Source organism: Cavia porcellus, unplaced genomic scaffold (genome assembly GCF_034190915.1).
Source record: "Cavia porcellus strain 051 isolate PalLab524CR breed Dunkin Hartley unplaced genomic scaffold, mCavPor4.1 scaffold_17, whole genome shotgun sequence".
Classification (NCBI taxonomy): Eukaryota; Metazoa; Chordata; class Mammalia; order Rodentia; family Caviidae; genus Cavia; species Cavia porcellus.
Window position 1 is genome coordinate 43,973,736 of NW_026947500.1, and position 65,853 is coordinate 44,039,588.

The window sequence follows — 65,853 nt, forward strand, 5'->3', positions numbered from 1 at the left end:
CACACACACACACACACACACTCGCACTCCCACATGGATTTGATTCCTTCCAAAGACACTGGTAGACCCTGGGTGACTTTAGCAAGTGCAAATGCTGGCCTTGACTGGCAGAGAGAAGCAGAAGCTTGGTGCAGAAGGTCAGAAGCTATGGAGAAGAGCATGTCACACATATCCATACCCAGCGGGGGCTGCCACCACAGGGGCCAGGGCCACGAAGCTCGAGAGAGGATTCTGTCCTCAGTCTTCTGCTGCTCTGGCTCTCCATGCTCCAGAGAGCAGAGAGGTAGCTGTTTGCAAGGCAAGCTTGCCTGTTACAGAAAGTGTTTTCTTGTCCAAGAATGCTCATCGTATGCATGCATAAAATTATCACTTTGTATCTCATAAATATGTACAATTATGTGTCAGTTTTTTTTAAAAAAAATTCACTTTGTCCTTGACTTTTTTATTTTTATTTTATTATTTATTTTTGGTACTGGAGAATGAACTCACAACCTCACACTTGCCAGGCAGGCACTTGTGCCACTGAGCTAAATCCTCAACCCTTTATTTTTGAGACAGCGTCTCACTATGCAGTCCAGGCTGGCCTTGAACTCATTATGTAGCCCAGGGTAACTTTGAACTTGTGGTGATCCTCCTGCCTCAGCCTCCTGAGTGCCAGGATGCCATTGTGCACCACCATTTCAGCTCACTCTGTCCGTGATAGCTGTTTATCCTTGGCCTCTGGCCCAGGAAAGGCTCATAAAATTGAAGAAAAACTTTGGACTCTGCCTGATTACAGCAGGTTCTTTACAGCCCAGCCAGCACACAGGTGGCAGTTGTTGTGCCCTTTGTTTGTCCCCTGAGGAGTCTCCTGTGCTGAGTATCCGTCCCTTCCCCTGACCTTGACTGCTCCTTTCCAGTCTCTTGAGAGGCTGAATTTGTTTTTTGTTGCTGTTATAACAAATCACACATTTGAAAGCTGAAAGCAACAAGAGCTTGTAGTTCCATGGGTCCAGAGTCCACAGGCTGATTTCTCGGCTCAAGTTCTTTGGGCTGAGATCCAGGTGCTGGCGGCCCAGTGGTAACCCAGAGGTTCTGGGGCTGATCTGTTCTGGGCTGGTGGTGGCATTCAGATTTAGCTCCCTGTGACCACGGACATGATGTCCCCATTCCCTTGTTGGCCACTGGCAGGAGTCATAGCCTCAGAAGTTGCAGATCCTCTGCTGTGGGTCCCCGTCCACCATCTTCAAGGGCTGCACAGATGGTTACTTCTGTGTGTGGCTTCCAGATCTCGGCCCCTTTCAGGCCTCTTGCTGCTTGTAACACCCATGTGTCTCATGAGCTTTCCTGCTTTCCTCTTCTTCTTTCAAGGGCCCAGAAAAGTCAGGATGATTTCCCTGTCTAAAAATCAAACATTGGGTGTGGTGGTTCTTGCATGTAATCCCAGCACTCAGGAGGCTGAGGCAGGAGGATTGCCTTGAGTTTGAGGACAGTCTGAACTACAGAATGAAATCTTGTCTTAGAACACAATAAGACACCCAAACAAAACAGAAAACAAACAAACAAAAAAGAACAACCCATAAAAGACCAAATTAAGCCAGGTTATAAAATAACTGTACACACGATGATCTCATGTTAGCTAACAAGAGCACAGATATTTATAGAAAAGATTGATGTGGTGGATTAAAAACTGGTGGAAATTTAAACACCAGCTGAACTGAATCATTGCTGAGTGCTGAGTGTAGAGGCCCAACCTGAGAAAAGTTTCCAGCATAAAAAGGAGACATGAAGAGGAAGAGTAGCACGTGGGTTCTCCTAAATGTTGTTTTTTGGAGCTGTTGGTTCTCCTGCAGGAGCTTGTCATGATGGTTTCCTTGATATGAACTTGGCTGTTATCATCAGAGGAGCTCAGGACCTTGTTGCTGAGAATGGCTGTGGTTCACTTTGGAGGAGCTTACTTTGAGCATCACTTCTTGGCTCTGGAGGGGAACATGTGTGCTGTTCAATCTCCAGCAGAAGCTTGTCATGCTGGCTTCCTGATATGAACTTGGCTGTTCTCATTGTTGGAGGAGCTCAGGACCTTGTTGTCAAAGAGGAAGGCTGTGGTACTTTTGGGGGGAGCCCTCGACCTTATTTTGTGTGTCACTTCTTGGCTCTAGTGCAGAACTCTCAGCCTACCAGCACAGCTCCTTCATCCCGCTGACAAAGACTTTCTAGCTTCTGTCACTGACCTTTGGGCCTTCCCAGTGCAGACCCATGAAACTGACTTGCATGAGTCATTGTGGGCTCAAGGCCTCCAGGTGGACTCATGGGAGCCACTGTTGTGGGCTGTAGGTTTTCAGCTGAACTCATGCAGGTTATTGCCATGGGATCCAGACCCTCAGCTGGACTTTCTAGGTGTTTAGTGTGTGGATAGATTTCCTGCACTTTCTTTGTATTTGACTCCTTGGTGACCATTATAAATAATAGTAAGTTATGTGTCCTGTACATAATTATTTTCCTTGAAATCCTCACTACAACAATTGGGAATGATGAAAAATAAGAATTTACTGTGACAAAGTTTGGAAATTAAATCATATACTTTCACAGCCAGGTATAGTATGTGCAGTTGTAATCCTAGGAATTCAAGAGGCTGAGACAGGAGGATTTCTTGAGTTCACATTTACTAGTTTGCTCAACCCTGCAACACTTCTAAAATTGGAATCATTGTGCTAATACTGTAACACAGACACAATGAACACAGTTAAGAATCCAGTTGCAGTTTCCTCTGATTATTACTGACCTCAATCCTGGCTTCTGAATCCACTGCCCTTGTAAGGGTGCTGGCTGGGAGGATGGTAGGGGCAGAAAGGTGCCTAGTCTTGAGCCAAGAAGACAGCTAAAAACAAAATGGCCACAGAGGAGAGAGGAGGGCAGCTGTAGAGTGAAATGCAGAGGACCCATGTCTGAGGCTGGTAGAGAAGACAGCTGTGTGGTCCACTCAATGGCAGGTGCTCCTGCAGCCATCTTGGCAACTGAGGAGCAGAAGCGGAGAAGACAGATGGTTGGTGAGGCTGGCTGATCTGAGGCTGTGGGGCAAGCAGGTGGCTGTGGCAGAAGGGTGCAGGGTGAGGACACAGGGTTCTGGCAAGACAGTGGGTGACGTCATGAACCCTGGAGTCTGGGCCAAATGGGAGAGGACATGGAGCTAAGGGGGAGAAAGATAGATGAACAAAGCTGTGGAAAGGTGTTTTTTTTCCCCTTTTCTAAAAAAATTTTTTCATTAGTATCTGTGACTTTTATTTTCTCATGTTGTTATTATATAAACACTGATCGCATAAAATGATTTGGATGAGTTTTTTCCGTGTCCACCTTTCTGAAAGAGTTCATCCTTTTTTCCTTTTCTTCTCAGTAATGAGGCTTGAACTAGGGTTTCGCACTATGAGGCATCCTCAGCTGCCCCCTTTAAACTTTTTTCTTGTTTTGAGACACAGTCCTGCTCAGGCTGGGCTCGAACTCATGATCCTCCCATCTCAGCCTCCAAGAGCTCTGGGACCACAGGCATGTGCCACCATGCCAGGCTAGGGAGGTAGACAATTGTTATCTTTATTTGCTTTTCAGACAAGGTCTCACTATGTTCCTCAGGCTAGTCTCAAACTCTGAGGCTCAAGTGATCCTCCTGCCTCAGCCTCCCGAGTAGCCGGGGCAACAGTGCATGCTATTACACGATGGCAATGCATTATTATTACTGATTTGTGCATAAAAGAAACATCTGTGCATTACAGTTGAAGGGGCTGGGCTTTTCCTCTTGGAGATCATGAACTATATTCTCTGTGCTTTGACTGTAGCTACCTTATCACATAAGGCTGGGCACAGTATATTCATCATGTTGACACTCGAAAGAATTTTGGATTTGGGTATATTTCAAATTGTGATTTAAGGGTAATCAATCATTCTGGGGGCTGGGGATTTAGCTCAGCGGCATAAGCATGTGCCTTGCAAGCAGGCAGTCGTGAGTTCGATCCCCGGTACCGATAAAAAGGAAAAAGACAAAAAAAAAAAAAAAAATCATTCTGTACCTTTTCTTTCTTTGTGGCACTTGGGTTTCAGCCTAGGGTTGGGACTGAGCTACACTCTCAATCCTCTTTTACAGACAGTGCTGGGATTACAGGCATGCACCACCACTCACCCAGAAGGAATCTTGTTTTTTTATAGATTAAGGCTCAGCTGCACACACCCAGAGTGGAGCCTGCCCTGACAGGGAAGATGATTTCAGGTCTCCCTTCTACTTACCAGGCAGCCCTGCTGAACGAGGAGGCAGGTGGCCTTGCAGGAGCTGCCAATGTTCAGAGCAATGCTCCACCCTGCAGGAGAGGTCCACAGAGACGCACAGAAGTGTCGGTGGGACTTGGTCAAGTCAGCTAGCCAGACCACAGTTTGTCTTTGTTCCTAGAAGGCCACAGCAGGCTTTGTGGCTTCAGAGATGTCTGTGTGGCAGTGCTCACCTCTGTGTCCTGGGGACATTTCTGCTGCCCCAGACAGCAGAACCAGAACCAGCAAGTGGGAAACCGAAAGTTAGCAGGTTTGGTCCCACAAAGTGGGGCTTTTTGTTTTGGTTTTTTTGAGACAGGGTCTTGATATGTAGTCCAGGCCACTAAGTAGCCCAGGCTGGTTTGGAACTCACAGTGATCCCCCTTTCAAGTGCTGCCTCAGCCTTTCAAGTGCTGGGATTATAGGTACTGTGTATGGCTTTTTCTTTGGAGACAGATTCTTTTTTTTTTCTTTCTTTTTACTGGTACCGGAGATCCAACTCACGACCCCCTGCTTGCAAGGCAGGTGCTTATGCCGCTGAGCTAAATCCCCAGCCCCTGGAGACAGATTTTTGATAAACTGTCCAAGTGGCCTCAGTCTCCCAGGTGCCCCCTGCCCCTGGGGTATGATCTGCATAGCGACAGGACATGCTGTGGCTGGTGGCCAGGCTTGGTGCTCGTGGGGGCCACTGGAAAGACACAGCTGATGTCAAATATCTATTCATCTGAAGCTACCCAGTTAAGCATCACAGGAACAGGTGGATACAGAGAATAGATTTTATTTGATTTGATTTGGGGAGGAGTGAGCCAGGGTCTATGTAGCCCAGATTGGCCTCAAATTCATATTGATCCTTCTGCCTCAACCTCTCAAGTGCTGGGATTACAGTGAGCACCAGCACACCCAGCCCTCTAACGGATTTCAATTCCTGATTCCAGCGCCACGGCCAGGTCATGTGCGTGACAACATGAGGGAGCCTCAGCCAGGCAAACCCGGCTGACTATGTGTCCTACACAGTGTTAACTCCAGACTTTATTTTTCACAGCATGTTCCCTGAACAGGTTTAAACTAGAGCTCAGTCCTGAGATAAAAGGACTCAGAAGGAAGAGAACAGCCCTCAGCTGGCAGGAGGAAGAGGAATGGGGAGTCCTCTCCATTCCAGCACCACAAGCGCTGCGCGCCCAGGACAGCGAGGACAGCGTGCGCCGCCCGCCGCCCGCCGCCGCCCAGGCTCCCCTGCGCCCCACTGTCCGCGCAGGTGGCGGGGCTGGGGTCACGGGTACGTGCACACGTGCAGCGCCGGGTAGGCCACCAGGCTGCTGCCCCTCTTGCGGTCCCGCTGCGACACGGGCCCTGGCTCTTGGCTGGCGCCGCTGCGGCTCTGGGGAGCGCGGGGCCCCTGTGGGGAGGAGAGCAGAGGCACAGTGTCGGGGCGCCCCCTGGGGAGGCTGAGCCTGGCCGGGTCTCCAGGGGGGCTCAGGAAGGAAGGAACCCCACCGGCAAGGGCTGATCCTAAGGAGTGGAGGTCAGATGCCAACACCCCTTAGAGGTGTTCCTTAGAGGGACAGCCTGTCCTGCAATGGAGGGGAGACCCAGGAGATGGAGTTAATCTTAAGATTTGATGTGTGTGGGGGTGGGGTGGGGGTTAGCGGCACAGGGCCTGCCTGGCAAGTGCAAGGTCCTGAGTTCGATTCCCTGTACCAAAATAAATAAAAATTTAAAAATAAATAAAGATTCAGGCCGAGGATTTAGCTCAGTGGCATAAGTGTCTGTCTGCCTTACAAGTGTGAGATTGTACCAATCCCCGGTACCAAAAAATAAATATAGATTTATGTGCGTGAATAAAAGGCCGCAGTGAACCTCGGTATTCTGTAAAAATAATAAGCACTAATAAATTTTAAAAAGAAATAATCCATTAAAAATGAAGTCAATGTAGGGGCTGGGGATTTAGCTCAGTGGCATAAGCACCTGCCTTGCAAGCAGGCAGTCGTGAGTTCGATCCCTGGTACCGATAAAAAGCAAAAAGACCAAAATAAATAAATAAATAAATAAATAAAATAAAGTCAGTGTAAAGTGTGGATGGTAATTGATACCATACCTATACAGTACTGGTCGTTTGGTGTTGGTTTTTATTTTTTTGAGATAAGGTCTTGCTGTGTTGCCCAGGCTGAACTCACTATGTGGCAAGGCTAGCCTGGAGCTCAAAGTGATCCTCCTACCTCAGCATTGCAAGTGCTCGGATGACAGTGTGTGCCACCATGCCAGCTGATGGCATTAACTGCTGGCACATCCATGAGATGCTGTACCTGATGAGTCCTCTCGTGCTCCGGCAGAATCGGGGGAGGCATTGGCTGGGCTGGGGCAGCAGCTGGGTCTCTTCTACTTGACTGTGGCTGAAATACAGGGGTGCAGCCTCACTCAGCTTCCCATATGAGCACTGGGATTGTAGTGAACACACAGTATTTACAAGCTCTATTCACACACTGATGCCCGCACTCTGAGAGAAAGGCAAGGTACAAATGAGCGACAATTAAAGAGGTGGAAAGAGAGCAGGATGGTGCTTCACACCTGGAATCCCAGCACTCAGGAGCCTGAGGCAGGAGATTACTACAGAGCGACTCCAAGGATGGCCTGAGCTATGTAATGAGTAGTTTCATCCTTACCCCTGCACTGGCCATGAAAACAGGCAAAAGGGCTAATGTTTAGTGGGTGAGCTTCTACAGTCGCTTTACAGCTTCAGATCTAACCCTCACACAAACTTTAGGGTGCAAGTTTTCTGCCTTGAATTTTCAGATGCAAAAACAGTCCTGGGCTGCTAACTCACAGAATACCAGCTGAGCAACCCTTACCAGAAATACCTCAACAGAAGTGTTTGAGTTCAATTTTTTCCCCAGTTTTTTTGTTTGTTTGAGACAGGGTCTCAGTAAGTATTCCAGGGTGTTCTTGAACTCTCTATGGAGCCCAGGCTGGCGTCAAAGTCTCAACTACTCTCCTGCCTCAGCCTCCCAAATGCTGGGATTGCAGGCTGGGATCACAGTTTTGGAAGACACATTATATAAGAATATAGTGAGAGGGGCTGGGGGTTTAGCTCAGCAGCATAAGCGCCTGCCTTGCAAGCAGGCAGTCATGAGTTCGATCCCCGGTACCGATAAAAAAAAAAAAAAAAGAATATAGTGAGACAGCTTGGGCTGGAGGGTCCAAGTCTAGATAGGAAATTCACTCAGGCTTCATACCTTCATTTGCTTAGCCTAAGGCTGATTCTGAACAATACTTCTGACAATTTTATGTGTAAAACAAGTTTCATGGCATGGAACTTTTTACTTGTGGTGTATTGTGGAACTGGAAGCCAACTCTGGAGATGGTACCTGAGCTGCAGGAGCTGGAGGGTGGTGTTCCATGGGCCCCAGCCCAGAGCAAGGGACCTCCTTATGTGGCTGCTAGCTGCAGGAGCCACTCCATACCAGCTTTCTACCCTCACCACCAACGCTCAGCTGCTCTGCTACCAAAGCGTCCTTTCCATGTCAGTCCTGGGCATTGAACCCAGGGCCTCTGCACTCGTGGTCATGCACTACCATACCCAGTTTCCCAAAGCTATTTCTATATATAAAAGAATTAAGGACTTACAGCCACGAAACTCTAAAGTGTTGATCATTTCCTGGATGGTGTTCCTATATTCCTAATACTCTGTGGTGGAAATTCCTGTTCTCCTTAGGGTCCCCTTCGAGACCCCAGGTCCCTGAGACAGGGCTGTGTAGGCCATGTTCTCAATGGCAGGGAGGGGCCATGGCTCACAGGTACGTGGGGAAGCCTGTGGGGTGGGCCAGCCATAAGGCAGCCTTTGTGTGTCCTCAATGTGAAACCACGAGGCTCCCGAGTCTGGCACCCAGAGCGAACTCAGAGACAGAGTCCTGTGGAAGCACTACCTGGTGGAGTCTTGCTCTTCCCTGTGTCCCCGCTGAAGAACTGCCATTCTCTGGATGTTTAGGAAAGGCCAGCTGCTTCTGCAGGGTGGTGGCAAACCTGGCCCTTACCTAGAAGCACGGAGTGTGAGGACAGGCTTTGCACGGTACGCACATCGAGCCTCCCAGCCTCCAGCCCGTAGTAATGCTCTCTCAGCAAGCAGGGCCTTGGGCCGCAGCAGCTGCAGAAGCCCGAGGAGGAGCTGCCCGGTGTCCCACCCGCCAGGCACTGCCTTCCTCAGCCAAGCCTACCCTGTCTTGTCCCTCTCCTCTCCTGTCCCCTCCTGGGTCCTTCAAGGCGCCTGGGTGTCTCATGTGGCTGTCTCCTGGGAATCTGATCTCTGTCAGGCTGCTGTTGTGATAATGTGCGTTTCGCTGTCTTCTGGTCTGAAGCGGCTTCTTTTTCTTCTTCTGGAATATCTTCATCTTCTGATTCATCTGTTCCAGAAAGTACAAGGAAACAAGTCACTGAAGGCCCCAGACCTTTCCCTCTCTGCATTGAGTACTGAAGCCAGGGCGCCTCCGTGGAGCCCCATGCAGCTGTGTTCCTAGATGTTCTGTAGATACTTTGACTCCTGGACAAGACACCCAACTATCCAGCAGGGTCAGGAGTTTTTCTCCTGAACTGAGACCTTCACACTGAGCTACATCCACAGCACATTTTTATTTTCTATTTCGACACAGGGCCATTAAATTGCCCAGGCAGGGCTGGAACTTGCTATCCTCCTGCCTTAGGCTCCCAGATGCTGGGATGCTGGGCTTGCTCACCACTCCCAGCCCAATGTCACAATATTATTAAGGCTGTCACCTCACCTTTTCTGCCCTGTTTAGAAGGTGGGCAGGGAGCCCATCTGAGAGGGAGCTGTCAGAACCGCTGGTGCTGTTGCAGAAAGAAAAGGGTTGTGGCCATTATTAATGCACAGGAAGTGGCCCCTGCCAACCTCGATGTGCAGGTCACTGTCTACGCTCCAGTGCTGAGATTCTTTTTCCCTGCTGCTAGGCATGGAACATGCCAGGCAAGTTCTCCAACCTGGGCTCCAGCCCCAGTCCCAGCCCATGTTTATTCTGAGACAGAGGCTCACTAAGCTGCCCAGGTTGGCTTTGAAATTAGGATCCTCCTGCCTGAACCTCCGGGTATCTGAGATTATAGGCTGTGCCACTGCACCTGACGGTTACTAAGAGTTCTTGACACACAAATACTTCTTTGTCGTGAACCATGACCCGACAGACAGCGTGTCAGGCACAGTGGGTACAGAGAAAGTGGCACAGCCGGCTGAGGTCACGGCCCCAGAGGACAACACTAAGGCTGTGCCTCAGCCATTCCTGTCTGGCTACTCTCAGTTCCCAGGCCAAGATCCTATCAGGTACAGGTACGTGGTAAAAATATGTTGAATACATAAACAAACATACCTCGGTTTTCTTTTTGTTTTTTGAGGCAGGGTCTTGCAATCCAGTTCAGATGCCTTGAGCTCACTATGAAGCCATAACCTTGAACTCACAGCTATCCTCCTGCCTTAGCTCCCCAAGTGCTAGGTGAAAGAGTTGCTGGCCCAGACTGGACACTTTAACCAGGGAAAGCCTCAGCCAAGTTAGGGGGCTCCTGCCTCCCCCGCCCCTATAGATTTGCCTGTAACCCTATACCCCCATCCCTGGGAACTTGTCCCTGGCGCCAAGCGTGTGCCAATAAAATACCTGTGCATCCCTAATGCCCCTTGGGGTCCGCCCCTTATGGGCCTCACTCCACGTGTTCAGAAGAAGAAGAAGAAGGAGGAAGAGAAAGGGAGAGTGTGTTCCAGAGAAAGACCATCACCCCGGGGTGGAGATGCTGCGCCCCGGGGCCGGGGGGTCTCTCCTCGCATTCCTGAAATGAAGGTTACTTATATTTTATACTCCTTTCCACCACTCCTTCCTCCTTCCTTCCACCCCTTCCTCTTTTTTCCCCTCTTCTCAGACCTAACACTAGGAATACAGGTGTATACCACCACCACTGATGAACACAGGGCATATGCATTTGGTGACAGGTACAACCCTTCTTTTATTTTTTTATTTTCAGACAGGGTCTCACTAAGTTGCCCAGACTGGGCTCCGACTTGTAATTGTCTTGCCTTAGCCTGAGTGCTGGAATTATAAGTGGCTGCCACCATGCCTGGCATTTTTTTTCTTGAGATAAGGTCTCACTGTGTACTCTAGGGAGCTCTTGATATACTGTCCTTTCTGGCCCCAAACTTGCAACTCTCCTACCTTAGCCTCCTAGTGCTGAGACTACAGGGGTACACCACCTCACTTGGCTAGGGGGATTACTTTTACCACTCCAACTCTCCATTGGAAAGTTGTCATTCCACAAACTGTCCCACAAAGTTGTCTCTAGACTAATCCAAAGTGTCATTCCACAAACTGTCCCTTCTCTTCAAAGGCCAGGAAGAATGTTGCTCGCCTGGCACCATCTTCCTTCAGTGAGTCCTTGGCCAGCCTGTGTCACTGGACTGTACCCTGCTGCGTTGGGCTGCAGGACTCAGAGCTGTGTGCTGGAACAGGCTGCACACACTGGTATCTTGGGTCTCCTGGGAAATGGTTCCAAGTGCTCCTCTGGCCCCCGATATGTAAGCTGTGCTGGATGTGAACATCCCCATCCCGATAGTCTATTCCTCCCAGCCAGAAAGCTGGGAGGAACTGGGCCTTTGGCACAGTTCCTGAAGTCCGACAGGGGTGATGGGCCACTTTAACAAACGCAACGAGTGTGTCCCAGTGTCAGCCACAAGTGTGCACAGACATGGAGCAAGTTCACACCCTGCTGGGCCTCTCCTGGTCTATCCTGCTGTACCAGCCAGAGGATAAGGCAGGGAAGGCAACATTGGGCATCCTGACCAGAGGCTGCCAAGCTGCTTTTGGTGAATTTTATTTTTTTATTTTTTACGCTAGGGTCTTACTATGCAGTCCAGGCCAGTTTTGAACTTGTTATGCGCTCCAAACTGGCATCAGATATGCAATCTGTCTGCCTGTGAGTACCCAGATTATAGGGATGAGCCACTATGCCTGGCTTTTGCAGTCTTTTTCTCTTCTTCCTTTCCTTTCCTTTTATGCTACCTTTCTGAGATAGGGTATCTTTCTGTAATTTGGACTGGCCTTGAATTCTAAATGATCCTCCTGCCTAGGCCTCCTGAACGCTGGATTACAGGTATGCACCACCACGCCCCATTCTTCAGTCACTTTTAGCTAAATGCACCAACAAGCTCAGTACGGGACTGGCTGTTTCTGAGTGGGTTTGGCCATGTATAAGTGCACACGCAGGGGTATCTGTCCCGCAGGCACTGGTCCCACGTGGTGACTTGGAGCAAGGCAGTGCAAGGGGAGTGGGCATCTCCCAACATGGACGGTGGGTTTGGGTCCAGAAGGAAAACTTGGCAAGACTCCCCGGGGAGAGCGTACGGCGCGATGTTCAGCACCCCCGGAAGCCGGAGGCCACTGTGCCCAGTGGACCGCGTGTTCCCGCCCTCCATCTACTGCCCAGGAGCCACCTTGCTGCAGCCGCCAGGAAGCAGAGCGCCGCAAAGACTGCTGGGGAAACGAACGGACCTGTCAATCACAAGATTCCAGGGCAACGTGAGAGGACCCGTATGGAGGACTTCTCGGAAGTTCTCGCGAGATGTGGGTGGCTTGAAAAAAAGCAGCCGGCTCACAAGGGTGCTAGCCTGCGTTAAGCGTGCGGTGTGAGGAGTTTTGCCCTTTTTCTCTTTGTCCCGTTCAGCTTTGCTCTCCGGAGCTGGTCTCTTGCATATCCATTCACCCTGCACTTGTCAAAGAAACTCCTGTCACTGCTTTTGGCTCCTCTCCGAGTATTTGTTCGAGGCGAGGGCCGGGAGCACCTTTGATGGGACAGCCATTTCTGAAGGAACCCGGACCAAACCGCAGTGTCTGGGCGGGGACCTCTAGGGACAAGCCCAGCCCCAGCCCTCGGCTGTGCTTGAACACAGGAGGCTGAGGGGCTGCCTGGTTCCCTCCAGTCACCAAGTATGGAACTGCAAAGTGGAAAGTGAGCTAGGCTCCACCGAATCATACAGCTCCCAGCTTCCCGTGACTCCTGTGCTCCAAAGTAGGGCCAGTATGTCCTACACGGTGGCACGCCTGACCCTGGACACTAAGGAGCCAGAGCCTCCCATTTCTGGCTCCCCCACGCCTGTAGGAAAAGCATAGAGGCCTCAAGTTCAGACCAACACCAATGCACAGCTACAGAGCAAACAAAACAACAAATTAAAATAAGAGGCTGAGGAGGCTAAGGCAGGAGGATCGCTGTGAATTCAAGGCCAGTCTGGACTACACAGCAAGACCCTGTCCAGAAAACCAAACAAAAAACAAAGACAAGGGCTGGAGGTGTAGCTCAATGATAGAATGCTTGCCCATCATGTAACCATGCCCTTGGTTCTATTCCAGTATCTAGGGAAAAACAAACAAACAAAAAAAGAATGGCTCTCATTATAAATGTAGCTCAGTGGTAGATTGCGTGCCTAACATGCACAAGGCCTTGAGTTCAATCCTCAATGCCACCGAAAATAAATAAATAAAATTTACTACTTGGAGGCCAGTCTGGACTATACAGTAAGACCCTGTCTCAAAAAACAAAATAAAAAATAAAAAAACAAAGCAAATAAAAATCCACTAGTTTTTCTTTGAAATGAAGTTTCTTACCTGGATTCAATGTCAGACAAATGGATGTCACTCCAACTTTCTTCTAAATTCCTATCTTGTCCAAGCTCACTGAGTTTCTTGTGGATTTCCTGGTGTACAAGCTCCATAAGCTCTGCTAGACACTGAATGAACTGTCACAGTGAAGAACAGAACTATTTTTGATATCCGTTGATGTCATCAAATACCGACTACAAACAAACCCAAAAAACAACCAAAAAGTCAGCTGTGATGGCACACACCTGTAACCCCAGCACTTGGGAAGCTGGAGGGTTGCTGGGAGTTCAAAACCACACAGTGAGACTACACAGTGAGACCCTAACTCAAAAGGCTCAGAAAGGCCCTGAGTAGAGGCTGAAAGGCTGGCAGTTAGCTGCTGGCAAAAGACAGGATCAAGCAGAAGTGCCTGTTGCTAAGGATGTGTCCAGAGTAGATCATGCAAGCCAGGGAAGCCAAAGTGCTTTGAGAGTACCGTGTGAATGAGCAGGGCTCTAGCTCTTTCCTCCAGCTAAGGTTTTAAATAATGTGAAGAATTTATTTATTTATTTATTTATTTATTTATTTATTTATGAGACGGAGTCTTGTTATATAGTTTAGGGTGGCTTTGAGCTCCCTTTGCATCCCAGGATGGTCTCAACTTCACATTGATCCTCCTGCCTCAGCCTCCTAAGTGCTGGGATTAAAGGCATGTGCCACCACCCCCAACTTCCATTTTATTTTTCTGAGCATCAAAGAAGCAAAGTTAGACTGAAATAGTTCCAATTCAGGGTGCAGCTCAGTGGAGAGCATGTATAGGCCCTGGATTTGATCCTGGTGTCCCCTGACAGTGGCTATACCAGGGCACTCAGATTTTCTTTCATGGCAAATATTCAGGAAAACATTAAGAATTAAAGCCCACGTGGAAAGCCTGGTGGGGTGGCGCAAGCTTGAAATCCCAGCCCTCTGGAGGCTGAGACAAGAAGATTGCTGGGAGTTCAAAGGCAGTCTGGGTTACAAATTGAGTTCAAGGCCAGCCTGAACTACATAGTGAGATCCTGTCTCAATCAATAAAGCAAGCAAGTGAGCGAGCAAGCTGCAATCAAGCAATCTAACATGGAATCAAGCAATCTAACTGATCGAATTTCTTGAAGCCTTTTTTACCTTGGTTTGGTCAGGGTCACAGAAGTCCAGGAGGGTGTCACAGATGTGGCGTCCCAGAGCCTTAAGGTCCTCAGTGGTGAGGTGTGTGTCTCTTTTACTGCCTGCAAAAGAAATACATGACATTCTGGGAAATTTTTGTGTGAGGATTTTTTTTTTTTTTGTCAGTGCCGGGGATCAGACCACACACTTGCAAGGCAGGCACTTATGCCGCTGAGCTAAAATCCCCAACCCTGATTTTTTTTTTTTTTTTTTGAGACATGCTCTTGCTATGTAACCCAGGCTGGCCTTAAACTTGCAGCAATCCTCCCGCCTCAGCCTCTTGAATGCTGGGATTACATATGTGTGTGCCATGCCTGGCTGTAGAAGAATCTTTGATGGTAAAAAAACACATTTTCATGGAGGCTGTCATTGCTGAGGTGTACTCTGTGGCAGCCACCAGGGTGACATGTCCCGTTCACCCTACCTCCTTGAGCAGCCTTTCCCGCAGGGAGCATGTCACCAGTAGTCAGAGGAAAAGCAGGTTTACAGAGGCCAAGGAATTCTCCCAGCATCACAAAGCCTTTGAGTGACACAGAATTCAACCGACGTCTGCCTGATCCAAGCCCTGAGCACATCCTGTGCCAAACCTTGCCATCTCAGCCAGACAGTTCCGCAGATATGTGCGCAGGACTCCCCGGTGCACGTAGCCCTGTATGGGGCTCCTGCCATGCAGCTCCCACAGCCGCAGCCCTGTATGGGGCTCCTGCCATGCAGCTCCCACAGCCTGTACCCCGCCTTTCCCTTGGAGCTGCACCAGGCCAGCACTGAGCAGCTGGACAGAGCAGGAAGGACAGGGCTTACCCAGCGTGGACCCCCCGAAGGTGGACTCCAGGGTGTAGCTGTTGCGGATCCCCATGCGCCACATCACCACACGGCCCGTGCCTTCCCTGCTCTTCTGGACCTTAAAATTACAACTCTGAAATGAGAACTGAAGAGGACCCCAGTGCTGTCACTTACACTCTCCCAGGAGACGGAAGATGCCTAAGATTCATGACTATGAAGTGAGATGATTTCCTTGGAGCTCTGCATGTGGTGGCTTCCTTCCTAAACTGTGTTTTTCACAAGACACTGATTCTGAGAGGAGTCAGTGAGCATTATAGGCGAGGTGGCACATGCCTGTCATCTTAGCACAGGAGGCTGAAGCAGGAGGAACTCTTGAGTTCAAGGCCATCCTGGACTATGGAGTGAGATCTTGTCTTGGAAAATCAATGAAGCTTCATTTCAGATCCCACTCCTAGGAAGCAGTGAGGCTCAGCCCTGGGTCAGCGCTCACCGTGTCTGGTGCGTTCTTGCTTAGCATCAGCGGGAAGACCCGCTCATGCAGCCAGCGTTTGTGGTCACTGCTGCTGCAGCCATACAGGAAGACGTTGTTCTTGCGGCTGTGGCCGTGGAAATCACAATACAAGAGAACCTCCCTTTCCTCCAGAAGTCTAGGGATGGGAGGGGAGCAAACACCAGCCTCAGGAGCCTTCGAGGGCCGTTGCCTTTGCTCCCCTAGATGCAGATGTTGATGCCTTTCCCTCTAGGAAAACCACAGCTCTGAGTTAGGCGTGGTGCCACACACCTGTGAGCCCAATGCTCAGGAGGCTGAGGCAGGAGGATCACTGCCTGTTCGAGGCCAGCCTGGGCTATGTACCAAGACCTTGTCTCAGAAAACCAAGAAACAAACCCAAACCCCACCCAGCCCGAAGACCTCACCTTTGGATCATGTTCCTGGTGTACCAGACGCACGGGAAGGCGTCCTTCAGGAGGGTCCTATAGTGCCTGTTCAGGTCCCGGCCGGCCAGCGAGCACCGGTGATTCCCCACGATCACACCGTCGGGGTTCAGCATGGGGACCACCTTGAAGACGAAGAGGTCCCGCAGGAGCTGTGCGTCCGGGGAGCCGCCCAGGATGAAGTCGAGGAAGCCGCGCATCACCCAGGAGCCGCCGCTCTCGCCGGGGTGCACCCTGGCGCTCAGCACCACGGCCCTCTTGGCGGCCGCCTGGCGGGGCCCGGGCGCGGGGTTGGTGATGGTGAGCAGGTACACCGGGTTGCCGGCCAGGCTGCGGCACAGCGCGCGGAGCTTGCACAGGCGCGCCTGCGCGGGGTCGCGGGCCACGGCGCGCAGGTAGCCCTGCAGGTCCGAGTAGGTGTAGGGGTAGCCGTGCGCCAGGAAGCAGGTGTCGCGGTCGTGCGGGAAGCGCGCCGTCCAGGTGAGGCAGTAGCGCGGCCGCCCCGCGCCCCCGCCGCCCCGCCGGTAGTACCTGATGTCGCCGCCCTCCCGGCGCCAGCCCACCCCGCGGCTGCAGGCGTCGCGCTGCGAGTAGAGCAGCGGCCGCAGGCCCGCCGCGTACAGGCTCCGGGGCTTCAGCAGGTTGACGATGGTGAAGCGGTAGGGGACGTCCCTGCGGGTGTTCTGCACGCGGAAGTAGAACCACTGCGTGTGTCGGCTGGTGTAGAGGTCGGGCCGCAGGGTGAGCTCGTATTCGTAGGTGTCCCTGTGGCCGAGGAGCCTGGAGGTCAGGTCGGCTCTGCCAGGCGCCTCACTCACACACCCCGGGACCACGGCCTTCCTGCTGCCCCTGACCTTTGTTCTCCTCCAGGGTTGCTTATTTATTTTTGTTTGAGACAGCATCTCACTGTGTAGCCCAGACGGGCCTGCAGCTCAGAGCCATCCTCCCGCCTCAGCCTCCCCAGTGCCCGGACTGCAGCAGGGCCCACCGCGCCTGGCTTCTACAAGTTACACTGCAGATGAGGGATTTTTCCTAGTACGGATTTTAGCTCTATTTTCTTCTGCGGGCTGAAGAGATGAGGCCACTAGTGTCTACTCCAGGGAAGTATGGGAGTGGAGATTCCTCTCCGTCCATGGGGCAGTCTCCACCATCCTGCCCTCTCGTCCTACACTCATTCCCGAGGACAGCGCCTGGCCCTGGACAGACAGATCACTCACACTCTGACGGCTTTTTGCAAGTTGCCACTCTCAAACCTCGACTCGAAGAGCAGGGTATCATCCTCTGGGCCACACAGGGACACAGCAAGCTGCTGGATGGCGCCCCGCTTGCCACCTACCCGAGAGCTGGTGAAGTAGGAGCCTTCTGTGGGCACTAGAGATGACAGAGGTGTTAGGTCAGGTTTGCTCAGAGGTTCCCAAGTCACTGAGTCCCCTCCCTGCCAATACTGTTGTGGGTTAATGTTGTGGGTCTAATTTCCTTCAAACTGGCAGCAGTCCTCTTGTCTCAAGTGCCCAAGTTCTGGGATGATAGACCTGTGCCACCAGGCCTGGCATTATTTTATATTTTATTTTAATATTTCATATTATATTTTATTTATTGAACCACATATGGTTCAGGCTGGCCTTGACCTTACTGGGTGGAACAGACTGGTCTGAACCCTGGGAATCCTCCCAAGTGCTGGGATTACAGGAGTGCACCATCACACCCTGCCTCACTTTTTTTTTTTTGTTTTTGGTACCGGGGATTGAACTCACAAAAAATTAGGAAAACTAAAATTATGGGGGCAGGGCGGGGGTTAGCTCAGCAGTGTAACTGCCTGCCTGAGGCAGGTGTGAGTTCATAAATTCAATCCCCAGTACCAAACAAAAACAAACAAACCCAAAATTACCATACATCCATTTTCCATAAGAAAAGTGATTTTTTTTCTTTTTGGTCTTCTTGAGCTAGGATCTCACTATGCAGTTCAGGCTGGCCTTGAACTCACTTTGTAGGCCAGGGTGGCCTGGAGCTCACAGTGATCCTCCTGCTTCAGCCTCCCAAGTAGTGGGATTAGGATTTTTTTAGTTGAATGGAATTAGACAAAATGCTACTTCAACTACTTCCTATGGAGTATCTCAAACATCTGACATTTTATTCTACAAGAAATATAAACAGGGAATGTAGCACAGCAGTATAGCACCTACCTAGCAAGCTCAAGGCCCTGGACTCAATTCCCAGTACCAAAAAGAAAAAACAAAAAAGCCACAACAAAAAGAACCCAAATATAAACAGAGCCTGGGCGGGCTGGTGCACAGCTGTAATATCCCAGCACTCAGAGGGTTGCAGCAGAGGGGTCACCATGAGTTTGCAACCAGTTTGGACTATATAGCAACACCCTTCCTCAAAAAATAAAAACAAGGGGCTGGGGATTTAGCTTAGTGGCATAAGCACCTGCCTTGCAAGCAGGCAGTCGTGAGTTCGATCCCTGGTACCGATAAAAAGGAAAAAGACAAAAAAAAAAAAAAAAAAAAAAAAAGGGGCTGGGAATTGAGCTCTGCAACTCAAGTGCTTGCCTGGGAAGCTTGAGGTTTAGGTCTCAATCCCTGGTACCAAAAACAAACAAACAAACAAAGAAAAAAAACAAAATGAGAACAAACAAACAAAAGTCTACAATTTGGTGATAAATTGTTTCTTTCAGACTACTACTTGGATGATCTGGGATTATAGGCATGTGTTACCACTGGATTACAGATTTTTTTTCCAGCACTGGGAATCGAACTCAGGACATTGAGTTTGCCAGGTAGGTGCTGTGCTACTGAGCTATATCCCTGGCCCTGGATTATGGATTTTTTTTTTTTTTTTGGTCTTTTTCTTTTTTTATCGGTACCGGGGATCGAATGCATGACTGCCTGCCTGCAAGGCAGGTGCTTATGCCACTGAGCTAAATCCCCAGCCTCTGGATTATGGATTTTTTTTGTTTGTTTGTTTGTTTTTATCGGTACCAGGGATAGAACTCACAACTGCCTGCTTGCAAGGCAGGCACTTATGCCACTGAGCTAAACCCCCAGCCCCTGGATTATGGATTTTTAAAATCACATTTTTGCTGGGCATGGTGGTGCATGCCTGTAATCCCAGCCTGGGCTCAGGGGGCTGAGGCAGCAGGATGCCTGAGAGTTTGAGGACAGCCTAGGTACATAGTGAGTTCAAGCCGAGCCTGGATTACACAGAGTCCTGTCTCAAAAAAAAATAAATAAATAAAACAAGACAAAAAACCAAAAAACAAAAACAAAACCATAGTGAAACCCTGTCTCAAAACACTGAGAAAAAAAGTTACTTTTCTTATGGAAACAAGGTGTATGGTAATTTGTCACGACAAATCCCTCACTGTGCTCTAAGATCGTGACATTACCTGACTGTAACTGATAGACAATTGTTCCTTTCTCCTCGCCGACAATTTCTGGTACCTTTTCATTTCCTGTTGGCTGATAGAAGTATTCTGGTTCTGGTGGGACCCACTCTGGAAGAAGATATTTTAGAACGAGAAATAATATAAATATACCATTATGACTGGTATGAAATTGCAGTAATTATCAAATGGCCAGGTTGGTCAAATTCAATCAGGTCTCATGCCATTTGCAGCTTTTTCCTAAATTAATTATACTTTGTATCTTTCTATAAAAAGTAAGAGGATACTTTTGACAAAAAGCATATACAATGTTGCCAGGCATGGTGATGCATGCTTGTAATCTCAGCACTCAGGAGGCTGAGGCAGGAGGAATTGTTTCCTAGGCTACACAGTGAACTCAAGGCCAACATGAACTACACAATAAGACCCTGTTTCTTTTTTTTTTTTTTTTTTTTTTTTTTGGTCTTTTTCATTTTTATCAGTACCGGGGATCAAACTCATGACCACCTGTTTGCAAGGCAGGTGCTTATGCCACTGAGCTAAACCTCCAGCCCCAAGACCCTGTTTCAAAACAACAACAAAAAAATTAAGAAAAGCATGCACAATCAAATAATACATCCTATTTATTTATTTATTTGTGAGACAGACTCTTGCTATGTGGGCCAGGCTGGACTAGAATTTACTATGTAGTCCAGCTTGTCTCAAACTCACAGCGATCCTCCTGCCTCGGCTTCCCAAGTGCTGGGATTATAGTTGTGCACCACTACTTCTAGCAAGCTTTCCACTTTTTCTCCGTCTTGGAATCAAGTCCCAGGACCTCACAGGAATTTGGTCTTGGTCTGCTAACCACTTGAGTCTACTCTTTTTCTACAAATCCTCCTGTGTGGCCAAGTCAGTCGGGCTTCTGCACACACTGTACAGGCACCTGAGGGTCTTATGACTCCCAGTTCCTCTGCCAATTCAAGCTGTCTGGTTCTCTTTCAAATGCCCAGGAGAGCTATCCCACGAAGATGCCAAGCACCCCTTCCTCTCCTTTCCAGCCCTCCCATCTCTTTCTGGAAGCCGAACTCTGCTAATGTTATACCAGTCCTGACCTCTCTCCTGCTAATTTTTTTTTTCAAAAAAACTACAAAAGAGCCAGGGATTTAGTTCAGTGGCATAATGCCTACTTGGCAAGAGTGAGGTTGTGAGTTCGATTCCTGGTACGACAACAATGACAACAAAAAAGCACAAAAAACGTGAAGGCAGAGTAGAGGAATGGGGAATCAAGATGTATTATGTACAGGTACAAATTCCCTATGATGAATGTGATCATTATGTACACCTGAATTGTACTAATAAACTTAATTAAAAAATAAAAGATTGCACTTACACTAAGAGCTCACAAATATGGCCACTATAATGTCATTAAAAAAAAAAAAAACCTTACCATTCCTATAAAAGACAATAAACTCAAAATGTAGTTTAAAATCTTTCCTGGCATATACAGTCTTCACGCAATACACCAAGACTGGTGAAAACACAATTCACTCAAGCGTAGGGGTACAGAGGCAGAAGCCCTAGAAAATGGCCCATGGCTGGTGCTGTAGGAGGAACCCCGGGTCCTCTCACCAGCCCCAGGCGCCTTGGACATGGGGTGCGGTGCTGCCTGGGCGTGGTCACCTTACCGATGTGCCGCACCTTCTCCTGGATGACCTCACACTCCACGGGCCAGCGTGGAGCCTGCACAGGGCCCCAGCCGGGGAGGATGGGGAAGAGCTCTCGGGGTTCTCGGAGCCGAGGGGCCCCCCTGTCTGCCTTGTCGTCGCTGTTGTAGAGGAGCTGCCTGCTCCTGACCCTAGGGGAGCTGGGAGCTGGTATCTGTGGAGCTGCGGGAGGGAAGGGAGAGGTGCCAAGCGTAAGTTTCCTCTTGGGATTTCGCCGTGCATGTGTGACAGTTAAGTGACATCAAGCATGGATGTATGGTCTTGTCTTTCCTTGGAGGAGCAGGTTTACTTAGCATGATACAGTCACAACTATACAATGTTAAGATTATGCAGAGTCCAGCCGGGTGTGGTGGTGTGCACTTCTGTAATCCCAGCACTCTAGGAGGCGGAGATAGGAAGATTACACATTCAAGCCTGGTCTAGGTAGTTTAGAAACTTAGTGAGACCCTGTCTCAAAACTAAAAAGTATAAAAGAACTGGAATGTAGCCCAGTGCAAAGGCCCTGGTTCAATCATAGGACTGCCAAAATAATCATAATAATACATAATCTATTAAATGTTTATATAACACTTTAGTCAAAATCTTTTTAAAAGATGAGTCCAAGTTATTTGAACAGTGGGTTACACAACTAAAAGGAGGTTACACAACTTTTTTGGGGAGAGGGCACACTGGAGATCCCTCGGCCCTCTGGGGTGCTGGGATGGCAATCCTGGGTCACTATACCTCACTCTTACTGTGTTCTATTATTTCATTTCTGTTCAGAGAGCCCAGAGGGGGAACTTTTAATTCACTCAGCATTTTAGGAAAACCAGTACATAAAACTTTTGTTTGTTTGCTTTAAGACAGAGTCTTGCTATATAGCCCAGACTGGCCTTGAACTCACAGTGATCCTTCTGCCTCAGCTTCCCAAGAGCTGGGGTCTCAGGTATGTGCCACCACCGTGGCATGGAGAGAAGGTTTTTGAGTGAGGTAAGAACTGCCTCAAGGTGCTACCCTGCCTCTCCCACCTGGGGCTGTCGAGGCAAGTGGGGCGGCTGCCAGCTACTCACACTCCTGCTTCTCCCGCAGGCCCCTGTGGCTCCGATGGTCCCCTACACCACTGCATCCACTCTGCTGGCCTCGCTGCTGGAAGGCTGGGCTGGCCCAGCCACCACTCTGCACTAGTGTGGTGGACACTGCCCTGCACGGAGGCTGGTAGTGTGCACCTGTTATTCCAGCACTTGGGAGGCTGAGGCAGGACGATCACCATGAGTTCAAGGCCAGCCTGAACTACAAAGCGAGACCCAGCCTCAAAACTAAAACAAAAACAAACACACAAAAAGCAAAAACAATAAAACACACTATATTCAGAAATTAGAAGCTAAACAAGAAAAATAAGCTGAGTATAGTGGCACACACCCGTAATCTTAGCACTCAGGAGGCTGAGGCAGGAGAATCATTGCAGGTTTGGTCCCAGCCTGCTAGTAATAAGTTCAAGGACAGAGGTGGCAGTAGCGGTGCAAAGACAGATAAAGAGACCAGACTAAGTGTCATGCAACAGGTGAGGAAGTGGATTAAGGGGAAGAGGAAGCACTCTTTACTCAGGGACCCTGAGAATGACTCTAGGTGTTCTCCCTGATAAGCACAAGGTTCACCTCGGGACCACAGGAAACCAGGCTGGACAGGGCCTCCACTCCACTACCTTGGAAGTAGCCGTAATACTGCAGGTGACGGTACATGAAGTCGTCGTAGGGGTCTGGCAGGGGCTGTGGGAGGAAAGTCACGCCCATTAGGGCAGCTTCTTCCAGGAAGCCCAGATTTTCTCCAAAGCTACCCCCCATCATGGTAGACAAGCACACAGACAGGGCTGTGGTGGTGAGTGTCCCGATGAGTTGTTCTATGCTGGGCTGGGTCTGCAGCTGTCCACAGCTGGACTGAGGTCTGGGGTTGTCTGTCTATGGGGTGCTGGGTGGGTGTGGACCGACCTGCTTGAGCTCTGTCTCCAGCGGTGGGAACATGCTACCTCTGCATCGTGCCCGCACTCCAAAGGGGCTGCTCATGACACAGAAGCTGCAAACCTGAGGAAGAGAGTAAATACCGCCGCGGCCAACAGGTGGGCGCGTATGGGCGAGGTGGGCACGACTGACACAAGATCACAGGTTCAACCTCAGCCCGGGCAATGTAGGAAGACCATGTCACAAGAAAAATATAAGAACGGAAGTTGGGCATGATGGTTCATTCCAGCACTCAGGAGGCTAAGGCAGGAAGTCCTCCAAGGCTGGGGTTATACAGAGTTAGAGTCCAGCTTGAGATGCATTAACTAGACTCTGTATCAAAAACTAAACTAAAGGGCAACCCACTCGGGACCCCTCCTATCTCTCAAGAGCTATTTCTAGTCCCCATTCCTATTCCCAATAAAATATCTTACTCTTCAGCAAACAAAAACCTGAAGTGAAATGAAATAAACAGCTGGGATATAGCTCAGTACTGCCTGAGCTCAAGGCACAGTCCCACACCTGCTGAGGTCCATGTCTCTGTCCCTCACTCTCTGTGGGGTATGGGCCACCAGGACACCCAGGAAAGCCGCTGGAAGCTCAGAGTTGGGGCTACCTGGCCTACTTGGCAGGTCACAGCGCAGGCGATAGAACTTCCAAGGTGAGGCGGAGCTGGAGGCTGCCCACGCCGAGCCGGGTCAGGGTCGCCCAGCTACAGCTCCCAGACGCAGCCTCACAGTCAGGAGTGGGTCAGGATTCCCCAGCCACAGCTCTAGACCCAGTGTAGCCTAGCAACCGCGGGCAGAAGCAGGAGGCGGAGCAAAGGCCGCTTCCGGTCTGCTAGGCCCCGCCCCCAGACAGGGCTCGGACATGGGAATGGAAGCTGGACTGAGAACGTAACACTTGCTGCTGGGTGCCCAGGGCCCTTTCTTCCTGCAGCTCTCTGCCCTGATAGCTAGAAAGTAAAAACCACCTTCTTCGTTGAAAACTAAAATGACCAGCTCAAAACCAACCAACCCTACAAGACCAAATCTCCAAAGCCAGGTCACTTAGCAGGTTAAGATGCTCACTTCTGCATATGTAAGAAGACCAAGTCAGGAGAACTCGCAGTTCAGAGACAAATGGTATTAGTTGGAGACTTGCAAATAACAAGAGAATGTTATGTGTGAAATGGGCACACTGGTGGTAAGTGTAATGATAAATCTGGCATACCACCAACGAAATGCCAAGCACTCAGAAACTAATGATGTGCACAGGAGCACACTGGAGTACAGAATCCAAACTGCTGTTGCCTTTGGTCAACTTTGGATGAATACAATCCACTATGTAGTACTTTTATTAAGAAGCTGTAAAGCAGGGGCTGGGGTTTTGATCCCCGGTACTGATGAAAAAAAAAAGCTATAAAACATCTTTAGTTTTTTCAAACTAGTAACCATTGCACATTTCTAGGACTTAAATAGGTCAAATATAGTGAGGATTACAAAGGCTCAGCATTCAGCACCACTGCAGGCTGGTCTCGAACCTGTGCCACAGCAAGGCCCTGGCCTTGCCTGAGGGCTGTTCAGTGTTCAGCTCTGCACAAGCCCCAGACAAAGTTAGGAAAACACAAATATCAGTAACAGAAAGTAAATCCTGGTTACACAACAGGTTTAGAAGACTAAAAATTAAAAAACCAAGCAGAAGTATAAAAAGAGCTTTATTAGTGGATATATACAAAATTTACAAGGTCAGAAACTGGAGAAATACAAATGGCTTTAAAACACAATTTGTTTTTTCTTCAGTTTAAAGTGACTTTACCTGATTGTGATACAATAGAAAGTACACAATAGCAAACTGCCTTTTAAATACTGAACTTTATGGAGAATACATTCACGTGGAGGCGAGGTGCCTGCAAGGACAGGGCAGGCAACACAGACACTGAGACGGAGTGCCTCTTGATACACACGGACTGTCACAAGTGCGGGGGATGCTCTCAATCCAGGCCTTGAACCGCTAACAGTGGTGGCTGCCTGTTCTGCCATGTAACTTGGTGACAAAGAACTCCTAGGAGCATGGCTAGAACATGCCAGACCTCCACTTCCTGGCCATGGATGCAGGAAGGCGCCAGAAGTCCAGCAAGATAGATGCAGAGCTGCTTAATTGCACTTGTTCTGGAGTTGGAGTCACAGCCACGTTAGGTGCCACCGGCTCAGCAGGCAGAGAGGCCTCCGCTTGCTCCAGGCCCAGAGAGGGCACGTGCTCTTTTCATGCTGGCCCCGTGCTGCAGAGCAAAGGCAGCCGGGTGAGGCCATCCTACCACCTGGTGTGACGGAGACAAGGACATCTCAAGGCTCTGCACTCAAATGTGTGTGGCCTGGAAGTGCTTTTGCGCCCTGTACCATTTACAGTTTACTGGGCAACAGTAAAACTGGTTAGGACTGAACCGAACACAAAACAAAACAATTATAAAAAAAATTTTAAACTATGTGTTTGGAGCCATTTTCCTTCTCTTTAGTCTTGCTCGCCAGTCCTCAGGAAGGGCTTCAAAATTCGCATTTCTCTCTGCCATGCCACTGTGGAAACAATGCACAGGTTACCGCACAGCAAAGAAAGGAACCCTGCTCCCCAGCCAATGAGACCCACTCTGGACACGGTGACGGTGCCAGCTCTACGGTGCTCACCTGACCAGCTGCTGCTGCTTCCACTCCTCGATGCGCTTCTGGGCTGTGGACTCCCGGTCCTCCTCACTCGAACTTGAGTTCTCCTCTTCGTCTAGCTCCCGCTGGATACTCTGCCACTTCTTTACCAAAGATGGCATTTTGGTTTTGCTTTTCTTTGTCTGTAACAATGGTGAATGATCAGGAAGTATGTGATATACTAAAATAACAAATGCTCCTTCCTACTGGTGAGCAGCTTTCTCTGATTCTAAGGAAGAAGCAGATGTTACAATCATGGTATCAGATCACATCAGAGAACACATTTCCTCTCACTGCCTCCTGCTCTGCAGTGCTGGGACTGACCCCAGGCCTCAGCGCACCTCAGAGCTGCACCCAGCCCTGACTGGAAACCCAATTCCTTTGCAATGCTTGGATCTGAACACCCAGCTTCCCCAACAGCACCTGGGAACCCACAGCGACTGGGTAGGCAGACACCCTGGAGACTGCGCGATGCCAAGTTTAACTCCCAGAGATGGATCAGAAGACATCACTTCCCTCCCTTGTCTTTTCTTTCCCTTTCTACAGGTCTATAGTGAATATACTTTGGAAATTGCAGAAAACTGCCAAATGGTGCCCGCGGGAGATACCTGCTTCTGACAGGGCCACCTTCTCCAGCGTCCCTGTGAGGGTCTCACCAGCGGAGGTCCTCTGCCCTGGCCAAGTGTGACTGGTGTGCTTTCCTCACCTCCATACTGCCTGCTGGTGTGATTCTCCAAGCTGCCCACCCTGGACCACAAGGGAGCGCAACAAAAGCAGGGGCTTCCTTCTGATTCACCGCCCACTCACCCTGGAGAGCCGCCAGCGCTCTCAGGAACAGCCCTGCTGAGTGAAACCCGCGAGCTGTGTGACAGCACAAAGTCACTTGGGAGACAGGCCCAGCACTATCCACTCCAACTTTTTCCTGGCCGTTCCCAGGCCTCTGCACTAAGCTACATCCCCAGCTTTTGTGATTCTGGAGATGGGATCTTGCTGTGTAGTTCAGGCCAACTCTGAACTCATTACCTGATACCCAGGGAGGCCTCGAAATTGTGGTGATCCTCCCTGCCTTGGCCTCCTGAGTGCTGTGATTATAGGTCTCTGCCATCATGTCCAGTTCCTGATCCCAAACATTCTTCTACTTATTTTTGAGACAAGGTCTTGTTATGTAGTTCAGGCTGACCTTGACCTCATGCCAAACTTCCTGTCTCAGTCTCCTGGGTGATAGTTGTACCACAGCCCCAGGCCATCAAATATTCTTTTTTGGTACCAGGAACTGAATTCAGGACTTTGTACTGGCACCACTGGGCTACATCCCAGCCCCCTATTCTCCATGATTAAAGGTATTAATACAGTTTGTAAAAACTTGACTAGAGGGGCCAAGGATATAACTCAGCAGCATAAGCACTTGCCTGGCAAGGATGTGAGTTCAATTCCTGGTACCCAATCCTCCCCTCCAAAAATTCTTGAGTGAAACCTCTGATGAGAACAGTGACATACTTTAGATTTTTGGGTTAGGGACAAGAAAGGCAATGGCAGGAACAATAGCAGCTGGATGGGACTGAAGGTAGGCATGCAGATGTCTAGATGGCTAAAGTCAAGCAACACACATGCGCATGCCAATGCAAATACTCCTAGAGCTGACTAACAAACTCAGCAAAGCCCTGTGGACCAGAGGCACAGGTCAGAATCAGTTCTGTATCTCTTTAAGTACTAGCAATAACCCCCAAATAAATGAAAGCAGTTCCAATCAAAATACCACCTTGCAAAAAAAACAAAAAACAAAAAACAAAAAAAACCCCCCAAAAAACAAAAAACAAAACAAAACAGAAAAACACCACACCCAAAGATCAATGGAACAAATTTGAAGATGCAGAAACAATTTCAGACAGGCTACTAAGCCACCTTATCTTTGACAAAGTGCCAAACACATTCACTGGAAGAAGGAAAGCCTCTTGAATAAATGGTGCTTAAAAAATTAAAACTGGACCCATCTCTTTCACTGTGTACTAAGCTAAAATTGGAATGGATCAAAGAGCTTAATATTAAAACAAATATTAAATCTGCTGGAAGATAAAGAGTAGATAAAACTCTTGAAGACACTGGTGTAGGTAAAGACTTTATGAACAAAACCCTGAATGCACAGGAACTATCACAAAGAATTAGCTAACTGGGATCTCATGTTACTGAAAAGCTTTTGCACAGCTAAAGAAACTACCAAAAAAAATGTAGAGACAACCCACAAAGTGGGAGAAAAGTGTTTGCCAGCTGTTCTTCAGACCAAGGATTACTATTGAGAACATATAAAGAACAAAAAAAGAAAAAAAGTCCCCCCAGATGTAAAGACCTAATCCAAAAATGGGCACCTGAGATGAATACACACTTCTCTGATGAAGAAATACAAATAGCAAATAAATATATGAAAAAATGTTCAACATTGCTGGTCATTCAAAGGATGCAAATTAAAACCACTGAGATGCCACCTCACTCTGGAAAAAATAGCTATTTATCAAGAAATCAACCAATCACAAATGCTTGAGGGGTTGTGGGGAAATAAGCCCTTCTCCATTGTTGGTGGGAGTGTAGACTGGTACAACCACTGTGGGAATCAGTGTGGAGATTCTTTAAAAAACTAAGAATAGAGGTCCCATTTGATCCAGCTATTTTGCTTCTCGGCATATTCCCAAAAGAATTAAAAAACATCACACCACAGCAATATATGTTCACCCATGTTCCTAACAGCACAATTTGTATAACTAGATCTTGGAACCAACCTAAATGGATAAAACAGATGTGGTACTTTTATACAATGGAGTATCACTCAGGCATGAAGGATAAACTGGAGACTTAGAGGTACATGGATGGATGCAACCTGAGAATATACTCATTAGTGAAATAAATCAGACACAAATGTTTAACATCAAGTTTTCACTAACGTGAGAAGCTGAAACACTGTATGTATACATACAAATATATAAAAAAAGATAAAGATAGTTACACTACTGATTCCTCTCAGTTCATCTGAAGAGAAAGCTTTGTGCCAGTATTGTTCAGACAATTGCATGTAGTTGTCTTGTGCTCTGGGTGAATGATTCAGGGGTGACAATGCACAATGTATGTACCATTGTCCTCCCTTGACTGACATGTTTTGAAATTTTTTTCTCTTTGAAATAAAATGGATTTGGGGCTGGGGATTTAGCTCAGCAGCCTAAGCACCTGCCTTGCAAGCAGGCAGTCGTGAGTTTGATCCCTGGTACCAATAAAAATGAAAAAGACCAAAAAAAAAAAAAAAATCACCTCGAAGGATGAAGAAGAAACTGAATTGTTAAAAAGGCAAAAGATTTAAACTTAAACTAGAAATACCCTGAAAGAAATGAAAGCATGAGTGGTGCGCAAGCCCATGCTCACTTGCCAGGTCGAACTGTGGACAGGCAGTGGCACGGGGGGGGACCGGAGCCTTTCCAGGTTCACCCGGGGGGCATGCAGGAAAGCCGCAGAGCTGCAGAGCAGCGCTGAGCTCCGCAAAGCACCGACAGTGCATCCCCAGCCAGGGCCTGCTCGGCAACGGGGTGCCTGGTCTCTCCAACTTGGTGCTGGAAAAGTGCCAAGCACGTGCAGCACACCTGCTGGCTCTGTCCTTTGTGTCATATGAACAAAAACAAGTATTATCCAAACAGATGGATAAACTGCCTAAACAAGTTTTAAAATTGTGATTTTAAAAGAAAACATGAATAAATCTTTATCTCCTTGCAATGGATTATAGATATGGCCACCAAAAATAAAAATTCACCAAAAGGAAAGAAAAAGATTAAAATGGGCAACTGAGCAGGACCCTGTCTTAACACATTAAAGATGGGCTGGTGATGGACCTCAGTGCAAACCTCTTGGTATCAAAAAATTTCAAACAAAATTCCATTTGCTCTCAGCAGGGAGGGAGAGAGGAAGACAAATTAGACAGGGAGAAAGCAGCTATAAATCGTGTCACAAAGGACCTGTGCCTGGGACTTACACAAAAAATTCTCAAAACACAACTACAAAGATAAACAGCTCCCAGTTCTCAGGCGAGGCAGGTGGGACGCAGACGGACTGTCTGAAGGTCACAGGAGCGCTCTTGCTTAGCACAGGGACATGGATCAGGTCACTGAAATAAAGTACCAAGGGTGGTGGGCAGCCAGGCTCAGTCCTGAGCAGCAGTTTCTCCAAGAAGAGACACAAATGACCGAAATGAACCTGGGTGACATCTCCAGTGAGCCCACAGTGCCTGCCACTGCTGTCAGAGCCACCACCTCTACCCACTAGATCTTACACGATGAAAACAAGACTAAACAAGACAGTAAAAGCAGAAGCTCACGTAACAGACGACACGTTCAAGGGCAAGTGTAAGTGGGCAGTGGGTAAGGGCTGCCAGCACAGCCCTCCTACTGGCTGGGGGCAGGGCGGCTTGCTCAGGGCTGGGATGGCACCCAGCAGAGCGGGTGTTATTTTTTAAGTGTCCTCCCAAAGCCTCATACAGTCGTGAAGGCGGCTGAGTCTAGTGTTCGTGACTGGTTTGCTGTCTAGCACCGGGACTGGTGGTGTGAGTGCTGCACCCGCCCGGGCCGAGCCAGCATACAATACAAGGCAGGAAAGAAGGTGATTTTCTCACTTTGCCGTTTGCTCTTGTTGCTTGCAGCCACCGTTCCTTGGAGCCAGCTGAGTATGGACTGAAATCTCTAAAAAACTAAAATAAACCTTTCCTAAAAAGCTAAATAAACCTTTCCTTTCTACATTTTGGGTGTTGGGTATTTTATCCCTGCAATGAGAAAAAAGTAACCGAGACAGTAGGGTGACAGCAGGAGTGTGAGAGGGAGGCCCAGGCGGCAGTCAGAGGGCACCGGGAGGGCTGCTCAATGGACAAGGCCCTCTTTAGGGGAACAAACTGCTCTGTCATTAGACGAGGTGGTGAGTGCATGACACTTGAGTGTGCTAACGCTATTAAATTTAACACTTTAAAAATGGTTAATTTTATCTGAGTGTGGTGGCACACACCTAGTCTGGGTGACTTAGCAAGGCCCATCTAAAAATAAAAAAATATAAAAATACCGAACGCTTTTTAGAAGAGTCAGCCACCTTGTCTTTCTTTCCTTTCTTCGTCTTCTCGGGTGGCAGCACTTTGGGAGTTGGAGGTGGTGGCGGTGTAGGAGGTGGTGGTGGGGGAGGTGGTGGCTCTATCACAGCAGTGGCAGGCACGGCCCCACGGGCCTGGACGGGCTGCAAGGTGGCTGTGGTGACTCCCATGGAGACAGAGCACTCAGCGTAACTCATGATGGCCGGCGTGGCTGCAAGGCTCAAGTAGTTGGACTGCAGGCTCAACCCTCTGGCCTGGTGACCCAGGCCTGTGGCTGTGTGGCCAAGGGACATGGCCTGGGGTCCAATCCCTGCAGCCTGGGGACCTAGCACAGAAAACAGAACGGTGTGAACAGGACACAATGACAGAACCAAAGCAAGACCTACAAGGAAAAAAAGATCACAATGCGATCACAAGGCTCACAAAATGATCCTAGAACATCTCAAAAAAATATAGCTCAAGCCAGTTGTAGCATTTGCCTGTAATCCCAGCACTAAAGCAGCTGAGGCAGGAGGACCACCATGAGTTTGAAGCCAGCTGGGGCTACACAGTGAGTTCAAGGTCACCCTTAACTACACATGAGACCTTGTCTCAATATAAAAAACAAGCTTCTCCAAACCATCTGTATTTGCTAGCAGCAAAATGACTGCTGAGGGGCTGGGGATTTAGCTCTGCGGCATATGCGCCTACCTGTTAAGTGCAAGGTCATGAGTTCAATCTCCAGTACCAAGAGACTACTGCGTAGTTGAGGGTTAAGGTAAAAATCACTCGATGTATGTGATGCACAGGAAACACTGTGGAAGGGTACCCGCCAAGCTGCTGTAATAGTGCTCTTCAATAACTGCAGACGACACGTATCTGCAGTCCTCACAATCAACTCCCCACGCTTAATGCTGGAGACAAACCACCCCGCAGTGGGGTAGAAGCGAGCTCTTCTGCTTACCAGTGGCCGAGGGAGGCTGGCTGTAGATGACCGGGGAGCTCCCGATGGTGGCTGACCGCTGAACCACTGCACTACTTATTTCTGCCGCTTTCCTCTTCATTGCCTTTGTGGAGGGAGAGCTGGAGACAGTGGTATCCACAGCACTCTGAAACACACACCCTCTGCTCAGGCTGCATGCCTGGAGTCCACGGCCCCCCTCAGAGCACCTAGGGCACCTACCTGGGTGGTGACGACTATGGCCTGGGCTGCTAGTTTCAAAGGAGTGTCCTCCTCCGTCCCGGGTGCAGGGGGCTCCTCATTGCCCTCATCCTCCATCTCTACCTCCTGGATCTCCCCATCTTCCACTGGGGGTGGTGGTGGTGGTGGTGGTGGTGGTGGCGGGGACTCTGGAGGTGGGGGTGGAGGCGGTGGCATCTCCAGGGGAAGTGGAGGCTGCAGCACAGGCACATTGGACTGAAGGAGGGTCCAGAACGGAGTGAGTGGCATGAGTGATGAAGAGGACACTTGAGTAGAAAAGGACTCTTTACAGAGGGAACCTATGAAAACAAAGAGGGGTCAGAGGAGCAGCAAGACGGGCCCCACGGCTGCCAAGGCCAGGCCAGGCCAGGCCAGGCACGCGCCGTGGCAGACAGTGGGGACAGGGCCCCAGGTTCCCAAATCACTTCTGCACCAAGGATGAGGATGCGGTCTTGGACCTAGCACCTTCCCCGGCTGGGTCACACACATCCTGTTCTTTGGGCCAAGATTTATAAATAAATAAACGATCACTGTAACTCACTGAGACACTTGGTCATCTGAATCTGTAGTTGAGGTTTTTCAATTTCAAATGTTCAGTTTCGACATCTGATACTGCTTGAGTCTGAGTTACAAAACTACAACTGAAAAGCAGCAGCACCAACAACTCCCAAATTTGGTAAAAGGCACTGCTGACTCCTGGTGACTCCGGCAGAGCAGGTGAGAAGACAGGGAGGATACTTACTTGAAGCTTCCTCCCTCCTGTCAAGAGGGAGGTCTCACAACATATGGGACTACGAGACCTATGTCTAGGAGTGCTGAGGGGTTTTTTTTCCCTAAAATCACAGAATTTAGGAGAAGACATAAGAAATCACCTAGTTCACCCTCTTCACTGTAATGGTGATGTGACTCAGGCAGGTAGGGCCTTCAAGATCAGCCAGCTGCACAGCCAGGCTGGGACTGGTTAACTCCTCCTGAGTACCTTTGACTTTTGTATCAAGACATCCTGCTGAAATGTCAGGAGTCCAAGGGCTTGGAAATCTCAAAAATCTTGCTTTTCACAGGATCCAGATGCCATTACCTGTCAAATTTCATGATCTAAAATGATAGAAAGCCCCAGAGTTCAGGAAGCTGAAACAGGAGAAGGGCAAATTTCAAGGCCAGCCTAGGTTATAGAGCAAGACCCTAGAGTAGAAAGCCCAAAACACTGTGCTGCCAGCCCTTGATGAGACAAAGGCCAAGCGACCAAATGGTATTTGGCTTTTACAGAACAGAAAGAAGACACACAGCGCCAGACTCCACTATGGCTCCCATTTTCTGTGTAAGCAGATCTGCTTCTACTGCTTATGGAAAACGCCACTGAGAACCTGGATATCAGAAAACATAAATGCAGTTTTCCAGCTCAAAGAAGTCAAATGACCCATTACATTTTCATATTTGGTATTGTGATATTAACTGACACGCTAACTTTCAGACGAAGTCTGAGTATGGTCAGAAAACCTGTATCAGCTCATAGCATAGCAGGAGTACATCAGTTAGCTGGGCACAGTGGCAATTTTGAGGCCAACCTGAACTACATAGCAAAACTCTTAAAAAAAAGTTACGTCAGAACACAGGTAATAAATGTTGGAGATTAATTATTAACTAAAAATTAAACTTTCTTTTACCAAACTAGCCATAACACATGGTGCACAGCTGGGAACAGTGGGCTTCACATCCAGTGGCACTGTGCCATACTGGTACTGCTGTGACATTAACAGAGGTAATCAAGCACAGGAACCCAAGGACTCAGGCAGGTCGAGGTCAGTGATGCACTTCTGACTCCCCACAAAGTTCATAGGGATGAACTGGACCTTGTGTAAATAGAAAACTACAATTGATAAATTTAGTCACAAATGAGTATTTTTAAAGCATACCTGAGTCTCGAACTAAGTTCACTCAAACATTAAAGCTGCATCTTAAACATTGACAACTGTCTCCTTTGATTTAAACACAAAGAAATTAGGAAACTCATTTGAAACCAGTGAAGTCTACTAGGATGATGGGTCACTTTGTATCTAAACTATCCAGTTGGCATTTCTGTCAGGTAAGAAAATGTTTAATTCCAAAGTCTAGAGATTAAAATACCATGCCAGTTTTCATCACGTGCTAAGACTTTTAAAACTACACACTTAAGATGCAATAGTATGAGGGCACAAGTTTTTACTTCAAGATTTTTTCTAGGCATTTAAATTTGTATTTATAAGCAAACTCTCTTATTTACTCTCAAAGAGAACTTACTGCTTGCTATTTTGAATAAAAGACCAGTTTAGCAACTTAAAAATATTTCCATGGAGATTGAAAAAGACCACCAAATGTAACCTGAGTGACACAAACCAGCAAGAAAGAGCTGCTGGACCTGGTAAGCTGAAGCATCATACTTTGGACACAGTCTGGACACAGGGTGGGCCGCATCTGGTGTGTGTGTGGGGTACCCTGGGGTGCAGGCTCAGGCTGGATTTGTGTCCCAGGGCCACCAAAAGAGAAAGCAGAGAACTGTACACCTCCTTGGCTCCTCAGAGTGTAGCCAGGACCATGGTGGTGAGCCTATGATGTGTGCCACTGCAGGCTTTGTGCCTTAGAAAGCTCTTGAAGTTCCAGCACCACTGGGCTAGGACTTCAGTCCACTGCCTCACACATAGCGTTCTACTGAGATAAACCCTTGATTGGACTTTTATTCTTTCTTCCACCCCTCACTTTTAAGTGCTGGGGATTGATCCCAGGGAATGTGTTGAGCTGTATTTCTTTTTTTGTCTTTTTCCTTTTTATCGGTACCGGGGATTAACTCACGACTGCCTGCTTGCAAGGCAGGCGCTTATGCCGCTGAGCTAAATCCCCAGCCCCTGTTGAGCTGTATTTCAAGAAACTCATACTTTTACTCGTAAAATGTAATTATTGTTACATATCCAATTTTAATTTTTTAAACTAGCTGGGTTAGTACTTAGGATGGCACTGTACAAAATTAACCACCATTCAGGTCTGGAAACACTCAATGATTTTTTTTCCATTTGTATAGAAGATTATATGCTGGGGCTGTGCATTTAGCTCAGCGGCATAAGCGCCTGCCTTGCAAGCAGGCATTCGTGAGTTCGATCCCTGGTACCGATAAAAAGGAAAAAGACAAAAAATTATATGCTGTATGAAATATGTTCATCCTTACGGGTTTGATTACAGAAACTAGTAAGGTAAGGTATTCTCTAAATACATAAATATTGTTTGAAGATTGGGTCCATGTAATCTAGGCTGACCTCAAAACTGTGATCCCTGTTCTCAGCCTCTCAAGTGATAGGGCTAGCAGACTGCACCACACTTCCAACTTTAGTGTGTGTGTGTGTGTGTGTGTGTGTATGTATATATGGTTCTCAGTATTGAACATAAGGCTTTTTGCACTAAGCTACATCCTTAGCCCTTTTTGTATTTTTTATTTTGAGACAGTGTCTTGCTAAGTTTCCTAGTCTGAGCTCGAACTTGCAATCTGTCTTCCTTGGTCTCCCAGAGAGCTGGGTTACAGATGTGTGCCACCGTGCCTGGCTGGTTTGGATTTTATTTTGACAAAGCTTATCACACTCTGGGACACTCAACAGAGAGGCTTGAAAGCAAATGTCAGTTTATCAGTGTTTTTTTCCTCCTGCAACACAATTTATTGTTTTAATCAGCTAAGAGTGGCTAACATCTTATCTTTTACTACCCTGTACCCACCCATGCACACTGCAGACAGGGCCTTAACTCTGAGATGTTCTCTATAGTTGCGGTAATTGTAGAAAACAACTTCATACAGGTGGTGAGCAGTCAGGAGCAGAGCCACCTGCTTGGCAGCCTGACTGAGGGCAGCAGACGGTGCTGCCCTTGGTTCTCAAAGAGTGCAAAGTACACAGAAGAAATGGCAGGCAAACATAAGTGGATCCCTGCCTGCCAGAAAATAGTGCTGGCGTGGAACACTCAAGCCGACCTTCCACTCCCTTCTGAAACCACACTAGGTTCAGGGGACTTTACTGTGGCATCTGGGCTGCTTCAGGTGCTCGGTCCTGTGGGACACCATGGGTGGTATCTGGTGTATTAACCGCAGCTCTGCTACTAGGACCTTGCAGCCAGGGGCCTTCCCAGCACTATCCCCGATGGGGGGAAGACTCCGCTGTTCACTGGCTATTTACCAACAAACATGCCATGTCTGTATTTTCCAGTTCTGCTATTTTAGAGGTCACTCCAGATTCTTACCTTCTTTTGCCACAACAACCAGTGAATGTGTTTTAAGATCAGAAGGCTGTTAATCACAGTTCTTGCTTCATTTACTTATATTTGCCATCCCAAGTCAGATGGACACAGGAGAAATGTAGTTTTTACGGTGTCAAGTTCTGGCTTTTCTCAAGAGCTCCTTCAATCCTCACAGTAACACAGGAGCCATGAAAGTTTCTTGTTAAAATAAGAATGTGCAGCAAACTTAGTTCCTTGCAGAGCAGCAGAAATGGGTGACTCCTGAATGCTTGACTGCTGCTAAGGTTCGAACTGAGACTGCCTCCAGTGTCGCAGGCTCACAGGCAGGGTTCTGGAGGGGACTGCTATGGGGTGCTCAATTGGTCCTTCAAAGATAGGAACTGATCACAGGGGCATGACTCAGAAGTATTCACCTCCCTCCTGGGAACCTGTTTGTCTTTGGATTCCTGTAAACCACCAGGAGGGGAATGGCCTTCCTCCAAAGCGGGCCCTTCCACCAGTCCCCTTGCCTCCGGGCAAAGTAAACCTTTCACTCCCTAAGCTATGGGTGTCAGGTATTTTGTCCCAGCAATGAGGAAAGTGACAGAAATACCATTTGTATTTTTTTAAATGAGTAATTTTCTAGCTCGTCTGAAAAAAGCATGGTACTAGTTTACAGCCTTTCCACCCATCACTCTCATTTGTTTTGTACCAATGACATATTAGATTAGTTGAGCTGGGAATTGTGGTGGTTAATAGCAACAAAACAGACAAGTCTCACACAGACACAGCTGCACCAGCCACCAGGTACTGTTCAACTCAACTACCTGGCTCCTTTGTGTGACTAGACCCCTATATTTGGAGATCCACAGCCTTCTCTGTGACATAATCATAACAATCTAGTGTTTTTTTAAATGTGTATTTTTGCGGGGGGCGGGGGGGATCGGGTATCAAGGACTGAACTCATAACCTCCTATTTGCCTGGCAGGCAATTGTGTTGCTAAGCTAAGCCCCAGGCCCTAGTGTGCATTATTTTTAACAACTATAGAAAATAAAGTTATACTTTATAAAGGTACCATTGCATGTTTCCTAAATGGAATCTTTTTTTCTTTTTGTTCTGTGGTAATGGGCACTGACCCTAAGGTCCTCCCATTGAGGTACAATCCCAGCATAGCTCTTGTTATTTTGAGACAAAGACTAAGTCACTAAGTCGCCCACACTAGACTACAACTCGCATGAGCCCCCCCCCAGGGTTGAGGGGTGCTGGTAGTCCCACAGAGCCCGGCTAATATGCAGTGGGCCCATCTTTTCGTTTTTGGGCACAGGCTGATGCATGTTACGCTGATTTCCAAACTGCCTTAATTTTAGTATAACTCATACATTCTTTTAGTTCATGTCTTCTAAATTTAGCTTATGTCTTTTTGTTTTACAATAAATTAGTGACTTTTTAAAAATCACTGCTTTCCAACTAGGCAGAGTAAACCATCTCACCTGTGGGATTCTCGGAGGACTCTGAGGAACCGGACTCAGCGCTGGGTTTGTCTTTCAAGCTGGGTTTAGAATGAGTCTCATCTCTACTCTCTTGTGCATGGCCTTCCTCCTCCTCCTCGCCATCTGGGAACTCCCACTGAGACTCGCCCGATTGCTCGTTTACATAGAAATACCGTCTATGATCCCTAAATTACAAGAAAGAAAACACAGGTTTTAAAGCCCACTCCCCTACAGAGACACATATATTCGGTCCTGTCCCAGGGCAGCAGTGTGCGCTCACAGGGACGAACCTCTTATGGACTGCTATTCACAAAGGCAACAAAGAGCTTTGATCACTGAGGAGGGAGAACCAAGGAGAATTCAAAGCTATTTGCACTGCCGGCAGCTCTGTGAATACAGTCCTGCACCCTCTCGTTCCAGCACACGACTCTGACATCTCTCTATGTTTTTTTGTCAATGAGTAACAGGGTGCCAAGTTTCATTAATGGAGGGACTCAATCGCCTAGAACACTAGTTTCCCTTCGAAAGAAGAGAACAGCACATTTGTGAAAGGTGACTCTTCCCCTCTTGGACCGTGGAATTCACAGTTCATATTCTTGATATCAAACACAGTGAAAGCTAAAGAGAGGGAGAGGATCTGGGAGCTGAAAAATAAAAGAGCAAAGATTTCAAATAATGAAAAAAAAAAAATCAAGAAAAGCCAAATATAAAAAGAAATGTTTTCATCTGACCTGCTGGCAGAGGATAGTAATCTTGTTCTTCATTCACATCTTCAGCCACGAAGCTTTCCTTAACTTCGCCGAGGTTAATCAGGAGTAGGAGCTTCCAGAGGTCCTGTAAAGCGCACAGAGCTCTCGCATGCGCTTAGCCCCCAAGCCCGCCCTACTCCGTGCACTCTGGAGAGGAAACACTGGCTTGGTCCGATCTTGGGAAAAAATCCGTTACGCAGCAAGCTGTAAACACTCTTGCTCTGTCCGCTGTGTGGTCGGCCTGGACTCTGCGTGCGGCCCTCAGCCTGCCTGGCCGCTAACTGCAGCGGCATCAGTCTCCAGGCAGGCCAGGCCACCAGGGCGTCACGTGGCGGTGATCACAAATCATGTCTGAGGTGTCAAAGGTGAAAGGTGAGAGGGGGAGAAGAGTGCGTACCTGTCCCAGTGGCAGGACCAGCCTTTAGGAGTGGCGTTTATTTCATACTGTTTTAGTTGTTCTGCTGCATCCTGAAGCTTTCGTTTAAGGTAGTTTCCATTAAGAGCCCCTTCTCGCCAGTCTGCAATTCGAGTCTAGAGCAAGAACAGAAATGAAAAGTTCCATCAGGAGACACAAGGAAGAGGGACTTAGGTGTACCATTTGGCTCAGCTGCTCTGCTGTACAGAACCACACCCCAGTGAGGAAAAGAAATTGCACTTCAAGTTTTTTGGGTGGAGGAACCATGTCTAGTCATACAGGAGGCAAAACGTCACTCGAAAATAAATCAGGCACACAGACAAGTGTCAAGACTTCTCTTGTAGGACAAACCCCAAGTACAAATAATCTTTTTTTTTTTTTTTTTTTTTGTCTTTTTCCTTTTTATCGGTACTGGGGATCGAACTCACGACTGCCTGCTTGCAAGGCAGGCGCTTATGCCGCTGAGCTAAATCCCCAGCCCCCATAATCTTAAAAACGAAAGACAGAAAACATGAAAAGGGAGGTAAATGTTTTATAGATGGGAAGGGGACCCAGAGAGTGAGGATGCGCTCCATGCACGCTCCAGGCCAAGAGGGATACAGATGAAGGAGATCACCACGAAGTGGCTCAGAGCAGGATTTAAAAATAAACCAATTGGTGGGGATGAGGATTTAGCTCAGCAGCATAAGCGGCTGACTTGCAAGTGCGCAGTTGTGAGTTCGATCCCTGGTATTGATAAAAAAACAAATAAATAAACCAAATGGCTTTCTCTGTTTACTTCTGAGTTTGCTCCAAGCCTAGGCCCATTGTCTGGAGATGGACTAGATTCTCAGCAAGTGAACCTCTATGACTCACCAGTCCTGGCTGAGGTCTGTGATGCTATGATGGCTCAAAGGACAAGACAAAGCCACAGCTGAGGATGCTTGGCTCCAAACCCAAGTAACTCGGTAAGACTATAGCTGTGGGCATCTCACTCCAGAAATGAGAGGAGATAAGCTAATTCTCCTAAATTAACATACTTCATTACTTGGAAAAGTCCTTGTGCTGACTCTCAAGGTCCTGCTCAGCCCCCTCATTTTCTACTCTAAGACCTTCCCTTGTTTAAAAACCAAACATGGCCCACCCAGAGAAAGTCTTGGTCTGGACCCTCAGAGAATCTCAAACTCTTGCTACAGGGTTTGGATCCTCCTGGAGCCTAAAAACTACACCTTTTGTCCCTTTTATTTAAGTGTTCCCTGTCCACTCTGGGAGATTGTGGCCTAGTAAGCTTGCAAGAGGGGTAGCACACAAACTTAAGGCACAGGTATGCACTGGGCTGAGCGCACGGATTTCAAAACAAGCCTGATTTGTACTGAAAAATTAGACTGGACACTTTATGGCTCAATGCAAACAGAAGCCCCAGCTCTGTCTCCCATGAATGTAAGACACATCATCCCCATGACTTTTTTCCTTACTTTCTTTGGCCTTTCCCCCCAGGCAGACCGTCCAGTTCAAAGCTAAGTGTTAGATGCACAAGCTTAGCGCACGCCTATAATCTCAGCACCTATGAGAGTAAGGTAAAGGGATCGCTGTTTCAGCCCAGCCTGGATAAGTAGTAAGACCCTGTCTGAAAACACAAAATACTGTAAAGAGTTGGTGTGGTGGTACACACCTGTAATTATAGTACTTGGGAGGCTGAGTCAGGAAGATTGCTTTAAATTCAAAGCTACTGGTTTGTGGATTTAGCTCAGCGGCATAAGTTGCCTGCCTTGCAAGTGCATGGCCATGAGTTCAATCACCAAAACCGGGCCCTCCCCCGCCCAATTCGAAGGCTACCTTAGAATACAGGTGAGATTTTCTCAAATAACACTTCCAAAAGGGCTGGGGATATAAGAGGGTGCCGCATTCAATCCCATATGCCACCAATAACTACCTAAATGAATGGGCTGGGCACAGGGGGCCACCTAGTTCTAGGTTCCATCTACAGTGTGCGCGGGGTAAGATCTTTATTAAAATGTATGCCTAATGAAGGAAGTAAGTATCAGTATACCCAACCATCAGCATTTACCTTCATGACATTTTGCTTTGACTAATGAAGTTTTATTTCCTGAGCCTTTATAATTTAACATAAAAAACTACTTTGTGGGCTGGCAATTTAGCTCAGTGGCGTAAGTGGCTGTCTTGCAAGCACGAGGTCATGAGTTCGATTCCTGGTACTGATTAAAAAAAAAAAAAAAACAAAACACCAAAAAACTACTTTGCAAATGGTAGTGCACACCTACTCTCCCAGCACTCAAGAGGCTGAGACAGGAGGATCACTTCAAATTCAAGGCCAGCTCTGAACTCAAGAAAAAACTGAGATGAAAAGCCAGCAGGACAGACTGATAACATGCAGCATTTCCACGCACTCGATCTCTAATAAACCTCACCTCAGTCTGCAGGAGCAGCACATGGAAGTTGGAGATGGACTGTCTGCTAATGCCTAGGAACTCGAATTTACTTGTCAGGGTGTTTGCCAGCTCTCCTATCTGAAACTAATATAGGAAGAAAAAAAACAAAAAACAGTTAATGAACACAGAAGCAGCGTATTTTCTTTCTCAGCACCAAGCTGGTCCCATAATTTCCTTATATCAACCTTAAAACAGAATTTCTTCAATTAACAGGAAAAAGGTTTTCAATTTAGACATAGTACATATTATTTGTTAATGGAAACTAATTTAATGGTTAGAGTTTTAAAATACATTCGTGAAGTTACACTCAGTAATGCACATACTTTCAAATCTTGGTCATCTTCTACTTTAGGTACTGTCTGTACTTTTATCTTCTCTGAAGATTCTTCTACTTCTGTCTCTTTATCTGAATTTTCATCTATTTTTTCTGAGTTTTCAGCACCAATTGCTGCAAAAGAAAATGCAAAATTAATCATGTAGCAAGACTCGTCTCAAAAACCAAAACAAGGGGGATGGTGAAAAGAGTGGCAGGATTGGGGGAGAGAACAGAAGGAAAACATGGAAAGAAAGCTTTTGAAATCAGGGGCTGGGGATTTACCTCAGCGACATAAGTGCCTGCCTTGAAAGCAGGCACTCGTGAGTTCGATCCCTGGTACCGATAAAAAGTAAAAAGACAAAAAGAAAATAAGGAGAGGAAGAGCTTGGAGGGAAGAGACTAGGAAAAAGGCAGCAGCAAGAAACACCATGTACAAGTACAAATCCCCTATGATGAACGTCATTAATCGTAACTAAAATGTACCAAAAAACCCCCAAAAACAAAACATGAAATTAAAATGAAAACATCTAACACCAAGAACAGCAATATCTGAAAAAGAACAGTTTTCTCTCCTTTGTCTGTTCCCAACTGGTAAAAGTTCTAGCCACATGTGGTGGTGCAGAGCTATAAACCCTGAACTTGGTAGGCCAAAGCTAAGGAGTTGTGAGCTCAAACCCAATCTCAGAGAGACTGCATCTCAAAATTATAGGGGAGGCCCAGGATATAACTTAGCAGTACAGTGCCTGATTGGCAAGCACAAGGTCCTAAATTCAAGTTCTGATATAAAAAACAAAACAAAAAACAGGGAGGGGGTGGTTGGGGTATGGATCAGCGAGAAAGACCTGGTTCCACCTTCAATACTAATGACAAGTTGGAAGGGGCAGAGAGAAGTTTCCAAAATCAGAGCAGCATTAATTTTAAATCACCCAAATTGGGTACAGTACCACACACTTGTAATCCCAGCTATACAATAGGCCTGAGACAGGAAGATAATTTGTTCAATGCCAACCTAGAAACATTAGTGAAACCCTGATTCAAAATAAAAGACTGGAGATGTGGCTTAACCTCCAGTACTGCCAAAGGCTGAAATAAGAAAATGTAATACCAGCCCCCAAACACACAGCAGGTGTAAGAAATGCAGGGGGTGAGAATAAAACTGGCAGCTTGTAGAGTTTTACTATATGTTCTTTTGTACTGTTAATAGACAAAGATTCAAAGACAAATGCCTGTATCTGTTTGTTAACAGGACATACAAAAGTACTTCAGCTAAGCACACTGATCAAAGATGTGGTGTTCAAACTTTGCTGCTAACTTTCCACTACAGAATTGGGGCCAGATGAAGATAAAAACACTAGCTTTATTGGGAACTTCATTGAGGCTGGGTGACCAGGAGTGGAACTGAGGTCGGGCTTGTGCCCCATCTTTGCCTGCCCACTGGGAATGCAAAGCAGTGGGGAGTACACCTGTCTCCATTATCTGTGGTGAGCAATAGAGGTGGCCACTCTCACTACCTGCATTTGGGAACTGGCTTGGAGTGTGATGAACACACACCCCTGGCTGCCCTCTCCCCTCGTCGCCCATGGCAAGCAGAGAGGGAAAGGGGACCCTTCCCAGAATAAACCCCCAAGGGCAGTAGCGCTGCTACCTGCTCTGCAAAGAAGGGAGCAGAGTAGAATGGGGTGGGAGTGCACCGCTCTCTGCCCAGGGCTGTGAGCTGCACCCTGGGTCAGTGCCTGCTCTGCAGGTAGAAAGGCCCAACCTCAACGCCTAGTGCTGCATAGAAATGAAATAAATGTGTGATGCGATTACCGCTTTCTCCGTTTTCTGGAGTCTCCCGTCCGGTTTTGCTAGAACTGCGGCTGGTAGACTCCGGACTCATCGCACGAACAAACATCTTCCACTTCCCTCGCTTAGACATCAGTCTGCGCACCCCGTCCTGAGACGCTGGCTGGCTGATGTCGGAACGGGGACTCGACCCTGACATGCTGCCATCTCCTTCCTCCAAGGCTCTTAACTCTGCCTAGAAAACGAAGAAAGCCAAAGCCATACACCATCACTGACACTGTGACTGTGTCACACAAGGTTTCTCAACATGTACATCTGCAACAGCTGCAGTGAGTGTCATGACTGAGTTCTCAGAACGGGAAACCAGTGAGAGCAATAAGCACAGCTTTCCACCCCAGGTAAGCAGCAGGCTGCACGGCCCTGACTACAAAAGCTGATTTCCCAGCACTAAGGAGGCTGAAAAAGGAAGATCACCTTGAGTTCAAAGCCAGCCTGATCTATACAGTGAGACCTTGTCTCAAAATACAATGAACAAAAACTGAAATTTACAAAGGGCTAATGTGGAAAATTCGTTCAGTTATCATCTAGCATATACCAGACCCTAGGCTCAATCCCCAGCACAGTCAAAAGAAAAAAAAGAAAAACACATAAAACCTTGCTTTACGCTGGACTTAAGGTGTTAGCAAATGAAAGTGCCTCAATGGGAAAGGGCAGAAAACAGGCATTATGGAGATACATTTACTGACTGTAGCCTAGAAGCTCGATAGAAGTGGACTCGCAGCCCACTCAGCCCCAGGGAAGCCAAGTCCCACCCAGCTCAGAGCCATGATGCCCCGCTCGGGGCACAGCAGCAAGGGACTACCACACCTTTTTCCTCTCCAAGACGAGCTCCAGCTCTAGGGTGTCCTGCTCCTCCTCTTCCTCCTCACTCTCCCCCGACTGCACCACACTGCACAGGTCCTCCTGGGCGGGGTCTTCGCTGCCATCCAGCAACACTTCCGGTGGCCTTCCTGGGGCTGCGGCCTCCTCTGGGACAGAGCTTGGCTCCCTCACCTCAGCCACAGGTGCCTCCTCTTTACAGATCACCTTTCTCCGCCACCGCTCTTCTTCCTCTTTGATTCCCTCCGGCAGCAGAGGAGCCAGCAAAGCTGCTGCCACCCCTTTGCGCTCCTCCTCGCTGTTGGAGAGTGCCTGCACGGCCTCATTCACCTCCTGCAGGGGATGTGGCTGGTCTCACTGTGGGCTGCTGGGGGCTCAGCACGCAGCCCACTGTATGCTCAGCACCAGATGCACAAAACCACTGACAGCCACACAGGGTGTGCATGTGCACTAGTACACACACACACACACACACACACACACACACACACACCACAAACAGTGCAGTAGGCTGGGCGGTAGCAGTGCAAGACTGTGACCCTGGTGCTCCAGAAGACGGAAGCGGGAGGACTGAAGGTCCCAAAATTCAGGTGCCACCCAGCAACAGAACAGAACAATGTCGGGGGTGGGGTGGGGACTGTGTACAAATTCAGGGCAAAGGCCCTGGGTTTAATCCCTGGTACTGCTGGGGAAAAAAAATGGGAAGGAAGGAATAGGATGGCATAGGTCCATCTAATCACAATACTTGGGAGGCTGAGGCAGGAGGACTACCACAACTTTAAGACCAGGCAATGCAACACAGCAGTGAGTTCAAGGTCACCTTCGGTTAAACCTTGTCTCAAAAGTATATCTGACACAAAAACTAGCATTTTCTAATATGAGAAAAACTCTTCACACTCTCACTCTACAGGTTACAACTTCCTTTACTTACTGATGAGGATACAGAAATGCTCAGATGTCATTAGTATGCGGCCATGGTGGCTTAACTATGGGGAGGTTGTGTCACTGAAAGCTCTAAAAGGTTCACCATCACTAGAGGAGGTCAAACAACCCTAACCTGAAACCCTGGATTGCTCTGGAACCCAAGCATTCTGAGCAGGAGCTCTGTCACAGACAGACACAGGTGTATATATATACCTATAACCCTAGTCCTCCAGAAAGCTGAGGCAGGAGGACTGCAAGTTTAAGCCTAGCCTGGGCAATCCAGGGACTTAATGACACCCTCTCTCAAAATATAAAAATAAAACAGGGGGCAGGCACTAGGGATGTAGCTCAGTGTAAAGGCCCTAGATTTAAATCTTACTATTACAAAAATCACAGATCCACTAACTAGGTGTCCTGGCACATGCCTGTAATTCTACTGCTGAGAAGGCTGAGGCAAGAAGATTCAGAGTTCAAAGCCAAGCTTCAACTACATAAGACCTGCTTATTAAAAAAAAAAAAAGTAACAAATCCCTCAAAACAAAACAACAAATAAAACAGACACTACAAATGTGTGGTAAAATCACCTTCAGGAGGGGGCCAGGGATATGGCTCAGTGCACAAGTGCTTGCCTGGCAAGTATAAGGTCATGAAATGGATCCCAGTTACCAAAAACACAAAACAGAACAAAAATTCAGGCTGTGTGTATGAAGTACAGGTGAAATGTAAACAGATTTTGCACTTCAGACTTGGTCCACACGCAAGGTATCTGCACTGTGCAAGAGCACTCTAAACTCCAAAATAATTTCCTCCATTTGTTAGCCCTTGTGGTCCCAGGCATCCTAGATAGGGACATTCCATCTATCATTTTAAGCTACCTGATCTTTGAATCTTAGCACACCCTATGTGGAGCCTGGTTCAGCAGAGTGTTTCTGTCAGAAGTAGGGCAGAGAACCTGAGCCCCATTTGGCAGGTTGAGCCCCAGACTCGGTGGCCCAAGAAGTCCTTGTGGCTGCGCCAGCCAAGAATGCAGAGAGAAATCGTGATTAAGAGTACACTCATGCTGGTAAACAGGCACAGGGGCCAGGTCACCTTCAGTGGATGGGAGGAGCTAACTTGTAACACCGACCTTTTTAACTTCTCGCTTGGCTACGACTGGTCCAATTTTACTACTGGAGACAGAAACTGCTTTCTCCTTCATGTATGTGTCTGTGTTTACCACGAAACCAGATTCAGCACTTGTTCCAGAACTAGAAAACAAAGCTAGTAAGAGAAACTGAAGGCAAAGTCCACGGATGCCAAACAAGCCCCGAAGGCCTTGCCAGCCCCGACTCCCAGGCTGCTCACCCAGGCTGATAATGCTGCAGCCCCTGGACCTGGGTGGCAAGGTAGGGGGGCAGCTCCCAGGTGACTTCATTGCTCTGTGTGTTCCAGTAGTAGTAGCAGCCAGTGTTTTCGTCCCACACTTCCTGCCAGTCTCCCATCTCAATTTCCACTGTGAGAAAAAAATCATCATGAGAAGCACAGAGTGTCACAGCCTGGTGTCTCCACCTTAGCACTGTTAGTTTCGGGGACTGCCACCCAGCCAATCTCACAACCCTGCACTGTGACCACCGAAAGCATCCCAACACTGCCACCCGAACCTGGGGGAACACAGCCGCTGGGCAAGCTTGCAGCTGAAAACTCTGCTCCTAAAGCAAGGGATGCATTCAACAGACACTCAGCCACCATGTGCTCGGTGAGGAAAGCAGTCTGCAGGCTAGACACGCAGCTGAGTAATACTGTGCTTGTCTACCATACATACGGGCCTGAGTCCAACCCCCAGGGAACATAAAACAAAGCTATTTGCTTATTCAAAAATGTTTTTTAAATACTGGCTTTTCCCCCCTCATCTAGCATAATCCACCAGCAATTACTTTTCAAAAGGTAGGAATTATATCCCACAGTTTCCAAGTGCCCTATCCTACTCCTCCCATAATGCCCTGAATGCCCTGAGCCCGAAGCAGAACCCTGGGCTGGGGCTAACCTCCTGCCAAGGAGCACTGCGTGTCATACTGCCACTCTGGAGCTGTGGTTGTGCTGGTGCCATTGGACGCAGCGGAGGTGGGGGCAGACGCGGCTGCCTCCTTGGGCTCTGGGCGAGGTGGAGTTGGAGGTGGGACCGAAGCTCCTGCAGGCGGCCCAGGTTGAGGAGCCGTGATAGCATCAATTTCCTGAATTGGGAATAGCAACACACACGCTGGTGACCCAGAGCCATACACCAAGGAGCTGGCAACTGCTTATGTTCGATTCTCCATTATTGCAAGCACAACTGTTTTTCAGTGCTGGAAATGCATCACAGTGGCTTGCCTAGGGTGTGGAAGGCCTTGGGTACCACCTTAGCACTGAACAAAGCAAACCAAAACCCAAAACCTCACTTGCAGACACAGGGCTTTCCAAAGGCTCCATTCCTCCATCCCCTTCCTCCCTGAGCTTTCCAATGAGCTCACAAGGGGAGAGGGGACACAGGCGGAGTAGAGACAGAGCTCAACAAGCACCTCCAGCATCTCAGTGCAACCCAAAGCACTCACCGCCAAGAAGCTGGCCAGAGTGCTGTCGATGTCAGCCGATGTGTTCCCGTTGGCCTCCTCAGACTGCGCTGGCTTCTCAGAAATATCACTCTCATCATCATCACTGTCAGCATAGGCCCCGAGCAGACAAAGCCCGCCTAGGAGCAAGCAGGAAAGGATTGGGACTGGAAAGGCATGTGCCCTGCAAACCCAAACAGCACCATCTCCGGGTGAAGTTTACTCACACACTGGAACCTAGCCCACAATTTACAAGAGTCACCAAACCAGCCTTAGGTACATTTTAGAATATAGATTAAGTGTTCTAAATATAAAGTTCCCAAATATGAGGTATGGCCATGTGTGATGGCACATACCACCTGTAATCCCTGCATGGGGGAACTGAGGCAGAAGGATCACTTCTGAGCCAGCCTGAGTCACACTCAGAGAAAACTACACCAAACCAAGAGGGGTGATGCAAGTCATGAATCTTCTTCAAACCGCACTCCCTCGCTCAAGCACACTTATCCCACGGCTCCCGCCATATTCTGTAGCAGCTCTTAAGTCCTCTCTCATGAGTGTCCCTTAGTTGTTCCACTGTGACTGCCTTGATGTCCTGAACCAATTCAAAGGATTCTCTTTTATGGCTTTGATTTTGGAGAAGAACCAGAAGCCACACAGTGCCAGATTTTTTTTTTTTTTAAATTCCCGCTATTTTCTTTTCTTTTTTTTTTTTGGTCTTTTTTGAGACAGGGTCTCACTGTGCAGTTCAGGCTGGCCTTAAGGTCACTTTGTAGTGCAGGCTGGTCTTGAACTCCCAACGATCCACCTGCCTCAGCCTCCTGAGTGCTGGGATTACAGGTGTGAGCCACCACACCCGGCCACGGTGCCAGATTTGATAGATGAGGATACTGTCGTCTCTCAAGCCTGCCTTTCCACTGAGAAGCACTTGGCAGCAGCAGTCACTGGAATTCTGTAACCTTTTCAGGTCACAGAAACTATCAGGAATTAAATGCTTCATGTAAATACACTTGCCACAGTTCATGGGAGCTGGGCATTGTGGTGCACACCTTGTCATCCCAGCACTTGGTAGGCTGAGGCAGGACAATCATTGCAAGTTTGAGACCAGCATGGGCTATATGGTGAGCTTAAGGCCACCTGAACCATATGAGACCCTGTCTCAAAGACAAAAAAAAAGAATGATGAGGTGAGTGTATTTAAAGCAAGGAGAGGATTTGGGTATGTGTGGGAGATTCATGGCTATGTGTATACAGTAATTACTATTATTATTTTTGGTACCAGGAAATCAAATGCACAACCTTGTGCTTGCCAGGCAAGCACTTATGCCACTGAACTAAATCCCCAGCAGCCCAGGGTGGTCTTGAACTCGAAATAATCCTACTTCAGCCTCCTGGAGTGCTGGCATTACAAGCATGCACCACCATGCCTGGCCAATAATAATTTTTAAGGCCCATATTTTTTGATCAAATGTTACAATTTAGACCATTAAAAGGCTTTAGGTGGATGTTTTGAGTTTCTAGATCTCATTTATCAAATATATTTCTTATCCCTTTCAGGCTTTTTCCTGAATTTCTGAACATGGGGTAATATAGAGCATTGCAAGAGTATAACTATATAAGGAGGAAATTCAAAATGGGAGTAACACTCTCCTGTATACTAAGCCTCAATGGACCATGAAGGGCCTCATCAGTGCTGAACATATAATGTTGTTTTAACTAGAATTTTTCTTCCTTTTTGGTTTTTTGAGACAGGGTCTCACTAAGTAGCCTGGACTGGCCTCAAACTCAAGGCAACTCTCCTTCCTCAGCCTCCCAAGTGCTGGGATGACAGAGGAGCACCACCATGCCAGGCTCAAGTGGATTTCTGTAACCTTTTCAGGTCAGAGAAATTATTAAAATGCTCCATGTAAACACACTTGCCCCAGGACACACATTGGGCCACACAATTCTGGGGATCCAAGGACACCACCATCCTCTATAGAACCATAGTTAAGTAACCCTTCTCTTCAAGATGCTATGATGTTTAATGTGAAATTTAAAACAAGGCCTATTAGATTAGGAAAGGGCCTAAAGGGATTTAGCCCAGTGGTTAAGTGCCTGCCTGGCAAATGCAGGTCATGAGCTCAATTCCTGATCATGGAAAAAAAAATTAGAACAGCAGTTGCCAGGTGCACAATGCCCTGGGACTGCTCTCCCAGACTGCAAGAAAGAAAGAAAGAAAGTAAATTCTGTATCTACTTTAATAGTGGCTACACAAATCCAAGCAAATACAGAAAAATCGCTTCTCGAGTGGCTTCTGTGTGACAGACATTTTCTTCTGCTTTATACCAACTACTGTGTAGGAACGGAATAAAAGCAACACGCTGTCACAGTGCAGGAGCTGAGCAAAATGAAGACCTTCCTGCCCATCACATGCTGAGGGCCTAGCTGACACAGAAGCTCTGGTCACTTCTTCCACGAACACTGGCCTTCTGTCCATCTTCACAATTCTTAACGAAGGCTCAAACCAAACAATATATGTACAGCAGTTTTCAAATATAAAGTAGTATTATGTAGTTCTGAAATTTCACAACCAAGGCTTAGCTTTTTTCCTTGGCAGCAACCTGGGACCTGGGCAGTGAGTTACATACACTCCTGGCACTTTTTTTTTTTTTTAAAACATTGTTTCCTGCATGGTTTATCTCCCCAGTCACTGCCCAAAGGACTCTGAGAAGTTGTAGGAATATGCAGGCGCAGACACAAGGCCCAGCTTCTTCTCCAACGTCGTAGAAAGGGACTGTACATCACGGGGCAGAGTCCTATGCTCCCCTATGCCACCTGGACAACTCCTGGCACTTTTAAAAGTTTTATTAATTTGCCCAGGTTGGGCTTGAAGTTGTGATCCTCCTACCTCAACCTCCCAGAGTGCTGTGAATTAGTCATGCCTAGCATGGCTTAGCTTTCATAATCTACTATATGGGAACATTTTAATCTTTCCAGTTATCTGAAACGGAACTGGTATTATCACTCAGTGGTAAGGGCTGGGTTCAATCCCCAATCCTCCCCCCATACATGAAATAAAATGCAAAGCAAACTAATGTCCTTATACGTACTATGTCAGGAATTTATCTAATTCTCAAAATAACTCAGGGATACAAGATCTGTTTTACAGACATTTAAAATGAGGTTCAGTCCAACCCATAATTGTACTGAGGTCCTATAGCTAATGTTAAGAGTGATGATCTGAACCTAAAAATAACTATAAAACCACTTTGGAAATATTTCTTTATGTTTATTAATGTTCACAGGAGCAATCTGCAGCTCCAAATATATGCCAGGTACCAATAGAGACAGACTGTTAGAAAACAAACAGAATGAAGCTGGGTGTTTAGCTCAGCAGCACAAGTACCTGCCCGAGCTCAACCCCTGGCACCAAAAAAAAAAAAAAAAGTATTAGTAGGACAACCAGAAAGGTAGTCACAAAGCAACATCTGGAGCTGAGTAGTGGCCCACACCTGCAATCCCAGTATTTGGGACGCTGAAGCAGAATTCCAAGTCTGAGTCCAGCCTGGGCTACCTACTGTATATCTGCCTGAAATAAAACCAGATCTTATTTTGATTTTTGCTCCAGAATATGCAGTATGGCTTATTTTCAAGGGATGTCTTATTTTTGCATGTACAACAACCTACTTTTACCCACATAGCGCAATCTACATTGATTCATGCACAGAAATCTACATTCATTCCAATGTCATCATCTAGAATATCTCATTACTCTCTAAACCCCAAACTGGAGCCTTAACGTTTTGTGACTCCTCTTTCCTGCAGAACTTTTGTCCTCAGTCTCCCATGTCCTGTAGTAGAGCTCTTCTTAAAAGGCTTGTTGTGCATACAGCTGCTCACAGCACTCCGGCAACTCAGTGGCCGGTGATTTTAACCCATGAATTCTTCGTCCACATCATGACCATCCACAAGCTGGACTTTACCACATCTCCAAGTTGATTTCTCTCCATCCTGTTTTCAGCACTGTCACTGACCTCTATGTGCACATGTCCTTGAGCCACTGTTCTTCAAGAGCCTGGAGAGAGGTGGTCACTATTCCTGCAGGAGCCACTGTTTCATATGGTCCTTTCTATGCGAGCAAGTTCTTCTGTCTGTCTTTGGTGTGGTGAGCCCTAGCTGAATCCTACTCGCAGACCTGGTCAAATGAGTGGCAACAGTCGACTCAGCCGCTTTCTCATCACTGCTTGCTGCAGTGGGCACTTTTGCTTCCATGAAAGAACTGCCCGCTTCAGTCTTGTCTTTTGTGACCTGAACTACTTTCTGGCCACACAAATTGCTGAAATATAGGTAACATGTGCACATCTGTCCCTAGTGGGGGGAACACAGATGCTGAGGGGCCCTCATATCTACTATCCTTCAAGATCCTGAGCCCATGAACCCTGCAGCTCCATCCACAGGAGTCACGGAGAGTTGACATTTAGGAAAGTCCAGGCCAGCAAAGGGTCTCAAACACAAGTGCATTTAGTAATCCTGCTGCCCATCTAAAGACAGAGCAAATGGTACCGCTGAAGGAAGCCGTCCAGCCAGTGCTGAGATGCCTTGAATTCATCAGGAGAGATTTCTAACTGTGGCGCCACAGCCAGGGCGAAGGCTTGAATATCAGCCCTGCGCACAACCAGAGCCCTGGCACCCCTGTCAGCGATCCACTCACAGACGATGTCCTCCAGCTCAGGGAACGAGGCTTGCCGCCCTGATCCACACTTGCGCTTCTTTGCGTTCCCCTCGTCCACTTGCTGACTGAGGTTCTCATACTCCGAGCGCCACTTCCGGACCATGCGGAGATCCAACTGCTTCTCCTTGCAGAAAGCTGTAAGATTCTTGCCCCTTGAGTCCTCCACGATGCCCTTCTTGTACTCGACGGAATAGCTCTTTCTTTTTGCACTCATCTTGTCTGGGGGTCAAAATATTATTCCCTTTAAATCTACCATTAAATCAAGTGTTAATCAAAGACTCATGAGACGAGGGTGGCAACAAAAATGGTAACAGTTAAGAATGATGGGACACATAGAACTGACAAAAAATTGCAGGCACCAAAATTTCAGAAAGCATTTCTTTATTTCACATTAGTGCATTAAGTAGTGTACATCTGTTACAACACATGACATATTGAGTTATGAAGACTCATGTTAGACACCAACACCCTGTCAGGTATCAAGTGCACATGCCATTCATTTGCTATGTCTGCACTCTGCTCATTTGGCAATAATTCTCGAGTTCATCTGTTTACATGGGCCTTTACCTCTTGTCCAAAGGCTCTTGGTCAGCTATGTACAAGTAATAACAATTTATATTATCATTTACGCATTGTCAATATTATTCACACTGAACTATATTATTACTTTATAACTCAATACATTCATTGGGTGCCATGGCAGACAAACTAAATGCATTCATCTGGGTGATGAGCTTAACTGGGGTGTATTTTTTGAGCAGGGCCTGTACTACCATCATCATGAAAAAAATCACAGTAGGACTTATTTTGGGAGAAATACAGTAACAAACTACAAGGTGAGAAACTCTCCTCAAAAAACAAACAGAACTCCACACATTAGAAGAGACAGTACCGGGCTAGGGATTTAGTTCAGCGGCATAAGCACCTGCCTTGCAAGCAGGTGGTCGTGAGTTTAATCCCTGGTACCGATAAAAAAAAAAAGAAAAAAGAAAAAAGAAAAAAAAAAAAAGAAGAAGAAGAAAAAGTACAAGTATTTTGGGTACAGAAAAAAGCCAACAAATTCTGCACTGCTCTAAGTGTCTAGACTGACAAGCCTTCACTTTATGGGTAAATGTGAAATGTGACCACTAAAGCACTCAATGAAACCTGCTATGTCTGTGATCCCTTTGACTTAACCAGATCTCAGAGACAGTGCAAAGCAATTAAAGATCACTCTACCTGTTGCTTTCACGGCCGTGGGTCTGGTGGTCATAACTGGTTTTGGAGGATTCTGAACAACTCTGGGCACTTCCACCACAACTTCCTCCTCATCTAGATTTCAAAGATGAACAAAAGAAAACTGCAGTCAAGCTCTGGACCAAGAAAACACTAGAGGTGACAAACAGGTCTCAGGTTTGACCTTGCAGATGTAGATTTTAGCCCCCCCCCCCAAAAAAAAAGCTGGGGCTGGGGGTTTAGCTCAGCAGCACAAGTGCCTGTCTGGCATGGCAAGCTCAAGATTGTGAGTTTTGAACCCTGATACACACACACACACACACAAAAGGCCTAGAAACAAGGGTGAGGTTCCATAGGGTAGCACAGGACGTCAATATTAGGGAGAAGCTGAGGCAGAGAATTTTAAACTCAAAAAAAAAAAAAAAAAAAAAAAAAAAAGAATTTTTTTGGTCTTTTTCCTTTTTACCGGTACCGGGGATCGAACTCACGACTGCCTGCTTGTAAGGTAGGCGCTTATGCCGCTGAGCTAAATCCCCAGCCCCCCAAAAAAGAATTTTAAACTCGAGCTGGCGTAAAATAAAAAAGGTGTGGGGATTCAGCTCAGTGGAATGGCCCTGTTTAAACCCCAGTATAAAAAAACACACAAAAAAGAAAATCAGGGCAGGAGGGAAAAGAGCAGCATCAGATCACTGTCTTTATTTCGGATTTCCCAGGCTCCAGACTTTTTTTCTTTGTTTGACTTTTTTGAGACTTACTAAATTGCTCAGGTTGAGCTCAAACTTGGGATCCTCCTGCCTCAGCAGGCGCCGAGCGCCACACTTCCTCGCAGTTAAAGCGACTTCTGAACACCAGAAATGCTTCAAGTGCCTAACCCTGCACGCATGTGCCACACAAACTGTTAATCCAAAATTATGTTTTTCCTGACCTCTCCATTTTAGGGAGAACACAAATACTTGGGAACTCACAGGTTCCACTCCCACATCAATTTTGATAACATCTGTTAAATTTGGGGACACTGGGGTGGGGATTTAGCTCCGCGACATAAGCACCTGCCTTGCAAGCAGGCCGTCGTGAGTTCGATCCCCGGTACCGATAAAAAGGAAAAAGATAAAAAAAAAAAAATTGGGGGACACTTTCGCTTTGTCTGATATGACAAAAAAAGATTTGTTAACTTTTTTAAAAAAAAGATAATGCAGATGAAATCCAGGGACGGTTTAGCACTAACTACACCTCCATCCCATTTTTAAATTTCTGAGACAGGGTTTCACGTAAGTTGTGGCCCGGGGTGACCTCGAACTCGCAATCCTCCTGCCTCAGCTTCCCGCCTTGCTGGACTCATGCGTGCGCCAGCTCAATCCAAACACTCATCTGCTTCAACAAAACCGGAAAACGGGCGAGGCGCTAAGGAGACCCCGTCAGCCTCGCCGACGCCGGTACGTGGGGGACGCAGGCCCCCACCGCGCCTCGCGGCCGCCATGGCACCCTCCCGCCTTCCCGACGCAGGCTGTGCTGCTTCCGGGCACCCTCACCTTCCGAGGCACAATCGTCGGGGGCCGCGGCGGCCGTGACTGCGGGCGCCGTCGTCGTTGCCATCGCCAGGGAGGGCTGGCTGGGCACGGCCGCCGTGGCGTCGGAGTCGGGGTCGGGGTCCGGCTCGGGGTCCCGGCCTGGCGTGCTTCCTCGGGGACCCGGCGGAGAGAGCTGCAGGATGGGCCTGCGGCCGGGTACCGCCCGCGACTTCTTCCCCATCGCGAGCCTGAGCGCGAGCTGCGAGCGTCGGCAGTCGAGAGGGGCGGGCACGGCGCGACGCAGTACGTAATGAATATTTATGAACCCGCAGCTCCGCCTCCGGCCTGCTGCCTCTTCAAATTGGCTGAGTGCGCACGCTCACGCAAGCGCCCGGGCGTTGTCTGTCTTCTGGCTCCACCTCCTTTGCGGGAGGGCGGGCTCTCCCCCCCGAGGTGTTAGACTATTGGCTATTTTGACCTAGAGTCGGAACGGGTAGCCAATGGAAAAGGAAAAACGGTAGGAGTCAAGCCAATAGTGCGGAAGGACCTGCGTTCCGAGTGACTTCCTGCTGAGGTCGGGTTCCACCCATGCATTCCTCCGCCACCCCCACTCCGAGTCTTTTCTTTCCCTTCCTTGTCCTCCATCTTGTTTCCGTGCTGGTGTTCGCGTTGTCCCTGAAGAAGCTGTATGGACAGTGTGGGGAAGCTATGTGATCTTGGGGACCGTCCCCCAAGTTTTCCTCTCATTGCTGTGCTTTCACTTTGGTTTACATATAATAATGGAATTTATGCTTTTATAAATAGCAATTTGTTTTGTTTTGTTTTAGTTGATTTTTTGCCTTTTTGAGACAGGGTCTCACTGTAGTTAAGGCTGGTCTCACTTTTGTCGCCCGGGCTGGTATAGAACTCACAAGGATCCTCCAGCCTCAGCCTCGCTAGTGTTGGTATTACAGGCGTGCCCCACCACAGCTGGCTTGCTTTTGTTTTTGAGACGAGATCTCGCCTTATAGTTAAAGCCTTACCCTTATCCTGTTCCCCAGGCTGGGCCACCGTTTGCAATCCTGGCTCAACCTCCCCTTGTGGCTGAGGCTACAGGCTTGTGCCACTAGGCCTGTTAGTAGTGCCCATTTTCTCTAAATACCAACAGTTGCTCTTCGTATACCCACTAGGTAACTCGGTGCCTATTCAAGCATGCTAAAAATACCTAATGTTTATTAAGCATTTACTATGTGATTCTATGGCAGTCACAATCCTTTACATGCAGAATTGCACTGGATTCTGATCTATTTGTGGGACAGCTTTACCATTTTCAGTTTTCTGATAATGGGAACAGAACCCCAGATCTTTTGATATTCCTAATTTTTGATGTGTATTTCCAGTATTTTAATGCATAAATATATTTTTTACATGGATCATATTGTATATATTATTTTGTAATAGTTAATATATCTTGAATGCTTGATTTCTTTTAACATTAATCACCAAGTTTAACAGCTTTTTTTTTTTTTTTTTTGTCTTTTTCCTTTTTATCGGTACCGGAGATTGAACTCACGACTGCCTGCTTGCAAGGCAGGCGCTTATGCCGCTGAGCTAAACCAGCCCAATTTAACAGCTTTTAATGATTTCTGAAATACAGTTCCAGGTAGAATTTGAAGTCAAAGGCAATGCTTAAGGCTTCTGATACTGATTGCCAGAGAAACTGCTTATTGACATCCCGTTGATATTTCTATTTTAAGGCAGAGTCTCTGGAAGTAGCTTGTAAGTTTTCCATGCAGGACTCAAAGTTATAACCCTCCTGCCTCAGCCCTACAATTTTAAAGGCATTCCAAAATTGGTTGTTGACTGAAAAATCCACAAGATCTGGGTCTTTAATGGAGCTTGTTTTTTGTCTGAATATAATACTTTTTTTTTTTCTGAGACAAGGTCTTGCTGTGTAGTTTAAGCTGGTCTTGAATTCACTATGTAGGCTAGGTTGGCTTCAACTTTGCAATAATTCTCCTGCCTTAGCCTTCTGAGTGCAGAATTACAGGCATGTACACTTGGCTAAAATGAACTTTCTGAAACATAAAACACATCCAGCGAATTTTTGGATTTTTTTTGGTACCAGAAATTGAATTTAAGACCTTGTAATTGCCAGGCAGGCATTTGTGCCACTGAGCTGTATTTCTGGTCTGGGTTTTCTTGTTTTGTTTCATTTTTTGGTATCAGGAATGATCTCAAGGCCTTGTGCTTGCTAGGTACTGCTGAGGTATATCCCAGCAAATATTTTTGAAAAACATAAACATTGTCTAGAGGCATACCACCCTGAACGCACCCGATCTCGTCTGATCTCAGAAGCTAAGCAGGGTCGGGCCTGGTTAGTACTTGGATGGGAAAAACATAAACATATAGCCATAAACTTAAAATAAGGACAGGACTACTTTCCTTTTCTGACCTATGGGCAGGATTATCTGTTGTTAAGGTGTCCTGAGATTACAGACGCCCAAAATTTCTGAAAATTCACCATTTTGAAGCTGTTAGCAATTTTGTGGTTTACCTCATGGGGAAAGAGAGTAGACTACAGACAGGTGAGGTGGTGATTTCCTGTAATCCCAGAAGAAGGCAGGAGGAGAGGAAATTTAAGACCATCCTGGGCAAAAACAGTAGATACCCTGCCTCAAAAATAAAAAGGCCAGCGGGCATGGTGGCACATGTCTATAATCCCAGCACTTTGGAGGCTGAGGCAAGAGGATTGCTGTGGGTTGAAGGGTAGCCTGTGCTACAAAGTGAGTTCAAGGCCAGGCTGACCTGAACTGCATAGTGAAACCCTGTCTCAAAGAGGAAAAACAGAAAGAGAGAGAAAGATGAAAAGGGGTGAGGGTGTGCCATGCCCAGGGTTCATCCCCAATACAGTGGATACCCGCGCATGCGCATGCACACACACACAAAACTAGTCAATAAATACGGTAACTGGGAATTTTTGAAGTGAAACCAAGGCACCTGTAACCTGCTGGTAACGTGTCCACAGGTTAAAAGAGACCAGTCTTGGCTGGGGGTTTAGCTCAGCGGCATAAGCACCTGCCTTGCAAGCAGGCTGTCGTGAGTTCAATCCCCGGTACTGGTAAAAAAAAAAAAAAAAAACAAAAAAAAAACAGAGACCAGTCTTAAACTCTTGACAGTGAACTTGGAACAAAATAAGCCATGGTAGTTACTGTTACCATAAATGAACCACTTATTACTTATTCATGTATTTCTTTGTTTGCTGTACAGGGGATGGAAGCCAGGGCCTTCACACTGAACTACATTCCCAGCCTTTTTTTATTTTTTGAGACAGGGTCTTGCCCAGGTTGGCCTGGAATTTGCGATCCTCCTGCCTCAGCCTCCCAGAGCATTGGGATTACAGGCATGCCCACCACAGCCAACTAGTCTGTCACCTACACAGTCCAAATAGTGTAAAACAGCCTGGAGCCAAACCAAAAGGCATAGGCTGTTTTCCTAGACCCTAGAAAGACTGCCTTGGGTGATGGTTAAAGCACAGCTTATTTTTTGTGGTATAGTTCTGTTTGTATTTTCACTGTGGTTCATATAGGAATCGATTCCTGATGTTCTTTTAGATTTTATAAGCAGGTACATAGCTGATATGAAAATGTTGTCAGTTCTAAATGCACAGAACATACTAAGAATTGAATATCTTATTAATATTTTATGTTCCTATACACTGTATAAGAATCTCCTGACAAAACAATCAAATCACTGAGATGTCAATATGTCCTATAAAAAGGCCAGGAAAGGAAAATACATGAGCTGTCAGTGTAAGCAATGTGTGGAATATGCAGTTGTCATGAGTGCAGACTGTCTTAGGTGTGATAACTGAAGTAAAGATTATTTTTGTAAAGTGCTATTGGTATTTTCATTGTAGTATATATAAGAATTAGTGTCCCCCACCCTTTTTGAAGCAGGGTTTCTTTATGTAGCCCAGGCTGGCCTCATATTTATGGCAGTCCTCCTGCCTCAGCCTCTTGAGTGCTGGGATTCCAGGCATGCACCATCATGCCTGCCTGTGTTGTTCTTTGTTAGATTTTTTTTTTATCAGTACCGGGGATTGAACTCATGACCACGCGCTTGCAAGGCAGGCACTTATGCCGCTGAGCTAAATCCCCAGCCCTCTTTGCTAGATTTTGTACATCAAAAACATTCAATGTTGAAAATTTTGATGCTTTTTTATAAACTCAATAAACATTAAAAATGCAGTACTTTATTTTTGTGGTATTTATCCTGTTAAATACTCATTGTTTAATAAAATTTTTTTGTTTGTTTAATAAAATTTATAAAATTAAAATTAATACTTCATCAATAGAAATATTTTTTTTTGTCTTTTTTCCTTTTTATCGGTACCAAGGATGGAACTCAGGACTGCCTGCTTGCAAGGCAGGAGGTTATGCCACTGAGCTAAATCCCCAGCAATAGAAATATTTTAAAGGATAAATGTGGGTCTGGCAGACTTATGTTTCTGCACCTTTATGGCATCTTTACTGTCATGCTCCTGAGTTTTGTTTTTTATTGTTTTGTCGTTGTTGTTGTTGGTCTTCTCTTGTTTTAGACAAGGGTCTCACTATGTAGTCAGTGAAACCTTGAACTCACTATGTAAAGGAGGCTGACCATAAACTTTCAGCTGACCTTCCTGACTCAGCCTCCTCCATGCTGGGATTACAAGTGTGCACCACCATGTCCAGCCAAGATTAAAGGAAACTTTGGAACTTCCTACGAATATGTGCTTGTAGGAAAAATACATTATCAAAAAAAAAAAAAAAAAAAGGAAACACTAATAAAACTCCCCAATGCCCTTATCACCTTGAAGCAAATCAGTTTAATTCTGTTGTCTAGAACATGTTCACTGTCTCTTTCTGCCATGTTTGGGTGCTACTAGAGATCAACCCCATCCCCTTTTGTGATTTTGAGACAGGGTCTCCCTGCGTCTGTGAGTTGCTCAGGCTGGGCCTGAATTTGTGATCATCTAGCGCAGCCTCCTAGCGTGCTGGGATTACAGGCAGCCCACCAGCACTGGCCTCCAGCTGCTGTTTAAGGATAAACCCCAGGTACACTACATCCCTTTTCTTCAGTGAGAGGAAGCTGGGTAACACACAGCCTGTTGGGAATTAGCGAGGGAGGTGGTCAGTAACAGAGCCACTCACAGCTGGTTTTGTTGTTTTTGTTTTTTATGTGTAGTATGGGGGATCACAGCCAGGTTTTAAGATTTTTTTTTAATTACTATTTTTATTGGTGTACTTTAGGAATTCATCATGGAGGATTTGCACCCGTACATGATATATTTTGCTGCTGCTTTTTATTCCATTTTTCTCTCTTCTGTTCAGCTTCTCTTCCCCTCCTTATTTACAAAAGCTTGGTTTCCATTTTTTCCTTCTTTTCTGATCATTTTTTTCTTTTCCCTTCCTTCCCTTTTCCTAGTTTCCCTTCCCATTTGAACACTTTCTTCCTATTTCCCAGTATTTTTGAAAACGTTGTATCTTTTTTTTTTTTTTGTCTTTTTCATTTTTATTGGTACCAGGGAATCGAACTCATGACCGCCTGCTTGCAAGGCAGGTGCTTATGCCGCTGAGCTAAACCCCCAGCCCCCCAAAAAACGTTGTATCTTTTATTTTTTTAATTTTATTTTTTGGTACTGGAGCTTGAACTCATAACCTTGCGCTTGCCAGGCAGGTGCTGTGCCACTGAGCTAAATCTCCAGCCTCTATCTTTTATTTTTTAAATCAGATTTTATTGGTACATTTTAGATATACATAGTGATGACATGGAACATTTGTACCTATGCATGATGTAACTTTTTTCACAATTCCCCTTCCCTCTCTTCAATCTTTCCTCACCTCCTCATTTACAAAACCTTTGTTCCCATGTTTTGCTTTTCTCTTTTTTTTTTACTTTTCCCTTCTTTCCTTTCCCCCTCTCCCCTCCCTTGTTCCCCTCCATCCATTCAGCTAGAAATGTCTCAAGCTTACCATCCTTTATGACAGAATAGTACTCCATTGTATAAGAAAATCACATCTTCTTTATCATCATTGACTGATGGGCATTTGGATTATGTACAAGATTTGACTATTTATAAACTATGCCTTGATAAAGATGGGTGTGCACATACCACTGTGGTATGATGCTTTTGATTCTTTTGGGAAGATACCAAAAAGGGGAAGAACAAGGGTGAATGGAACCTCTAGTCCTCGTGTTTGGAGGACTGTGCACACTGATTTCCACGGTGCTGCACCAGTGTACACTCCCACCAACAGTGGAGAAGGGCTCCTTTGTATCCACAGCCCCTTCAGCATTTGTTATTGATTTCCTGATGACAACCATTCTTTGTGGAGTGAGATGTAATCTCAGTGTTGTTTTAATTTGCATTTCACATTTGATAAAAATTTTGTCAAATATTTATTGCCGTTTGTCCTAATTTATCTGAGAAGCATCTATTTATTTCATATGCCCATTTTTGGTTTGGGTCTTTAAATTTGGCGGGGGTCTGACTTTTTTTGCATTCTTCATATGTTCTAGATAGTAGTTCGTTGTCTGAGGAACAACTTGAAAAATGTTTCCCCACAGTGTGAGTTGTCTCTTCAGTCTGTTGATTGTTTCTCTTGCTGCACTAAAGCGTTTTATATGATTTTTTCTGGGTGGGGGGAGTGGTACCAGGGATCAAACTCACAACCTTGCACTTGCCAGGCAGGCACTTGTGCAGTTGAGCTAAGTCCCTAGCGCCTGCACAAAAGCCTTCTAATAAGCTGAGATTCTAGCTGTTGATTCTCTGTGATAGTTCCTGTGAAACTGGGATTTTATTCGTAGTCTTTGCCTACACTGATGTCTTCAAGAATTCTACATATTCTCTCTTCTAGCAGTTAGTGTTTCTGTTTTAATATTTAGATCGCTGGGCCATTGTGATTTTCGTTTAATGCACAGTGAAAGATTTGGGTCTAATTTTAATCTTTGGCATATGGGAAGCCAGTTTTTCCAGTACCATTTATTAAAGAGGTTATCTTTCTTCCAGTGAATGTGTTTGGCATTTTTGTCAAAGATAAGGTGGTTGTGTGTCTAGAATTGTTTCTATATGTTCTAATCTGTTCCAGTGATCTTCAGATTTTTTTTTAAATTTTTGTTTTTGTTAGTATCATGCTGTTTTTATAAGTGTGGTTTGTTGTATAATTTCAAGCCAAGGATTGTGATGCCCCTGCTTTGCCTTTGCTGCCCAGAACTGCCTTTGCTATTCTAGGTCTCTTCTGGTTGCAAATAAATTTCAGGAATGTTTTCTCTAATTCTGTGAGAAATGCTATTGGAATTTTGGTCAGAATTGCACTAAATTTGTATAGCAATTTTCAAAGTATGGCCATTTTCACTATATTGATTCTTCCTACCCAAGCACAAAGAACATCTTTCCATTTTTTTTTTTTTTGTCTTTTTCCTTTTTTTATTGGTACCAGGGATCGAACTCATGACTGCCTGCTTGCAAGGCAGGTGCTTATGCCGCTGAGCTAAATCCCCAGGCCCATCTTTCCATTTTCTGATATCCTCTCCAATCTCCTTTCTCAGAGTCCTGTAGTTTTCAATGTATAAGTCTTTTACTTCCTTCATTAGACTGATTCCTAGGTATTTCATTTTTTTGGATGCTATTGTGAAAGGTGTTTCCCTAATTTCTCTTTCAATGCATTTGCTATTTATGTACAGGAATGCTATTGATTTTAAGTGTTAACTTTGTATCCAGTTATCTTAGGGAATTTGCTTATTAAATTTACAAGTCTTTTGGTGGAGTTTTTGAGGTCTTCTGTGATGTCATCTGCAAATAATAATTTGACTTCTTCCTTTCCAATCTTTACTCTTTTCTTTCTCTTGTCTAATTGCTCTAATGTTTCCAGAACTATATTTAATAAAAGTAGAAACAGTGGATATTCTTGTATTGTTCCTGATTTTAGGGTGAAAGCTTTCAGTTTTTGCCCTTTTAAGTATGATGTTGGCTGTTGGTTTGTCATAGATGCCTTTTTATCAGATTGAGATAAGAGACCATCCATCCCAATTTTTTTTTTTTGTCTTTTTCGTTTTTATCGGTACCAGAGATCGAACTCACAATCGCACACTTGCAAGGCAGGCACTTATGCTGCTGAACTAAATCCCCAGCCCCTTGTTATGATTTTTATCATGAGGGAGTGCTGGACCTCATCAGAAACTTCTGCATCTATTGAGATGATCATATGGATTTTGTTCTTGGCACTGTTAATATGGTGTATTACACTGTGTATGTTGAACCAGCCCTGCCTCCCTGGAGTGCACTCTACTTGGTCATGGTGTATAATCTTTTTTGGCGGGGTGGGGTGGGGGACTGGGAATTGAACTCATGACTTCGTGTTTGCTAAGCAGGTACTTATGCCGCTGAGCTACCCAGGCTCCATGGTGTATAATCTTGATGACTTGCTGCTGTATCTTACTGAGGATTTTTGAATCTATGTTCATTAGGAGATTGGCCTGCAGTTTTCTTGTACTTCTCTCTGGTTTTGCTATCAGGGTAATGTTTGCTTCCAGGAATCAATTTGGGAGTATTTGTTTCCTTTCAGTTTCATTAAAGAGTGAGATTACATAATCCCTAAATTTCTTGCAGGATTCAGCAGCGAATCTTTCAGGGGCTGGCCTTTTCTTTCTTTCTTTTTTTTTTGTCTTTTATTTTTTGGCCTTTTCTTTGTTGACAGGTTTTTAATTACATCTTCATTTCATTGACTGATACTGGTTTAGTTTTTATATCATCTTGATACAGCTTTGGTAGTTCATGTATATCTAGATATCTGTCCATTTCTTCTGCATTTTCCCTGATGTTTTCAAATTGTTTTGGTTTTCTTTCTCTGTGAAATAAATTGGACTTGAAAAACAAAAAAGTAAATAAAATAAAAATACATGAAAAAAAAGAATACAAGTTTTCATCATTGTATAGATGATCTTCTGGGTTTCTGCAGGACCTATCATGATTTTGCCCTTTCCATTCCTAATTGGATGAATTTGAGTCTTTTTCTTTCCTTTTTTTTTGGTCTTTTTTGTTTTTATCGGTACCAGGGATCTAACTCACGACTGCCTGCTTGCAAGGCAGGTGCTTATGCCACTGAGCTAAATCCCCAGCCCCTTTCTTTCCTTTTTTGATAAGGTTGGCTAAGGGTTTGTCAATTTTAATCTTTCAAAGAACCAACTTTTTGATTCACTGATTTTTTTTTTTTTTGTATTGCTGTCCTAGTCCCCATTGCATTAGTTTCTGCTCTGATCTTAATTTTCTGTTAGGGATGCTGGGCTTGACTTGCTCTTCTTTTTGTAGAACCTAAGATTAAACATTAGGTTACTTGAGCTTGTTCTGCCTTCCTGATATGGGAATTCACCACTATACATCTCCCTTTTGGGACTGCTTTCATTGTGTCCTATAGGTTCCTGTATGTTGTATTGTCATTATTGATAAACTGTAAAAAAAATTTTTTTTTGTCTTTTTTTTTTTATCGGTACCAGGGATCAAACTCACGACTGCCTGCTTGCAAGGCAGGCACTTATGCCGCTGAGCTAAATCCCCAGCCCCTGATGAACTGTAAAATTTTCTTTTTTTTTTTTTTTTTTGTCTTTTTCCTTTTTATCGGTACCGGGGATCGAACTCACGACTGCCTGCTTGCAAGGCAGGCGCTTATGTCGCTGAGCTAAACCCCCAGCCCCACTGTAAAGTTTTCTAATTTCTTAATTTCATCTGTGACCCGTGAGTTGTTCGGGAGGATGTTTAATTTCTATGGATCTGTTCTTGTGGTTCCTTTTGCCATTGATTTCTAATTTCGTTGCACTATGGTCTCACAATATGCATGGGATAATTTCAACTCCTTTGCATTTACTTAAGCATGTTCTATGAGTCAATAGTTGGTCTCTTTTGGAGAATGTCCCATCTGCAGCTGAGGACTCTGTGTATTCTGGTGTTGTGGAGAGGAACACTCTGTAGACATCTACTACTAAGTCCATTTGTTCAAAAGTTTGGTTCATGACTAATATTTCATTGTGGATTTTTTGTCTATTTGTGACAGGGAGGTATTCAGATCTCCCATTACAACTGTATTAGTAATTATTATGTCTGTTAGTATTTGCATATGATTGTTATCTCTTCCTTTTGGATTGTTCCCTTTACCAGGATGTAGTGACCTTCTTTGTCACTTTTTTTTTTTCTTGGTCTTTTTCCTTTTTATCGGTACCAAGGATCGAACTCATGACCGCCTGCTTGCAAGGCAGGTGCTTATACCGCTGAGCTAAATCCCCAGCCCCTTTCTTTGTCACTCTTAATCAGTGCTGGCTTGAAATCCATTTTTTCTGCAAATAGAATAATTATTCCTGCTTTATTTTGGGTTCTTGTCATGTGGAGCATTTTTTATTTGATTTGCAATCTACGAATTTCTTTTTGAATTAAATACAGCATAGGTCTTAAGACTTATGAGGTTCAATCTCCAGAACTGGAAACTTCTATGGAGACCACTGGTTTGGGCAGAGGCCCTACACTGGCCTGGCAAACAAACCAAAATGGAGTCGCTCATGCTGATGTCCACGGCACCAACATGAAGGTCAGCGGCTCACGGCTGTTCAGTGATCTTGAGACCACGATCCAGGCCAACTACCAAGCAGGGATGTGAGCTGCAGGATGAGGCGGTCCCAGGGTGTCATTGCTAACCAGGAAATAAACTTTCTGTGGTGTCTGCTCCCTTCAGTCTTATTTTTTTTTGAGACAAAATCTACTATGCAGCTCAGCTAGAATCAAGACTCTTCCAGATTCTACTGCATCCA

At 46.5% G+C, this 65,853-nt stretch overlaps 2 protein-coding genes and 1 non-coding gene across 16 annotated transcripts; all 3 read right to left on the bottom strand.

Annotated features, from left to right (window-relative positions):
• Positions 1 to 449: 449 nt before the first annotated feature.
• On the bottom strand, positions 450 to 24,087 carry Agbl2 (AGBL carboxypeptidase 2). 7 transcript variants are annotated; one of them, XM_063227948.1, is made up of 16 exons: positions 23,481 to 24,057; positions 22,856 to 22,948; positions 22,573 to 22,636; positions 20,853 to 21,053; positions 19,189 to 19,296; positions 17,018 to 17,171; positions 15,783 to 16,565; positions 15,358 to 15,514; positions 14,886 to 14,985; positions 14,046 to 14,146; positions 12,909 to 13,039; positions 9,039 to 9,105; positions 8,478 to 8,663; positions 8,190 to 8,297; positions 6,573 to 6,659; positions 453 to 2,993 (listed from the first exon to the last, which is right to left on the bottom strand). In XM_063227948.1, the coding sequence occupies exons 2-16, from the start codon at positions 22,928 to 22,930 to the stop codon at positions 2,835 to 2,837; spliced, it is 2,481 nt and encodes an 826-aa protein (XP_063084018.1). In that variant the 5' UTR covers positions 22,931 to 22,948; positions 23,481 to 24,057; the 3' UTR covers positions 453 to 2,834. The 7 variants fall into 7 exon arrangements, 5 of the variants coding, with proteins under 5 accessions (XP_063084019.1, XP_063084018.1, XP_063084017.1 ...); XM_063227947.1 differs by having other exon boundaries at positions 14,886 to 15,012; positions 23,481 to 24,055; XM_003465154.5 differs by lacking the exon at positions 453 to 2,993 and adding an exon at positions 5,032 to 5,665 and having other exon boundaries at positions 14,886 to 15,012; positions 23,481 to 24,042.
• A 455-nt stretch (positions 24,088 to 24,542) lies between these two features.
• On the bottom strand, positions 24,543 to 55,327 carry Fnbp4 (formin binding protein 4). Of its 8 annotated transcripts, none has more exons than XM_003465155.5 (17): positions 55,060 to 55,324; positions 53,534 to 53,626; positions 47,606 to 47,742; positions 47,062 to 47,248; positions 46,383 to 46,530; positions 46,165 to 46,285; positions 44,103 to 44,447; positions 43,260 to 43,470; positions 41,458 to 41,582; positions 41,114 to 41,218; positions 38,688 to 38,821; positions 37,542 to 37,726; positions 31,806 to 32,122; positions 31,587 to 31,731; positions 30,646 to 30,968; positions 25,525 to 25,682; positions 24,543 to 25,416 (listed from the first exon to the last, which is right to left on the bottom strand). In XM_003465155.5, the coding sequence occupies exons 1-17, from the start codon at positions 55,277 to 55,279 to the stop codon at positions 25,326 to 25,328; spliced, it is 3,045 nt and encodes a 1,014-aa protein (XP_003465203.2). In that variant the 5' UTR covers positions 55,280 to 55,324; the 3' UTR covers positions 24,543 to 25,325. The 8 variants fall into 8 exon arrangements, 5 of the variants coding, with proteins under 5 accessions (XP_003465203.2, XP_063084013.1, XP_063084014.1 ...); XM_063227943.1 differs by having other exon boundaries at positions 30,619 to 30,968; XR_010040228.1 differs by lacking the exon at positions 30,646 to 30,968 and having other exon boundaries at positions 55,060 to 55,326.
• Positions 50,261 to 50,468, bottom strand: LOC111755511 (small nucleolar RNA SNORA73 family). The gene has a single exon (XR_002790065.1). It is a non-coding gene; the product is annotated as a small nucleolar RNA SNORA73 family (small nucleolar RNA).
• Positions 55,328 to 65,853: the final 10,526 nt, after the last annotated feature.

Coding starts and splice junctions, on each gene's coding strand:
- Fnbp4 (XM_063227943.1), bottom strand. CDS start 55,279: ATGGGGAAGAAGTCGCGGGCGGTACCCGGCCGCAGGCCCATCCTGCAG. Junction 53,627..55,059: donor CGACGATTGTGCCTCGGAAG/GTGAGGGTGCCC, acceptor TTTGAAATCTAG/ATGAGGAGGAAGTTGTGGTG. Junction 41,583..43,259: donor TCCAGAAAACGGAGAAAGCG/GTAATCGCATCA, acceptor TTTCTTTTGCAG/CAATTGGTGCTGAAAACTCA.
- Agbl2 (XM_063227947.1), bottom strand. CDS start 22,930: ATGAGCAGCCCCTTTGGAGTGCGGGCACGATGCAGAGGTAGCATGTTC. Junction 21,054..22,572: donor GTATTACGGCTACTTCCAAG/GTAGTGGAGTGG, acceptor TCCCTCCCGCAG/CTCCACAGATACCAGCTCCC. Junction 19,297..20,852: donor GGAGAAGGTGCGGCACATCG/GTAAGGTGACCA, acceptor ATCTTCTTCCAG/AGTGGGTCCCACCAGAACCA.